We start from the raw sequence: 72,089 nt of genomic DNA on the forward strand, positions 1-72,089 counted from the left end.
TGAAGGTGAGGAGGGTCTTGGTATTTCATTTCATTTTATAAAAAGCAAGACCTCCCTCCTCTGTGTTATTAGTATTCTCTTATATAGATCTATATTTTCAGGGGAAAGACACACACTTTTGGACTCGTAGTCCAAGTCCAAATATTAAAATACATAGTCAGTCGAATGGGTCCATGCCTATGTTCCCACAGCCTTATGTTCCCACATTTCTAAGATTTTTCTCAAAATTAGGCCCTATGTTCTCACTGCACCCCCTCTACCTATCTGGACTCTCTCTATCTGGCCTGTCTAGCCTCTACCGGGTCTTTTTTTTACTAAACTTAACCAACTCTTTTCTTCATTGCCTAAACCCAACCAATGGTGGGACCAAAGGGCTGTGGGAACATAGGGCCTAATTTTCAGTGACAAAAAAAAGTTAGAAATGTGGGAACATAAGGCTGTGGGAACATAGGAATAACCCCCAGTCGAATATGTTTAAGATTAGGGCTCTTTTTTTATATTAAACCATTTGAAATGAGGTAGAAAAAAAATGTTTACTGCTTGTCACAAACTGAAAAAAATATGGTTTCTTTTGATTTCAGCCCTGAACTTATTCACTGATCTTAAATGTCCTCACATCTCAGAAGGTCTCTGAAGGGTGGAAAAGCAGTGACAGTGGATCAGATGAATCATTTGGAGAAAACTTTTGGAACGTGTGGAGGGCGGAAACCGCTAGAATAAATAAATGACTCAGTGAATAAATTAATGACACTAAATACACTGAAAATAGTAAACACAGGCATTGCTTAAACTGATATTTCTGTTTTAGTTTTGCTTGCGTGTTTGTTTTTCCTTCTATCAATTCCCCTGGTTTTTTTCACTTTACCCTTTCATTATCTCGATTATTTTTTTTTCACCCAGCAGCGTCTCCTGGAGCAGCTTCAGAGAGAGAGAGGCATATCAGACTTTATTACCACATGGCTTGGTTAGGTTATAGGTTTGGGATAAGTGATCATGATTTGGGTTAAAAATAATTACTAGGGTGCTGACAAGGGGATACTGTAATATACTGAGGTGTAGGATTAAATTATAGTCAAATGGCAGCGTCGGTTAGAGGCACAACCTCATGGAATAAACTATACACATTAGGGACTGTGATTATTTATACTTTAAAAACCTCAAAACCTCACACCTTGATTGAAAATAAACCAATCATGTTCTCATAATACTCCAATTGTAACATACTGTCTGTAAATTATCTGCATGATGCACCATGGAATGTCTAATGAAGTGTATAGCTGTTATTTGAGGTACTACTGATGTAATTTGTCAATTGAGCTAATTCCAGTATATTTACATGGATGATTACTGCTGATGTGTTGATTTATGTGCATTGTCCAAATTCAATAAACTCAATAAATAAATGGTAAAATGGTCTTGTATTTATATAGCGCTTTACTATACCTGAACGATACCCAAAGCGCTTTACAGTACATCACATTCACCCATTCACACACACATTCACACACTGACGGCGGAAGCTGCCATGCAAGGCGCTAACCACGACCCATCAGGAGCAAGGTGGGTAAGGTGTCTTGCCCAAGGACACTACGGCAGCAACCGGGACAGAGCTGGATTCGAACCACCAACCCTCTGATCATTGGACGAGCCGCTCTACCACCTGAGCCACTGCCACTTGAATAAACAAACACAAACGACCTGTAGGCTTGTTTCCTACAGGATGCTCTCATATATTTATGTTGAAATGTATGACATATACAGTTTGCTGATGATCCTGCTAATAATCCTTATATCGTGAGGACAATGTAGTGCCTTAGATGTGCAACATCTCAATATATTATCATGGGTAAGTGAAGGATCATGAGTGTTAATATTAATGGGATGGTTTACTAACTGTTTTAGCCATATTAGCACTTTGTGCCATTGTATAAACCATAATAGTGGATCATAACAGAGACAGCAAAAACTCCATGCAATCAATTCCTTGCTGTTTCTGTCACATTAGTTATTTTTAGTAACAAAGATTAAAACAAAAGCTAATTCCAAAAACAGGAATTACAAAATATGCATCGATACTTATTGAACGTAGACAAGATAGAGTATGACAAAAGGCTCTCGACAAGCCACACATTTTGTTGCATTGTGACAAAGTGCCTCTTTGTTTACAGCGGTTGATGAATATCTGCTTTATCTGTAGAAGGGGCGAAAAAAAAAGAAGAAAGAAAGAAAGATGGAGGGAGCATCTCCACAGCTCTGCCCGTGAAAAAGCATTCCTCCCCGTTGCTCCCTCTGGTCCTGTCTGGTCTGGATGATAAAGTATCCAGGCAGGAGGTCTGTCAGTGTGTAAAGGGCCCATGCCCAAGCACCTCTCCCGGGGCACAGTGAGGGAAGGCAGGGGGGCCTCGGCTGGAGGTCCGATGACAGACGAGAAGCAAAAGAAAGAAAAAAAAAGAGCCTCTCAATCTATACCGGTGTGTCACCCCCTCCCTACCACCACCACCCCCTCCTGCGTTCACCTTTTCTGCCGCCTCCATCACACGCTGAAGTCTCACTCTGCACTCGTTTTGTCACCGCATCCGCTACTTCTCCCACATCTGTCTTCCCGTTTTGTTTCTCTCCACATTTCCTCCGCTCCCTCATCGCTCTTTCTCTCCGTCTCTTCATGCGAGCGCCCGCATGGAGTCCTCTCCTCCTATAGTGTTATCACAAAACCCAGCAACACACACACACACATGCACACACAGACACAGACACACACACACACACTCTGAAAGGCTGAAAACACCACGGGTCATTACCTTGCTGAAAAAGTGCTGCACAGCCTGCCTGTCTGCCATCTATCTGTTCCCACTCTCTGAATGAACAAGACGAGGCTTTCTTCCTGCACCCCCCCCCCCACCCCAAATCCTCAACTTCCTATTGGCTGCCTGAGATGTCATAAGGGTCGCAGCCGGAGGTGTATTGACAGGGCACAAGATAGAAAGGTCTTCTCCTTTCCTTCAATTCCATCACCTCTGGGCCCTGAGAGCGCGCTGTACACATCTGGAAATAGCAGAGAGGGTGGGCGGATGCTGAAGGAAAGGAAGTGTTTCTTTTCAGATTTTGCGAGGAAATGAAGGGAAGTGCTTTCTGTTCACTGACAAGGAGAAAATATTTTGGATTTGGTGGTTTTGATGCCACTTTTTCTGTTACTTATGCAGCAAAATAAAATAAAAAAGCCTTGATGGTCTTCCCCGCTGCAACGAGTGGCCCCGGTTGCCTCGGGCTGAAGGCACCAGCCCAGATCCCCATGACACCGCTGCTTCTGTAGCTGCGCTGGTTCATTGGGAAAAAAAAGCCTTAGGGTGCCAATTTACAGGACCTATCTGTCTTTGAAGTGAGGTACTGAAGTCAAGAACTGGATGGCGCCCTCTTCTTTATCTTGAAAGCAAAAGCACTGCACTCCTATTAAGATCTGAGAGTTACAAATGCCATATATGGCTCCCTTAAATTCAAAGGGCATAGACCATCACAGTCCTCATTTGAAATGAGCAAGGCCTGCTGCATAAGGAATGAAGACACCAGGCGGGAGGGCTCTTGTGGTTGGAGGTGTTTATGTTTTTAGGCGCTTTTTTAAAAATGAAAATATCCCATAATACTGTCGGAAACAGACAGAAAGTACAATTGATTTGTTTACTTACCTTTGTGCAGGTGATGAAACAGTGACTTGGGAGTCATGGTAACTTAGCTTCAACAGGTGGGGTGGGTCATCTGCTTTAAAGAGCTGATGAAGGAAAAAAAAAAGTTGTTCATCAACTTTTAACTTTTAAAAACAGGATCTTAGAGAACAAAATTGTTCATGGTCTTGAAAACAAGTTAATAACTTGTTTTTTAATGTGAGATTCATGTCAAGGACTGTTTTCAGGTTGGATTATGTTGCATCATAGAGCAGAAAACGCCATATTTATACAGTAAGGAGAAGAGTCATGCAACAGTGCTTCTGTCCTTACTTCCTGGTTAGAAGCTCAGTCAGTGTGTTTAAGATAAGATGAGACAATAAATAGACATTTGCCATTCATACAATGAAAAAAAAAGAAACAACAAAAATAAAAAGCATCACATGCACAGCTAAGTCAAGCTGTCCATAGCTCCAGTTGCGCGTTACGTTGAAATACAGTCTACTGTATGTCCCAGTTTACATCCAATGAGGAAAATCAGATATTTGATGGTGTCCACATCCACATCATAGGTGTTGCGTTGTTTCAGTGAGTTGATATGGACACTTTCCACTCCACTTTTCTGTCACCTAGTAAATAACTGAATATAAATAACTTCATAACTACAGCTCCTGATTGGACTTACTGTCCATACCGGATCCAGCCTGAAAAACAAAAACAAAAAAACAACAACAAATGAGCGGGGTCGTGTTGGTAAATCACGTTGCGTGTGCTAAAAAAATCTATTTGCATCTACTCCTCCCAATATTTTGCACGTTCTGGCCGAAACGCCCATATTTGCATATTCATCGAGGCAAACACGCTAAATGCAACGTGTGTGCTTTTTTGCCCATTTGAGAGACACAATCCTCAGTGCACCCGGTTAGTAGATCAGCTTGCACCTTTTTTTGCGGGTGACATCAAGTTTGCACACATTTTTATACAAGCAAATCTTTAGTAGATCAGGCCCATAGAGTTTATATTGTCTATTAAACCAACGCAATGGAATATGCACAAACAACTGTAACCGAGAATGGCAACAAATCATGCAAAAACATGCCACAGTGTCACAAAGTCAAATGAAAAGAAAATTGTTTTTCAGGTTGTGCTGTATTTTTAGTTTCTTTTCTTTTGTATTATCAGCCTGTCATTTAATTTGTGCTTGTTAATACCTCTTCCTCTCAATTCATCTTATGTCATCTCAGTTTTACAGTATTTAGTCTTGTGTACAGTAAATAGTAAAATGTTCCCAGGTTCAGGGACAGAAGGTGCACAGCTCTCTGTTCAGGTGCTACTGTATTATCATTCAGTCTGTATCGGCTCCTAAGAGTCGGAATTAAAGTTTTTCTTTTCATCACTGATTCATGGAACCTCTGCCGACTGGTAAATAAGTGAAGAGACCTCTACAGTATCCCCTGCATTTATTCTGAGTGAACTCCACATGGTTCCATTCAATTTTGGTAAAGATCTTTAACCACGCTAAAATGTCTGATGATCAAATAAAAAAAGTGCGAAACCTCTTTATGTTGCTATTCAAAAGCGAGGTCTGTTCTAACCAGATATTGATTTATTTCTGTTTTTAGAGAGCCAAAAGCTTTAAACCAGGCAAAACTGAACTCATCCTAATCACCATTTAACATGCACAGCTCCTGAAGAAGTCCCGGGTAAAGGAAGGAGGGGGGGGGGGGGGGGGGGGGGGACTTTACAGGAACGTCATCCCACTCCACTCCACTGCAGAGCAGGACTCATATAAAACCCATCAGAGTCTTGAGGCGACATAATCATAATCAGGTGGAGGTTTAGCACAACAGCAGAAAAGTGACCGGACTTGCATAGTTTCCCTTTTAAAAAATGTTGGTGCTTTCTGTTGGTGTCACATCCAACTCTGAGTTTACCCAAGAGTAAACCTAAAGCCCCACATGGGAGTTCATCAGAGCCAATTGGAGTACCGACCCCAAGGCAGGGACTTTTTCAGCACCCCTGTAAAAGTTCCAGGAGATGGGCTTAATAGGAGCGGTTCCTGATTCATACCCACACCGCTGCACAATTAGATTTTTTTTGTGTCAATAAACGTAGCTCGAAAACAAAGAGATGCTACAAACTTTTGACCTCAACTTAACAGAATTATGTTAAAGCTAATGGGCCGGATTTACTAAGATCTCAGATAGCGGGCGCTATATTGTTTGCGCCCGCTATAATATTGCGAGTTTGGTTAGTGCACGCAAAACAGGTGATCTACTAAGAGTAACCCGCTAAATGAAAACACGTGCAAACCGCAATATGTAAATGAGGGTTTTGCGCGTGGTAATCGTTTCCGCCATGGAGAGAGTGGACAGAGAGCTGGACGGACGAAGGGACAGAATGACATTTGATCCGATGCATAGGCTACAATGACAGCATGTGTGTTCATCTCTCTCGCGCTCTGTTTAGATAAATAAACACAAATCGCTCCAGGGCCCAACTCGTCATATAGTGACGAACAGGCAGCAGCTGCAGCGACAATCACACACCTATAATATGTGTGTGCCGCCCATGATCCAGTGGATTAATAGAGAGCTCAGGTGGGACACACGGATCTAAACGCTCTGACCACTGACCAGAGGGATCAAAGACGGGTGAAGGCAGCGGTGACGTGTCTCAGTCCGGGACCGGGACCGAGAGACGGAGCTGAGCAGCCAGGTACTGGAGAGGAGAGGAGAGGAGAGCAGCACACTGCAGGACAGACGTGCCCCGTGCGTAACGGCGCGTAAATGACTTTTAACACGGCTGGAAAACTGTTACAGAATTACCCAGACGTGAGGAAATGCAGAGATGTAAGATCACGGGGCTCTGACAGGTATCAAACCAATAAACGCATAGGTTTTGACAAAGTTGGATCAGTTAGTACATGGTTTTCAGACGTGGTAAATAAAGACGCAAAAACAGCCACCGCAATCTCTTCCTGGTTTGGTAAATCACATTGCACACGCTAAATAAATCTATTTGCATCTACTCCTCCCAGTATTCTGCACGTTCTGGCAGAAACGCCCATATTTACATATTCATCCAGGCAAACACGCTAAATGGATCGCACGTGCTATTCTGCCCGTGTGAGGGACGCAATCCTCGGTGCGTCCGGTTAGTAGATCAGGTTCCACATGTGTTTGCGCGTGCAATCACGTTTGCACACGTTTTAATACACGCAAACCTTTAGTAAATCCGGCCCATAGTGCGTAACTTTTTTCGCCCCCTAGAGGATTTCTGCGTTATTACAACGATACGTCCTCAATATGGCGTATGGCCCGGTGTAACCTGGCCCTTCCCTCCCCACCGCTACCGTTTGTCACTCTCTTTCTTCACCAACAGACCTTCTGCCGAATGGGAAGGCTTTTTCTTCTCCTGAACCTCTTGGTCACTCATGGTTCTCCGCCATGTTGCTTCTAGCAGCGCTCCCTTCTCGTTGTCAGGTAAAACGGAGTAGAATGTGTTATGCTGCGTTCCAGGCAGGCTGTTGAACCCGTAAGTTTGACTTTGTAGCGTTCCAGGCAACCCGTAACTCGTGTTTTTTCAACCTGTTACCCATGAAAGTGCACTATAACGGCCGTCAAACTCGTACGAGTTCACGGTTTGGAAAAACACTAGTTACGGGTTGCCTGGAATGCACCATTATTTCCTGTGCGCCAGCGCGGGAATGTCGCCCAAGACACCAAATACAAAAAGAACAAATACTGAAAAATACCACGAGGTGTTAGAGGATCATCTCCTCTTGTAGTGGCTTGGGTGAAACGGATATTTACAGACACGTAGAAGTTACGCACTACAGCTTTAAATAATCATCATCTCTAGTTCTATCAAAAAGCAGAACATCTTCCATAAAGGATCATTCCTGTGTATTTCAAGCTGGGATATACATACATGTGAGTACGGGCTGTGATGTCTTCACCCCATAAATACTGTCCTATTTTACCCAAAACTCACCACTACAAAGGAGGTTGGTCAGGGGAGCCAATGGGAGCCACCTACACAGATAAAACAGTTTTTTTTTAAAGTGAATCATATTAAATCTCAAAGTTAAGACAGAAAGTAGGGGCCGTAGAGGACCATATGGTGAACTGCATGTATCTGAAGGACTGTCGAGTAGAGCAGCCCATACAAAAAAAAAAAAAACAATATCATGCTGGAGCAGAAGCGACATATTGCAGCTAAAGCCTCCCTCCCACACTCCCCGGGTTCATTTCAGTTTTGGCCTCTCGGTGACTCTGCAAACACAACAAAGCAGAAGGAAAAAAAAATAAAAATGAAATCCCAAATTCTCCCAGATTCCCCCCTGATGAATTTCACAATCCATTGTTCTGTTTCCCCCTGATGAGCACGGCGCCTGAATCTTTGTCTGCATCCGCTTATCCATCCATTCCCTCCACCAACCAGCTAGGCAGACATAGCAGCAGCAGCAGCAGAAGGAGAAGGAGAAGGAGAAGGAGACTCCACCTCACCTGTCACATTCATCATGATGGAGGTGCTGCCGAAATGCCAGCGAACCCAATCATGCAGGAAAACACCGAAACACAAAGTAATTATGTTACTGGTGCTTCCGCTGAAGGTAATTAAACAGTGGGTTCTCTCTGCAGTGGATACACAGCCTGTAGACTGAGCAGCTGTGAACACACACACACACACACACACACACACACACACACACACACACACACACACACACACACACACACACACACACACACACACACACACACACATATACACACACTTCTGTTCACCTACCATCACATGATACAAGCTTTTACAGAGCAAACACTTTTAAACATTTATAAATGTATTGACATTATATCGTAAATGAACATGTGCTGTTCTGAAGCCTCCCTGTTTGATGCCCATATGTGTAGGACTGAAGTGTGTATGCGCGCGTGTGTGTGTGTGTGTGTGTGTGTGTGTGTGCCAGCAGCACAGACGGACCCTCGCAGATGTAAAGTAAACTTCAAACAGCCACCTCCTATACAACTGTAAATCCTTAACATGTGCTCATCCTTCACAGTGTGAACTTCATAAACTCATGATGAGTAATGTCACGCTGCTCATGTTTGTGTTTTCCTATCTGAGGATTAACCCGCACGCACACAGAGGACAGAAACATTTGCAGGATGGCTGGCCAAATGTTGTTTTCTTTTTTCTTTTTTTTTTAAGCTAAAAATTCACTTTAGAGCAGACAAACCGTTTTATGCATAAAATTGGAACCAAATACAGGCAATGTGCGACACCACTGCTTTTCATTCTGATCCGATACCAAGTAAAACCAAAAGGAGGTATTGCTGATACCAAAACATTTTAGAAAAGCTTCATGTGTGAAAAGGGAGGAAGTAAAAATATATATACAGGTTTGAATTATAGTTACGCAATGACACTAAAACACAGACTATCTATTTTTGGTTTAATTTGAATTATCAACACTGAAAAATAGATATTAAATGCAAGAACGTAACCGTGTTGTATGCATGGGGGATCCAAATGAGAGACCTTCCCCAGATTTGCTCTTTTTTAAAGTGCATTTCCCACAATTTTAGGATTTTTATTTGCTAATTTAGACATTGACTGACATTGATTTGAATTCACATTCAAATGAATAGTCTGCAAGCAAATAAACCATAGATGATCTTTCTTATTCTTTAATTAGAAACATGTTTTCAATAACAACATCCAATCTTTAATGCTCCTTCTCTCATTACGTCTGTGAAATCAGCCACATGTCTATGGATGGGGCGCGTTGATTTACATAACTGCAGTTCTCCTCAGAGGTGATGTAGCCTAGTCCCTCCCAAACGATGGGAATGGATCCTGTAAAGAGTGAAATAACTGACTACTGTGATGAAGATAATCAGTGCAGACTGGTGATAGTATTGATGCTTTATTATGAGTATTGATCCTAAAATGGACACATTTGGTATCGTGAAGTATCTTGAATATCGATCAGCACATCACTACCAAATAACATTTTTACAACACATGCTCCACAGGTCATTTGTGCAGCAGCTTATCATGACTCATACGCTGTGCTGCTAAGTCCATGAAGCAGCAGCAGGCTGTGGTGGATGAATGACAGAATGACGCAGGGGAGTGGTGTTCAATGCCCGTGTGACGGAAGCAGTTTAGGTTCTATTAACCCATGATAATAAAGTTATTATTGTAACCATGTCGACAAAAAAGGCGGGAAACACTGAGTTTAAATACATGAGATACATGTGGTGCAATTTAACGCAGGTGAGACACATGATGTAATCACAGGGGGGAGGGCACAGGAAGACAAGACAGGAACTTCAAAATAAAACAGGAACTAGAGACAAACCATGACATGTGTTGGCAGTGCCTCCATCTAACTTCACCTATTCCCAGAATGGGCAAATTGGTCCTCAAGTGGAGTGAAATTAAAAGAGGAACTATGCAGGATTTCTAGCTTAAAGCAGAAGTAAGCGATCTGGTCGTTTTGGCTAATGCTGCGTTCCAGGCAGGCTTTTGAAATCGTAAATTACAGCTTCAAGTCACAACTTACGACTTTGTAGCGTTTCAGGCAACCCACTTGTGTTTTTCCGACCTGTTTTACCTGTGAAAGTCACTATAACGGCCACTCGTAACTTCCGACCCGTGAACTCGTACCAGATCGAACTGGTACGACTTCACAGGTCGGAAGAACACGAGTTACGAGTTTCCTTGAACGCACCATAACAGTCCTCGTCCCTACGTCACCACATTCACGGCGTCCCTTGGCTGCACACACAGCCCTGCATGCCGTTCTCTCTCCTCATTGGATAAAAACTGTAGGATACGATAAATGTTTTCTCCTCGGCTCAGAGCAGAGCAGAGGGACTGAGAGACCCGTGTTTCAGTCCAAACACTCTATGTAAGTGATTGCTGTCGGAAGATATAACTATTTAAGACTAATATTAACACAAATATATCACTTACTTCTGCTTTAACTATACCAACTGTTTACCTTAATTAAACAGTTTTGGAGTAATTGTGATGGTTTAATAAATGTAACTGGTTCAAGGGAGAATGGAGGCTCTCTGTCTTCCACCTAGCGTCTCTTGGCTGAAAACCAACCTTGTAAAATCAGAGCCTCCGACCCGGTGTCCCAGCTCTCGTCTCTGTGACACCGCCACACAAACGCGCCCCGTAACCTGAATCTCTTGTTTATGAAAGATTAAATTACACAAATATACACATTGTAACATTGTGTATGATATATAATGTTATCTACCGCTCTAATGATTGATTTCTGGCCGGCCTTGTTGTAAATGAATGCACATGGTTGGGAGGAGGGTTAGCAACACAGCAGGAAAAGCAACCAGACTTGCATAGTTCCTCTTTCATGCTTGATTGTTTCAGCACTGGATGTTGCATGTTGGTTGCGTCCGAAAAAGAAAATTAAGTTATGTTTTTTTCAGGTTGGAGAACTTGTTGAAAACAAGATGACTGACTCATTTTACACTGCCAGACAAGTTTCTTTTTTCTTTTTTTTCTTTCTTTCTGTTCAGACTCAAACACAGACAGGAAGCAGTAACATGCAGTTACAGAGCACAGTGCTCAGAGAGAGATTCAGAAAAGTGAGCTACAACTGCAGACCGGTGAAATGGATCTGTTGCATCATCCTCCTGCGACCGGTGCTCCAGGTGGGAGCTTACAAACACATGGGATAACTGTGAGAGTGGATGTCACTTTACACAGAAGAGACAAATGTTAAGTTGTTTAAGATGTTAGGTTTTTAAACAGCTACCTCCATGTGAACATCTTGGCCTGGACTTAAAGTTAAAGTTAGTTAAAGTACACTTTATTGTCCCATGAAGGGAAACTCGTTGTGGGCGCCAGACCACTACATTGCAAACGTCCATCACAGTAAGAAATACAATTAAAATCCATTGTAATGAGTAAGTAGAAGAACCCATGGCCAGGGAATCATGAAGTTCTGTTGCTTTTGTTTCCGTTCAATAACTCAATGGAGATGGGAATAAGTGAGTTTTTGTACCGATTTAATGTGCATCTAGGTGTTCTAGGCCATCGGCCTGAGGGCAGGCTCTCATCCACAATCTTCCGGGCTTCCCTGAGTACAGATATTTCTTACAGACACTGAAGATAGTTTCAACTACTGGCTCCTGTATTCTTTAATGCTGTTTTAATGACCTGCATCAACTTAGCCTTCAGCTGGGCTGACAAGTTTCCATAAGCCTGTGAATATTCTCATTTGTCCAGGTCATCTTTATCCCCAAAGAAATTTAAATCAAACACAACTGGACTTGGTTATTTGTCTAGGAAGACGTTTCACCTCTAATCCAAGAGGCTTCATCAGTTCATGTAGCAGACTGAGTTTCCATATCTTGAATGCCATATCTTACTACACTCTCTAAAATCATTAAAAAAAAAAAGTTGTTGTAGTTTGGCACATAGATTATGGGGGTGCCATGGGAGGGAGCGATGTATGTAAACACCCAGATACTTTTTTTTGTTTAACCTTTATTTATTCAGGAAGGATCCACTGAGATTTAACAATCTCTTTTTTAAGGATGTCAAGATCAAGATCAATAAATATAATATAATATAATATAATATAATATAATATAGATCAATATAACAAGAGACATCAAACGTCAAACGAGCAGCACAATTACAGAGTTAAGTTAATCGTCAAAGGTGCAGCTGGTGACTACACAATACAATAGTACAATTAGTTCTGAGATTGTGTGTTTGAAGCCAGAAAGAGGGATGAGAGAGAGCCCAATCTCATCCTGGTTTGTAGGTCATTCCACGACCATGGCCCAAAGTAAGAGATGGTCGTCATCCCTAACTCAGTCCTCATAAGGGGAACCTTAAATCACAGCCAACTGTTGGCTCTAAGATTGTACAGCAATAAACTTAGAACAGATGTAGTGCGGCAGCTTGCCTAAAATAGCCTTGTAGATTAAGGTGTACCAGTGCAATAACCTTCGAGTATTATGGGAAGAAAATCCTGTAAGTGTGTATAAAGTGCGATGGTGGGTTCTGAAGGCTGAGCCTGTTATATATCTCAGAGCAGCATGATAATACTTCTAGAAGGTGACCTGATTGTGATAGCAGCACCTTCAATAAAAACAGGACTGTGGTCACCGATGGCCCTTGGGTCAAAAATGATTTCCTCCGGACTTGATCTCGTTGAACCCTGTTGGCTTTTTAACCACCGACCAATCAAGTCCGTCCACGTGGGAATCGGCTCGTCAAACTTCAGAACTTTACCAGCAAATGTCAACATCAGTGAGTTTTGATGTGCAGCTGTCTGCTCCTCTTCCTTCTACACCGCCGCTAACAAAATAGTCTGTTCTTGGCTCAGAAGCTACAGTTCAAGTGTGTGTCTCCACGGCCCTGCCAGCTCAGCTGTCAGTCCAGCCTGTGCACGGCTCGCAGGCTAAGGAGCATAGTATATATATATATATATATATAGCTCTGGAAAAAAATACGAGACCACTTTCACAAATGTTTCTTAAAAGCATCTCTACATGTATGACAGTCATTCTTTTCTTTTCTTTTTTAAATACCAACACAAACACAACTCCTTCTACTTAATGAGACACTGATGAGGTCATCACCTGAAAAAAAACAAAGTAGACACGCACATCACTCCAACGAGGGCAGGTGCTGAGTACAAACAATAAGCAAATTAAAGAAAACAACTACTGAGGAAGAGCATACCCTTACTGCTCGAAACGTACGTCACAATACATTTATACGCTGAGTCCTGCAGAGTTGCGAGTACCTTTGTTTTCTTTAATTTGAGGTGATCACCTGAACCACATCTGGTTTTATAACACTGCTGGGATTAAACATTGACTTTATCCCACAAAATATGATTTATAAACTCTTCCTGAGTTAAACTATTCTTGCTGTGTTCTTTAGGAATAAATATGAACATGTTTTCTTTGCATTATTATTATTCAAGGTCTGAAAAGACTTGATTTTTTTTATTATTTAGACTAGTTTAGTCATTTTCAGCCAATAAAAGCTCTAAATGACAATATCTTTATTTCAATTTTGGGAGAAATGTTGTCGGTAATTGATAGAATAAAACATTTTTGTCTTTAATTAATTTCACATATATTTATTTCACATAATTTCACATAAATAAATATATATATATATATATTTTTTTTTTTTTTTTTTTTTTTTTTCTCTTGCTGAAGAAAACATAAAAAACAAATCATCTTTTCAGATAGACTTTAATGAAGTCAGATAAAGAAACTCCCATTGGTTGCAGCCATTAGGGCCATCTCTCAGCAGCCTCTGGCTAATGTTGCCGTTGCTGCGTTTTACCTGACGACGGCAATATTGCTGTAAATTGATAAACATGATACTGTTACAGATAAACTGATCAAATTTGAAAGAAATGATGGTGCATAATGCAGATGCATGCATGTACATGTAATTACACACACACACACACATGTCTACAACTGCACCCAAGCAGCAAAAAGAAAAACACACTACATCATTTGCCATCATTTCCATATTTGCTGTTGAGTGTATATTTACAGTACCCCCCCCACCACACACACACACCCCATGCCCAGAGAGACGGTGGCTGCAATTACAACGTTTCCTCACAGAACCAGTGCATTCACACACACACACACACTCCACGATCGCGGCGATACATCTGCGGTTCTGTTTCCGTCAGACGCTGTCAGAAGCGTGGCGTGAGCGTCTTCTCCTGCACGGCGCTCCCTTCACTTTATAATCAGCAGCTAGAAAGACAGATTTACTACACAATGGGAGACACTTTCATGTACACAGAAACACACACACAGACACACACACACACACAGAGAAACTCTCCTGTACTCCTCCTTGCCATCATTAAGACCATGATGTAAGCTTTGGCAAGGGCGGCTCGCAGGCCTGATAACACCAGACATAATCACTTCTGATCCCTGAGCTTCCCCTTCGTTCACTCTCTCACTTACCCCCTATACACCCCCCCCTCTGCTCACCTCCACCCCCACACACTCACACACTTCCTTTCCTTACACAACCACCTTCTCCCCCCCCTCCCCCCCAAAGAATCCCTGAAGATGTGCTTCAAAAAGCGAATGAGTCCTTTTTTTTTTTTTTTTGGCGTCCAAGCATCAGAGTTTGCAGAGTGTTGCATCATGGCGCGCGTAAACACCCCGTTGGGGGGTGGAGGTGGGGATGGGAGGGAGGGAGGGAGGGAGGAGTGCCCGGGGCGGTGCTGTTTGTCACAAACACAGTCACGTGGCTCAGGGATCCCATCATCCCTCGGGGCAAGAGGGGAGGGTGGGGGGGGGGGTGTCTGGTTCACCTGTAACCCAATGCTACACCTGGTGCTCCGGTAGCTGCAGGCGCTCGCCCGCTGCCTCACCTTTCCCCCCGTGTTAACAGGAGGTCAGACTCAGGCTCACTGATGCAACCGGGTGAAGCACTCCATTCGGTAAGTGCTGCTACATAATGTTTTGAATGTGTAAATTGGGCATTATTTAACTACTTACCTCCATTCAACTTGTCTGCAGTATGAGCATCTCTGTTTGTGGTGTGAAATTGTGGAATAAACAATATGAGGACATAAACATGTGCATTAACTTAAAACAATTGCAAAGTAACTACAAACAAACACTCTTGGTCAGTTATAAAGAACTGGACAGCTAATTTTATACTTTTTTAAGAAAGGATGGGGACACTTTGTAACAAGTATACACTATAAGCATTAGTTAAGCATGAATAAATACTAAATTCTTAATTTATAATGTGTCAATACTCACTATGTAGTTTATAAATGCAGTTAGTGCTCATCAATGATGAGTAAAACATTTTTAACAGTGTATAAATTCAGTATTTAATGCTGAACTGATGCTTAATAGTGTACTGTGTACTCATTATAAAGTGTTACCGAAATGATTTTAGTTATAATCAGGGCTCTATTTCATATCAAAGTTATTGTAATCTTACAGATTTATGGATTATGTATGTTCTTATGGATCTTGAAATTATGACAATGTAAGGGAAACTGAAACTTGCACTTTATCACAGTCTGTTTTTTTTTCTCTCTGTTACATAAACTGTTTGTTTTTATGCTTGTGCTTGTTTGAGACAAATACAAATCAAATAAAAAATGCATTAGTCATGTACAGGTGCGAAGGTAGAATGATGACAGACGTGTGGATCAACAAGCAGGTACATGCAACAGGTGGCTACACACAGGTAACAGGCCCATAGGGAATCACACAGAGACATTAGCTGACAATGTAATAAATGAGTGGGGGGAAAAAGGCTGACAGGAATATCAGGGAGAGGAGTGAGAGAGAAGAGGAGCGCAGGTGAGAGACAGTAGGAGAGGGGTGAGCAGGTGGATGTGGCAATCGGGTGGATAAGGAGTGTGAGCACACACTCAAAGAATCAACAGTGGCTGAGTCAGGGATGCTGACAGGGAGGAAAGTGACTGTGCTTCCACATCAACTGAAACACCTGTATCATCAGATCAGTCTTCAACTTGGCTCTGAGATCTACAGTGTATAATTGTGAAACACAAAAAAATAACTAGAGTTTCTTTCTTTTTCTGTTTTTTTTTAAGATAATTTATCTTTTAAAAATGTCATTACAGCTTCATAATCATTAGTACTGGCTGCTGTGTGTTTGTGAAATATTGTAACAATGAAAAACAGTTCAACAAATGGTGTTTAAAAGATAATCTAAAAAGTTACCCACTATTTCTCACTCAGTTTTATTTATTTATTTTTTTTTTTTTGAGAGGGGTGAAGGAAGTTTCAGTACATCTTTATTGTATTCCTGTTTTCCCATTCTTCTTTCTCCTTTTCAGTTATTTATTCCTCGTCTCCAGTAGACATCCTTTCACAACCTGTACTGGGCATTAGCTGACTAATAAATATATATACTGTATCAGAATAGATAACCACGATGAGAAAAGGCTTCAATATGTCCACCAACATTCAGGTCAAGCTGAATGTTCCAGAGGTCCCAATTAAAACGGATGTGCTTATCATGAGGAGTCCTGCACTAGTAGCCTATCCACCAGGTCTACCTGCTAGGCAGTGCTTGAGTCAAGTCTTGGACAGTCGACTATAGGTAGCCTGCATGTTAGCCAATGGGATCATAGCTCTGTTCCATATCCATACAGACAGGGGCGGAGTGGGGCACCAAAATCTACCCCCCTGCCCCACAATTTTTGCAATTTCCTTCAAAAGTTGGCACCAGTTAGATCATTGATTTATACAGAATGGGGTGAAAGAGCTGCAATTAGTGCCTCCCAAGCAGGTTTACTTACTAACACTGCTGACCATAACATTATATCCAGTCATGTTTACTCCTTTATTTCCCCCTTCTCAACTACTCTGCTCTGCGAATGGATTTTACTGACAGCGCGCTGCAAACGCCACGGTTTCAGGTCTTGTCCTAACTCACCAACATGCGTCGGTGCCCATGGAGAAGACAGAGTAGAGTAGGCTACTGTGACAAAAGTGGTGGTGTTTTGCCGGAATGAAGACTGAATTTCCCACTGTCGTGAAGACATTTGTCCGGCTGCCGTGTGTAGATTTGTTTTGGAAACATCGGCTAAGCGTAATGCATCTATTCGTATGGTTTCGTCAGTGGTCCGACCCGACCATGCCTTCCAGAGGTATAAAATTAGACTACTTAGAAATAGCGTATCTTCACACTGATGGGCTCATTTGCTGTTGTAGGTAACAGAGACACATCAGCAGAAACCAGAGACTTTTGCGTATCTAGTTAAAAGCTCTGTACAGGGGCTTTAAATTAATATAACTTATAAATAACGTAACACACGAGCAGGACTGAGAAGCTTTGCTGGTTGGCTTCCGTGAGTCGTTCTATTTTTAGCCGTAGCCACTAGTTTAATGATAACTTTCACAGCGTCTCCCAGACCGTCATCGTAAATTCTCACGCCGGTCTGCTGTATGGCCGGGTCTGGCTACGGGTTTAAGCACATAAAAGCCAGTCTCAATTTGAAGCTGGGTCTGCCCACGATCGCCTGTTTGAGCAGTTTTTAAGATGTTTCATTCCTGCTACAGTTCTCAGAGACCCGACCCGGTCTGATCAGCAGGTGTTGAAGCCTGGACCCGAAGCGGCCGGGCTCACGAGCATTGATTCTCGGCTGTAACACAGCAAACATTTTTTTAAAAGGAAAAAAAAAGTGGTACGATTAAGTCACGAGTGACGAGTCATTAATAGCATTCATAGGACGCGTGCTTGCAGCGGAAACCCAGACTTTACCTGGCAACAAGAAATAAAATTTTCCAATCTCACAGCAACAGCTAACAGCAGAGCGTGCCCTTGATTTTGCAGCAATGTGACATTGTGTCCTTTAAGTTAGTCACAAAAGTAGCTCTGTATCAATTCCTGTCATTCACTTCATTCAGAAACCCCTCACAAATATTTGCTTATCAAGAGCTTCATGAAGCCGGAAGACTGTCAGTCTCTACTTCAGCATTAATTTCAGCATAATACATGAATGAATCCCTCTGGGGTCCCACAGAATGACTTTTCACATGAAGAAGCATCCTTGAAACTAACTCATAATCCTCTGTGGAGCTACACATCTCCAAACAATAAAAGCTGCTGCAGACTGAATTCCCAAAAGCAGCTTCCTTGATCGTCTACTCGCCCCAAAGAAAGCCTGTGAAGTTAATATTTACAGCCTCTCAGAAGCAACAGCTAATGCACAGCTTTGTGAAATCTGATTACACCCTGCACCTTGAACAGAAAAACTCAGGGGAATCAGTTTGATCAGTTTTGTTCCCAAGATCTGTGAGTTTATTAAATGTTGTTGTTGAATAAAAAAAATCCTGCAGACTCGGGGGTAAGATCTTATATATACAACTGCCCCGGGTCACAGACGCATGGGGGCGCAGGTCAGGGGAGGATGGAGCAGAAAATATTATTGAAAAGAGATTCAGTCCAGCAGAGGAAGGATTCCTCTTTCTTTACATTTGACCTCCAAACATGATGTTTTCCAAAAGAAGTGACAAAGAATGTGTTTATGGAGGAAATAAATAAAATAATTCAGGTGTGAGTTCTGGGTGGTGGTTATAGGTTATTCAAAGTTTTGAATTTGAGGATAGTTTGAGTTGTTGTGTTGTTGTGCAAGACAGCTGAACATGTAGTCAGTGTGGTAGGCTACCTGTGGCTGATTCTGAATAGCAGCCAAATATTGCAGAGACATAGACAGTACAGGCACAAAAGCGATGTACAGCTGTGGTCAGGGGCAGCAGGAGAAAAACAAGAGTTGAAGGATGTGTTTTATTTTGTATATTTTCACAGGTTTATCTTGCATTCAAACAGTCCTTCCCTTTGGAAAGTGCATTTTCTCAACCACTGAACAAACCTAGCACTGTGTCAAATAACCTGCCTCCTCACTTTTAAGTCTACATAAAGACTGGGACTCTTCTGTGTGTGTGTGTTTTTTTTTCTTTATGAACACTGCTGCCACGCTCACCTCTGCAAAAAGGTGACCACACACAGACACACATTATCATGGTTATTAGTTTTGTGTCATAGTCACAGATACAGAAATGCAATATATAACATACAATATGTCCATATCACAGAGTGATATTGTTGCCATGTCACCGATGAAGGGATATATTTACATATATACAAACATCTGGATACATGGAGATATAAGTTTATATAATAATATGTAAAAAAATGTATTTATGTACATACATGTACATAAATACATCTATATGATGATGTTATTTTTATGTTGTAACCTGTTCTCTTAAAATAAAAAAATATTAAAGAAAAAAAATGCATTTTTTTATTTATTATCATTTTATTTGGTTGGTTTTGTTCACAGACTAGTCTCATGTGTTTTGGACCCTTCTTTGTTTAACCAGTCTTTGTTGTGAGCATAAGTATGTAATATTTATATTACACTCCTGATAGTTTAACATGACAACAAATCCTGTTCTTAGTGCTTGACTTGTGTGTATTGATAATTACAGAAAGTAAATAGTCAACCTGTCTTGAACATTTATTTATGTATGTATTTATTTTATATCCAGTGTGTGTTGTTTGATGTGTGCAATCCCTTCTTCACACACTGAGTTTATTGTAATTATCTAATTTATGTTGTAGTGTGTTGGCAGTATGGTGATGGCGGGTGAGGGGAGAAAATAAGATGATGAAAAATGTTGGTTAAATATCTGAGATTAATGCTCATTTCTCTTTTATTTCTGGCTATAATAATGTTTAGAAAAAAAGAAAAGAGACCTTGAATCGGTTTCACACGGATCAAACACTTTGCCAACTAGTATTAAACAGCTGATATACACTGTTTCCCTGTGTGTAAGTTTTTGCTTTAACCACCATATTATTTTTCTCATGAAACCTTTGCACAGACAGTGATTTGAATGTTTCTTTTAAACTGTCATTGGTGACAAAGTGTCAGCTTGGCCCTCACCTAGGCATTGCTCTATGGCAAGCCATTTTAACATTTAAAAGCCAGACTGGATATGTGTTGCAGATATCTGTAATTCAGTTTTGCCTCATCAAAAAGAACATGTCAGATATCCGCAACAACATTCTTCCTATCCACAACTGTCATTTCAGATACGCACAGTTCAAGATATCTTTAATTCACCTCAATTAAATACATCTACATGTCCCTTTTCAGATATCTTAAGTTTTGACTAGGCAAAATTGTAGGCGACATTGTACATATCTATAACTGGAATTAGGAATAGTCATCATTTAATTGTAGTTATCTTGAACTGAATTTTTATCAGATACATCTGTAACTTTCATTCTGCCTAGTCATAATGTAATTACATATATCTTGAATTAGAGTTGTTACTAGGTGAAATGACGGTGCAGATTAAGGACAAAGACTTGTCATAATGACGTTTGAGATATCTTTAACTTTAATTCTGCCTAGTCAAAACCCAATTACAGATATCTGCAATTGTCACTTAAGATGTGTGACGAGTTGAATGATGTTTTCAGTGACGTCATTGCAGATTTCTGTATTTCAGTTGTGCCTTGCCAAAACTGAATTACAGGTATCTCTATATGTCGTTTTGACGTTACAGATATCTTGAATGACAAATCCAACTATTAAAAATGTAATTATGACTGGAAAGATGTTGTTGATAGTCAAACTCAGCTTGTAAATGTTCAATCCGGTTGCCATCTTGCTCCAAACAAACAGTGAGCTCCCCAGTCAGATATAACCAACCCTGTTCCTTCTTGTTTCTCTCATTTGTTTTCTTCGCTCAATCTGCGGAAACGTTCCTCTGTGACATCATCAGCTGTTACGGCGAGCACGTTCCACAAAACATGGCGACAATGAAGGATCCTCCAGGACCTGGGCTTTGTTTCTGCTATGAAAGCAGATCCAGTGGCGCCTCGACTCGCGGCTGTATCGGCTTGTACGGCACGGCCCGTGATGTTATGGGAGCAGATTGCACATCATCTGTCACCACAAATCAGCAATCAGCAGCAAGTAATTGCATTTAATTACTGGAGCGCCTCAAGAAAACTACTCCACATACATTATGGATACATGGAAACAAACATATAACTGTATCCCGCATTCCTCTGGCAACCTGAGTCAAAACAATTACCCCCGCGCCAGTGAAGACAGTCGGCGCAGCGAGAGCGCTGCTGGCAAACGCATAAGTCAACAACACGGAACGCATTAAAGCGACGCATTAAACAAAGTCGCAGCAAGGTCGCTTAGCTTGCACACACGCCCGCACGGAACACACACTCGGGCTGGAGTTGGAGAAACACATGCATCACCCACCCACACGTGCACACACTCACAGCAGGTGTGTGTCTAAATGCTGGAAGGTGATGTAAATGTGTGCGCGTACTCTGAGGGATACGCCGCTAAACCCGATTGATTATGTGCTGCTCGATGGGAGCTTTGCTCAACATATGACACACCTGGCAGTTAGCGGGACATCTGTTGCACTCAATTACATCACCGAGTGTGTGTGTGTGTTGCTGAGAGAGTGAGAGCGTACCAGAGAGAGGAGGCGAGTGTGAGAGAGAGAGAGAGAGAGAGAGAGAGAGCCAAGTGCCTAGACACGCTGTTCCTGCACTTCTGACGTCCTGAGAACCTGTTAGGATTTTACACCTTTAGACTGAGGGCACTTTGACTAAGTGAAGCCACTTTATGCATTAACACTTCCATGGGACTTAAGGTGAAGTATAGTTCCTTCTTAGCAGTGTGTGTACAAGTATTAAAGCTATTGTGGTATATTGATGTGTTGATGAAGATCTCCGGATGCAGCAAATATTTGGACACAACCTCTAGTGGGTTAATCAGGCTCATCACTACTTCACATAAACATCAGCACTGATTATAGAAACATTTCAATCAGGACAGACTATTAACCCTCTATGATATGCTCTGGGGAAAAAAATGTTTGGAGTGATTTTATTTCTTTAAATAGATTAAATAAACATAATCTGAAGACTTTTTTTATTTTTTATTTTTTTTAAGTTTTTGTTTTCCTCTAAGCAACATTGTACCATAAATTCAATCTTATGGGGTGGTGTTTGGCTCAGTTGGTAGAGCACCCGCCCCATGTGTTGAGGCTAGTCCTCACTGCAGGCGACCCCAGTTCGAATCCCGCGCCGAGCGGTCCTCTCATTCCCCAACTCTCTGCCTCCCATTTCCTGTCTCTCTCGACTCTCTTATCCAATAAAGGCAAAAAAGGCCCCAAAGATATACTTAAAAAAAAAAATTCAATCTTATACTGTACTAGAAATACCAGTCTCTACAGACTTTCACCTTCATTGGCTTTTTCTCACTCTCATCTTCCTCATGATCATCATAATAGCCTGAAATTTACTTTACAGCAACCAAAATCAAATGTATTGTGAGGATCAAAACAAAATTATGATGAATGATATGTTTTTGAACATTAGATTTACACCTAAACACTACCATAATCTCATGTTGATTCCATAATGGTTCACTGTTGCCTCAAGGCAACCTTGCCATTTTCTATAACGGTACATTGTTGCCTTCGGGCAACAGGTGCATTTTAACAAGTTTCCATTATCTAATAAGCAAATAATTTGCATGGAACTATTAAAAATTAAACTTTACTAATCTATCGGTGTAAATATTTTTTTTCCCAGACGAAAAAGGGCCAGAATGTTATGTTTTCAGACCGTTTTAGCAAAATGGCAAACCTGTTTCCTTTGAAAAACTCTACAAAAAAGGGTTTCAGAATGGCTTTACTTTACTGTCACTATTACATAACACTCAAAATTCTTGTTTCATTGGTGTTGTAGGGTATGGCCTATACATTGACAGGACATTGTATAAATGTGACCCGCTCTGGCAAAATGAGTCGGAAGTCGCAACGTTCTATTTTTAGATAATCAGCTGATAACGTGGAAAATCAATAAAAATTCAAAAAAAATTTTTTTTGCTAATTTCAAAGAAATTACATTCAAAAACAATCTCCCAAAGTTTCATAGTCCAGATAATTGAGGAAAGGCACGTGAATGACGATTAAAGTTGACTTAGGACAACTTTTAACCCTCTAGAGAGGAGCACAACTTAGGCTAAATAACTTCTGAACCTGATAGGGACGAGCTGTAAACTGCATCTGAATCGTCAGATTCTCCGCTTTCCGAGGGTCCTTGAACGGTGCATTTATGACAACAAGGGTAGCCATGTGTAATCACGTAGTACGGGACCAGATGCTAAGCTGAGCGGTAGCAGCGATGCTAAACCAAGCGTAGCATCGATGCTAAACCGAACGTAGTAGCATGCTAACGCTTGCAGATGTTTTACAAAACATGAAATATCTTCTGAACCGTTTATGATAGAGACGAGCTGTGAACAGCATCTGAATAGCTACATTCTGCCTTCTGAGGGTCAGTGAACGGTGCCTCTACAAGGTACTGTAGCCTACGTGTAATCACATGGTACTGAACAGACGCCAGATTCACGGAAGGCTTTAAACCAGAGACGTTCTAAATAGTTTGAATGCAATTTTCTCAGGTTTTCAATCGAAAGCAGTGAGTGGAAGACCATAATTAAAATCGCCATATCTTAAAAACTATCCAATGTATGACTTTGACTAGGGTATCATTTTAAAGCTTATTTTCTCCTCTTTCTGTTGATACCAAAATCTCAATTTTGAAATTTGGGTCACTGCGACTCATTTTGCTGGATCAGGTCACAAATTATCATTTCAGTTTTATCAGTATTCAAATTTGCACACACACATGCTTGTAATTTTTTTTTACATCCAAAGTATTTTTTGTTACTTGTTAATTATCATAAGTCTGTGCAGACCCTGATCCGCCATTCACCTACCTACCTCATGACAAATAAACCATTTTAGTGGTGTTCAAATACACAATAATATAAATCCAGACTATCAAAATACAATCTGACCTTCTGTATTATAGCTAGCAGTAGAAGAGCAATGTCTGATACAGAGCAGCCAGACACAAACAGCAGGGAGCACTTGAACACATCACCCCAGTTTAGTGAAGAAAACAGTCACATTAACAAGCAGACAGTGGGAGTAACAGACCAGTGGTTACACAGCATCTGCAGATAGCTTAGGTGCTTTTAAGTGAAACACATGTATATACAGAATACATCTGCAACTGAGGTAATTACTCTGTAAGAAGACAAAGTGCCTCACATTGTTTTTAATAAAGAAGATAAATGCTACACCTTCCTCTCTACAGAGTTACAGAGGCGTCTGTCATCAGGCTTCTGAAAGCCTTGTGGATGTGTACACAGCTTGAATCCTGCGTGTGAAATGTTGACTCTAACAAATCAGTACATAGAGTAGCAATTTAATATGCAAATAGACCAAATACCAGCAAACTGTTCGCTGTGAATAGGAAAGCATACTGTAAATCTGAAGGATTACAGCTCCAGTCAGTGAAATGAGCAGCACAGATAAAAGTATTTTGCTACTTCATAGTGTTAGATGATTAATCTGTTGTAATTCCACCTTCAGTGTTTGAACCTATTTACTTTTTTTCTTTGGCTTCTTAGCCTCTAAATGCCTCGCTATATTCACCAGCATGTGTCTGTCTGTGTCTGTCAGCTGACATGCTGTGTGGGCATATCAGAGCTTTTAGACTGAAAACAAATGAACAAATGTGTCCTGCTGCTGCTTTAAAACAGGTTGATGAGAGTTGGATTTGCAGGTGTAGAACCAAAAAAGATGAGCCCAGCTCTCAATCGATGACGGATCCATGAAGCTACCACTGTGTGGTGCTTTTTACCTCACACATGGCCATTGATCCTAGAATGAAATTGATTTTTTTAACCTTGTTATTACCAATAACTTTTTTTGTTTTTGTTTTTTATCAATTCACCTATCCTTTTATTTCATTTTATTACTATTTTTATTTTACTTACCTGTGTGTTTTATTCTGGGTTGGACTGGGTTAATATGTTTCTCTCATGCCGTGCAGTCTGCTAACAGTGCCGTCCTGTTACCGAGAGCTCCATGCTAGCAGCTGATATCCTGCAGCTGGACCAGGTGATATCAATCTCTCTAACGACCAGACTCCACCCATCAGGCTCCTGCACAGAGAGACCTGATTGGACGACGGGTTGGAGGAGGTTGGACAGAGTGTAACTGAAGCCATATTGAACCCTGACACCTAATTACAGGCTAATTGGCAACCATCCGTTTCCACAGTACAACACAATCCAAAACCACACCAGGTCAAATGACCATAAAGGCTGAGTGACATTTTATGAAGCTACTTTATCCTGGATGAGGCCACATTTGTCACAATCCAGCTCAAGGCTGGACACATTATCCCAAGGTAGCTAGCTAAAATGGCTGCTCCGTACGTCAACAGGGAGTAAAAGCTGCACAATACACTGTTCATTAGCCACTTAGCTATGATATTGTGTCATTATTATCATATAGTAGATTGCGCAGATTTGACCTCTCCACATGTTGCTCCGTCACTTTTACATGTAAACTATTATCAGTATTGAGCACGTTACTTTTATAGTTACTTGTTACTTTCCCCAAAAAGGGTTAGTTAGTGACTGAATTACTACATTATAAAAGTAACAAATTACCAGGAAAGTAACTATTGCTTTGCTTTTTTTTTAATACATATTTTTGGGGGGCTTTTTTGCCATGTGGGATTCAAACCGGGGCAGCGAGGATTATAGCCTAAACACATGGGGTGGGTGCTCTACCAACTGCGCTTAACACCACCCCTTGCTTTGCTTTTTTTTTTAATAAACTGCTCAAAAATGATGGGCTCATCCCCCTAATCCCCTAACCAACACCCCTTTAATCTGGATCTAACCAACTCACTCAGTAACCTTCCGCACAGGCAGGCTCTGCAACATGCTGTATCACTCCGCCTCTTCCACACACCGCTGATCCAAACAGCTGATAGGCAAATGGAGTAGCTTACATACAGTATCTATGGAATAACAAATTCTTTTTTTTTTTCAAAATAAAAGTCTCCTAATCGCACCTTCAGCATAATGTTGCAATGGTTCATGACAGCTTTAATATTGGGTGTAACACTATATCGACTAGACTTTTATTTTGTAATTATTATATTATTATATATTTATTTTGCTGTTATTCCATAGCAATGTTACCCACTGCCTTATGAAGCTGTCGTGAATGCGTTAAGAACACATTATGAAAGGTTTTATGCACCCACCCGTCAAGTAAAGTGTAAACCAAAATTCTCTTTCGGTCATTGCATAAATATACAAAAATATAAAATTAAAAAAATTAAAAGCAATAGAATAGAGGTAGTAGAAAGATGAAATAAAATACAATAAACTAAGTGCAAATCACTAAAGGAATATGGTCTAAATGATAGGTACATGTGTCCACACATAGAAAGTCCTAAAACTTTGATCCCCCCCAAAAAGTTTTTGATTAGCTCAGAATGCTGTCACTGTTGTTGTGTGTACGTGTGTGTGTCTGTGTGTCACACCCAGTGCAAGGTGTGGGTACAGTTTGCCCAGGACATGACACATCACACCCAATCTGTGCTGCGATGTCCGTGTTCCAGAGAGAGCTCAACTTACTCACTGCTGCCGTCTTCACCAGCACCGGCTCCAGCTCTGCCTGCCACAGCAACACTCTTTATTGATTTCATGTTTCACAATATTAATTAAAATCACTTCAGCAAAAAAGAAAAAGAAAAAAAAAACACTGTAATACCAGTCTAATTGATACAAGGAAAATTAGCCCAGTTGTTAAAAAGCAGCGCGCGACTTTATTGCTTACAAATCATTACCATCTAGCTGACAAGCGATTCCATTATGATGATGAATCACATTAATGGATGTTTAAAATGCTTATGAGCGAAGGCTTGGCCTGGTATTAGGGCTGTAATGAACCTCTGCAGTCACCCAGGACCTGGGGGTCGGGCTGGGGAGGGATGAAAGCGGGACCTTGGAGCCCAGAGCCGGAGCTGGAGTCGGAGCTGGGAAAAGCTCGGAGATTGCAGCGGGAGAATGGAGAAGATGTAAGGGTCAGGGAGGTCGGAGGAGGTTAGGGGAGTAGTGGAGTCCTTAGACGGCAGCCATACGCCAGCAGGGAGGGAGGGCGGGTGGAGGAGGAAGGTTCTATCAGTAGCTCAAGGCCACATAAAAATAAAAAAAACAGCTATGGGGAGCTGCAACAGAGGAAGGATTTCCTCAAGTCTGAATAGAATAAGCCCCAACGCAGACCTTGAGCCAAGGACACAGGCACCCCGGACCTGCAGACACACTCCTCACACACTCCTCAGGGGTTAGAGTGGGAGGGCGACCGAGAGACAGAGTGACACAGACAGTGAGAAAGGGGAGGGAGGGGAGAGGAGGGGAGGGGGGAGTTACTGTAGGGCCAGAGGGAGGAGGAGGAGGGGGGATGCAGCTTTGTTTCCTGCACGAATGCACAGCACAGCATTGAAACCCGCCGCCTTCAACCCCCCTTAACTTATGCACCAAGAGGCAAAGTGAAAGAAAAGGACTCCTGAACAAAGTCAAAGCAGTTTTAAAGTCAAGTGGCACACGGGGAGCTGCACACACTGAAACCACGCAGGGTTTATAAACACATGAAGGAGACAAGGAAAAGAAAAAAAGAGCAGCAGCGGTGATGTGGAGGAAACTACCTGATGTCACACAGGTAAAGAGTCAGGAGAACAAACTTCAGTTAGAGCTGTTTTACAATTTTGGACAAATTTAGGCAATTCTGAGCAACAAGAGACAAAACAGGAAGACAACAAGAACATCAGCATTACAGCGTCCGTTTTGCATTAGCTGAGGCTTGAACTTACGACCTCTGAGCCATCTCTTAACTAATGGTGCTAATTGGCTAGATGTGAGACCTGGTGTGTGGCTTCACAAATGGACTGACAAAAAAATGTCAAAAACTCTGCTATTGAGATCAAAATCGGAAAATACATTGCATCTTGCCAGCATGGAGATGTTGGTCACTTGTTTTTAAGAAGAAGTGTTTTGCTCCATAAGTGAAAAACGTATGCCATTCTTACAATGACTACAATTGTTCCCATGAGGCAGAATTCAAATTTTTTTTTTTTAATCTCTAAAAAAAAAAGAAAGAAAGAAAAAAATGTTTTCAAGGAGATTGAAAATGTATTCAGCAAGAATTGGCTGGTATAGTCAAACATTTTCATGCACTGGAGGCTCAGTTTTTCTAATATCAAAGAGCCGGGTGGAAGTTTTGTGGAGGACAGTCTGAAGATTCAGTGATGCAAATTTGGTGTCAATTGAAAAAAAAAAATCGTAGGAGGAAAAAGGTTTAATAAGTTTTACAGGTTTTGAAAGAGTGATGGACTTTATAATAAAACGTTTATAAATTATTGGGGCAACATTTTAGTGAAAGTTGAGAAACTGTAGCACGTAAGGTTGATTTGTTAGGAATTTACAAAGTTTGCTGCCCCCCACCTCTCCATGAGGAATATTCTTTTGTAAAGTTTACAAAAAAGCAGTTTTGTAAAGCTGCAGAGCTTTCATTGACACAATGATAGAATTGAACGACTATGATGCAGACTTCCATCAGGCTTCAAAAATCATAACATGCTGTATAATGGCTTTTTTGTCAGTGGAACCATGGAGACGCTCCCTCTGAGTTAAGTCCATCTAAAACTGTGGTTTCTCTAAATAAGGTTATTGACTGTCAGTGAAGCAAAAAAATTGCATTGTTTGATACCCCCCTTCAGTTCCCTGACATAGCCTAAACCACTCACACCAATATTTATTGTAATTTAAAATTTAAAGTACAATTTCCATTTCAAAATATTCCAAATCCTCCCACTCCACTGACAGCCAGCTGAGTTATTTTGCAGGAAATGACATGCAAACCACAACATATTGAGGCAATATCTTCAGTCATTATCACAACAGCACATGTAGTACTTAAATCAAGCCCCATCTCTACCAGAGACATCAAATGTTGCTTGCATGTTGGAATATGTTTTTGCTTTTTTTTTTTTTTTCCTCCAAGAATTTATCACATGATTTAATTTCCCAGACGTTGCATGGTTTGTGCAGTCGGTCTGAAGTTACCACAGTTTATTAACCGGGAGCCGTTGACTTCCTGCCTCCTAACATAACTTTCTGCAAAGCAGCTTTTGTTGGAGCAGTTTACTTCTCCAGCAGCTCAGGGTGACACGGAAACCAATACTGCAACACGGCTGATAAGCTGCAGTTACTTTCCTCTTTGGGACCGTCTCTCTCTTCTGTTGCTCTGTGCTTTTTTTCTGTCGGTCAATACCGAGATATCACGTGTTGCCAAAGCTGCCCTTATAGTTCAAGGCTAGTTTAGATGTAGTTCTCCCTCCCCCTCCAGGGCGAAGTTGCTAATTCTCAGCTGTGACAATCTTTCTTTTTTTATGAACTCAGAGTGAGTCTAATTTGGGTTGTGATATCATCATGAATTCATTAATTATCTGTAGAACTAATGTTTAAATGCATATTTTGTGTTTTAAAAAAAATTGTATAGATAATTTCCCTTACCTCTTAGGGAAAGGGAACCCCTTATATATTATACAGGAAAATGTGTATATTTTTGACAAAACAAGTTATTTTTGCCGTCTTATATATTTTTTCCATACCAACCTTACTCTCATCAAATATGACGACCTGTGTCCATGCTAACACTTGCAATGCCAATGAATATCCATAGACTTTATTGTTTTAATATGGATTACTATGGATGACCTCTTGATCTTTAATTGTCACCCACCTGTGTTCTTTCCTATCCACTCCCATAGGTGGATCTTGGAAAACCATAAGAAAACATTGAAAGCAACAGCTAATTGACTGACCTGATGAAGAACCAAACGCTCAAAATGTTGTCCTTGTCCTTTTATCATGATTAAGTAAGTAAATTCTTTATTGTCCCAAAATTGGCAAATATTGTAATATCATCATAATAATATCAAATGTCATGTAATCCTCTAATAGATGATTTAACATTTTGGGAGAATATTGAGGCCAGTTCCTTCCTTTTAGTCTCTGAACTCAGAGTGAAGCATGAAGTTGTGACCGGCTGTGGGGGAAACAAAACACACATCCCATGCATTATCCGTCCTGGTTAAGCTTCCTGTTGTTTACCAGTGGTCTAGCCAGCCACTCTATCACGCATTAATCCTGGGGCCTTGGCTAACGAGCTTTGGCCCGCACGCCGCTCTCCAGCCTCATTAAGGAAACACTAACAGCAGCGGGACGGCACCTGAGACTGATAATAAACTCTTCCTACCTATTGCCATGCAACACAAAACACACACATACACCTCCGCTGCTCATTCAATTAAGACAGTGCATGAAGGTTAAGACAAGTGTCTGGGGAGGAGGTCAGGAGGAGATGAATAAGACAATTTCCAGTCCTGGATTCAATACCCATAAGGGGGAGTTGTACGCGCCGGAGCTTTACAAGTGCCCGATGGCGCTCGGTCCGCGCTGACCCCTCGCCTGCGTTGTTAAAGCATGTTCTCAGCGTTATGATGTGGAGTTTCGATGAGCCACGCACAGCGCTACGCTAATTGAGCCCCTAGCATCTGATATCTAATGATCCCCCCCTTCCCTTCTCTTCTCGAGCTACTTTGATTTACCGCGTCTGCCCTCTCCTCTGCTCCTATCCATGCTCTTTATTTACACAACAATCACCATCTATTACGCCTTCTCCGGCTGCCCCGGCCGTGAAAAAGGAGCTCAGCGCTTCCAATAGCTCCGAGGGGCTCCTAGCAAACAACACTCCTGAGATAAGCTAAGCTATATCGACTGCAGGAAGGACTGACTATTCACTGAGTGCACTATGTTAATCTTTTGGACTTTTTCAGTGGAGGAGATCAAGCTAAGCGGCCTTGGAGATGTTAAAAATGAGCCTGACACTCCAAATGGCATATACTTCAGAGGTAATGTGTTTGGTAGTTAAGGCGGCGACAGTGACTTATTCCCCCTCTGTCTTCGGCATAGCCAAGGCGTCTCCCCGCCCTGCAAATGGACCATCTGGACTGCCTGTTATAGCTCTCAAGCAATATGACTTGACCATCATTTTTTAAAAGAGCCTTTGTATTTCTATATGCATGGGGAAAAAAAGGCAATTTGCTCATTAAGGTTGGAAGAGGAGGAGGAGGAGGAGGAGAAAAAGTGCAAAGTTATAAACAGACCTAACGGGCAGGAATTAATGAACTTTTGGAACCTGGAAAAAAAAAAAAAGAAAAAAAAAAAATCTAAAAAATCCTCAAAGCCAGGGCCAGGCAGCTTGCAGACGAGCGGGGAGGAAGCGGTCCTGACAGCTGTATCTTCCTGTGCAGAAAAATTGCAGTGATTTTAGAAGTCATTTAAAATTCTGACAGCCCAGTTGTGAAATATAGATCTGTGCAGCTTTTTTGGAGCTCACTTTTTTTTTTTCCTTCCTCCCGAAAGTCTTTTAGCATCTGCGAGAAAAGAAAAAAAGAGAAAAGGTATTTGGTTTCACTCTGGCTGGCTCAAATTGTGTGCCATCTAATATTAGTATTTGTATTAATTATCTTAAATTAACTGTCAAAGTGCTTAATTAGCATTATTAATGTTGTGTGGTATAATCGCTGAGTGGTGCTTGAAAAATGGGACAAAATACCTCAGAGCCAGCTTCAGTCGTCAGAAAGAGTTAATTACGATAATTAATAAAACTTTGAGGGAGAGACTAAATTAACAAAAGAGAGAGGCACGAGGCTGAAGTATCCTCGTGGCTGGAGCTGAGAGGACGACTCGCCGGCATTTTCTTCCTTTGCCGATTTCTCCATCGTCTGAGTGTCGGACTCTTTCGGCAGTGGGGCTGTGGACCTGCCACGCCTCAGAAGTGAAGTAAGTCTGATGAGATTTTCTAATAAGACTAATGAAAGCACATGGAGGTGTTCCTGTCATTTCAGTTACGACCTAGACAGCCTCGAGCATTCAGAGAGGAACTGAGCAGCATGAATCAGACAGTGTTGGGTGTTTAGTAACGCTGATATTTGATTATTTTCTTAGTAATATAGTACTGTAATGTGTGATGATTTATAATAGATTATAGTTGCAAGACCAGGATATGTTAGCATGCCAGTCTCTCCACTCCTCTGAAACACCCATCCTGGCATACAGAGTGTCGGCCCGTCCTTTTTTTTTTTTTTTTTTTTTTAATTGAGGGAATGGAGTAACTAGTAATGTAACTAGTATTACTTTTGATCAGCCCTCTCTTCCTCCTTCTTTTCCCCCTATAGCTACCCCCACTGGACTGTGGGACATAACTCCTCCACAGGGCTCAGGACGTTTTTTTATTATTATTATTTCTTTTATCTCTCTCATGTCTATCCATTCTTCTTCGTGTGTATATGTATATGTTTGCTGCCTTTTTGGCCAGGCCTTGCTTGAAGAAGATACTTTTTTGATCTCATGCAATCTGCCAGGTAAAATAAAGGTAAAATAAATTACCGGTAATTCTAAATTGTAAATATTTCTAATGAATTGATTACTTTTAAAAGCAGTAATCACATATTTTCTACTTTTTGTACTTAATTAAATTTTAGTGTACAGAGACTTTGTTCTACTGCTCCTCTTTCCTGCTGTTACCCCCTCTTGTGAGGGCCTTGGGGGTTGTTTTGGGTATTGGGGGGGGGGGGTGTAACTTCATCTCTTTGTACTTACTGTTGCGTCTCTTTAAAAAAAGATTAATTAAAAAAAGCTGTAATCAGTACAGTAATTTAATTACTTTTCCAGAGTAATTTGCCCAGGAGATATGTGGGAGGTAACCACGTTTCCTCACAGGTAAAAGGTGGTAACAGTATATCTGACAACTGTTGTATCTATCAACTTCAGTCTGATGTTGTTTTCTTCTTTTTCTATCAACATCTGTCTGAGTCTGAACATTTCTGAAACTGAAACTAGATTTCTTGTTGATTTTCCACTGCAGGGTTCAGATCACTTTCAGACCACAGACCATACTACACTCCCCATGGACTTGGATCAAGTCCCTATTCTCAAACAGTGCCTAGTCTGGTTGATTAGTCTGCTGCAGGGTCGAACTGACAGCTTTCTAACCAGCTCTAATGAACTGCACTAACCAGCAGTGATGTGTGGAACAGCTCTGAATCTGCATGTTTGCACAAATCAGCCACTCACTGTGGTGGATGTCCACTGGGGCTGAAGGCAGAGAAGCTGCCAGGGGGGCCCTCCAATCAGTGTTCATCAGCATTGAGTAATACATAATAAAACTGCAATTCACTTTTTTTTTTAATTCCCAATGTTCGTGTTAGTTGGATTTTCAAAATACCAATATAGAAAAAACACAAAAAAAACTTCCAATATACGTAGACTATAGAGAATATAAGAATTCATCACACCACTAAACTTATTATAAAATTATTGAATAACTTCAGTGCAACTTCAGGTCAAATTGCAAATAATCCATATTATAATGCTACTGCTCATCAGTGCATGAAAAGAGTTCCTCAGCAGATTTGATTTAAACCTCTCTTTTTTTTTTTTTTTTTTTTTTTTTACAGTGCAGCTTTCTCTACAGACCTACTCTGATGTGGCCTGACAGTACTCAGTGGGCGGGGCAGAGGAGCAGCAAGTTCAGTCAGCCAATCACCAGCCAGAGAAAGACACATGGCAGGGATGAGCACTTATTCTATATAGACATCAAACAAAGGTTACATTTGTTGAGTTGACAGTAGTTACATAATGCAAGATGTGTGTGCTGAGTTGAAAAAAAAGAAACAGTAATTGTGTAGGTTGTTAAAGTCATCTTAGTTTATTTGAATTATGTTTAGATTATGAAACAATGTGTAGGCTTTAATCACACTCACACATTACCTGTATTTCTTGGTGGGGTGTCACATGTGACTTATATTACACTCAAATGGGCAAATTGTACATGATTAAAAATGTGTTTAATTAAAGTAAAAAGGCAGCGTTTCTACAACAGCCTGACATTTTTAATCCATTCCGCTCTGAATGTCACTGCTACTTCCTGAACACCAACCATTTAAAAACTCATAATGTTTGGCCGCCGCCCAAAATAATAAATAATAAATCACGTAACGAGTTTTAGCGGTCCAAACACAGAGTCGTATTTGTGCCTTGTGAAAAATGAAGCTGAAAATATATTCACATTTTGGAGAATGTAATTAATATTTCCCCTCATACATTATATATGATGATTTCACCCCAGTGTTAATGTTTATGACTCGGCCCTCCTGATCCGTGGATTAACCGCAGCGCCCACGGACATAACCGCGGCTCCGCAGATTACTATTGAACACAGTTGGGTTGAAATGAACAGAACAGGTCAGGAGTGAACCCCCCCACCCCCCCACGGATAGGTTGGATTGTTTTGTTTAAAGTGCAGTACTTGTTTCTCTGCACTGACTTCGTTATAGAAATAAAACCTTGCTGAGACCATGAAAAATATTTTGTCGACAGAACTGTTTGTAGGCCACAGTGTCTTTTAGGATGGTGGGCACCTCACCTCATACTGTATTTGCATTTGCACTTTTATTTGATTTTGAACTAATCTTATGCCCAGCAAAGATGGACAATAGAATGAAAGAGCTGGATCCAGAGAAGCATTCATTTAGAAGTTTAAAAGGCACTGATTAACAACTGGTAAATAATTGCTATGTTCAGGCCATAGACTGTGCAGTATATAGGCTCCGGCTCTTTCCTTGGGTCAGTCAGTTTTCACAGGTTCGGGTTGAAAACATAAATAACCTGGGCCGGGTCAGACCACAGGCTTCCTTTTTTTTTTGGTTGCGTTCAGAGAATTAAAGGGGACATATTATGGAAATATCACTTTTTGACATTTAACTTACAGTATATTTGGGTGTTTGTCTTGCCTTCCGGCCCCCAAAATGTGAGAATTGACAAAAAGATCTGTAATGTTCAGGCTCCCTAGATTGACATCTATGTGGGAGCTGCTCCCTCTGTTGTCTTCCAGTGATGCAACTAGGATTCAAATTTGCACAATATCACCCCTACCTGGGACCGGTAGAAGGGGCGGGGCAAGCAGTGGTTCATTTGCATTTAAAGGGACAGACACTGAAACCAGCCGTTCTGAACAGGGCTGTTTTGAGAGGATGAAAAGAGCTGTGATGTTTGATCCTTGGGGGATTTTGACCAAAGCATGTGACAGACATGTCTTTAAGACACCTGGGAACTATTTTAATTTGTGGAAAGGGGGCAGAATATGTCTCCTTTAATGTATTGTAGAAGTTCATTATGTCCAAATGTAGTATTTAGTTTTCCTTTCTTTTTCAAGACAAGAAGTTGTTTCTAATACCTTGTTTGTTAACAGTTTTGGCATGTTCTTCCGCCTTCTTCAGAACTGTCACCGTCTCCTTTAATGTACGTGAGTCTGGCCGCATCGGGTCTGAACATCAACACCCGCCGGTCGGACCAGGTCGCGTTTTAATTTTCAGGCCCGATGAGAACTCTAGCACGGATTAAGCAGCTAAGAAACTGCTCAAACGGGCGATCATGGGTTTTGTACATTCACAAGAAGTTAAAGGAAATAGAAATAGTGCACGCTTCTGACTGAGACCGGCTTTTATTTGCTCAAACCAGTAGCCAGACCCGGCCCAGTATAGGAATCCGGCGTCTGACTCTGCTTTTATTTGAGAATTTACGGTACATATAAATATACAATGTGGGAGGGAGGTGAAAAGCAACAGCAGGCAGGGCAAGAGGAGGTGGCAACAGGGAACATGTTTGAAAGAAGCCGTCGGAGTGACGGGCAGATGAACGGTTCAACAAAATCATATGGAGGATGCAGAGCGCAGGGAAGAAGAGGAGCGACAACACACAAGGTAAAAGTTAAAAGATACTTGAATGCTGAAAATCAGCTTCTTGTAATTGCAGATTGGTTCCAGCGGCCGTACAGATGCTGCCGGCTCGGCCTCAGGATGGATGACAGCCCGTCAACATGAGTATTGGAACGGGAATGCGGCTAAATGAGGGGGAGGAGGTCATGTGGCTGACAATACGCTTCTTCCGTCAAGGAGAAAAGATGCATATTATTCACTTTAACAACCTCTCCGCATCACCATGTTGATTCCATGAATTATTTAGCTCGCTGTCGGTCCCGGAGTGACCACAGAGGCTCTGCATGCAGCGGTGCAGCGGTGGGGGCGGACGGGGGGCCCTCCTCCCTCCGAATCAGTGCTGACATGGCTGTGGTTTCCCATGTCAAGCTTGGGTTCCTTACTTTTTTGTCCTCTCGAGTCCAAACATCCTGAATCCAGTGTGTTTGCGGAGAGCCGGGGATTAAATATTTATGTCGACTTGCACAACAGCCGGATTTCAGCGGTGGCACAGCAGGACCGTTTATACGGCACAGGCTGATCGCCGGCATGCCGAAACAAGCCGGAATGACATCCTCCCCCCGAGTGGGGACCCCCGCAGGGTCTGATGAGCTGTAGGGGTGACATGCAGTGCTGTGACAAGTACCACAAAAAAAAGAGGGCTCTATTAGAATCATATGGAAAATAGGGCAAAATTTGGAGTCATTAAAGAAAAGACACAAGAACCAGCTTCCTGTGTTTTTAGTCAGGAGAACATGATCAGTCTGATACTAGATTCCTCACTAACAGGCCTCATCTTAATCATGAACTTTTCTACATTAAAATCCCATTAAAAACAAAATAAAATCATGAAGAATATGACAAGACCTATCCTCAAGAGTTGGGTTCTTACATTATCTCAAATGATTCCATTAATCATCAAAAGCATTAAAATTGTGCATTATAATGTATTTATTTTTATTATTGGGAGAAATTTCACAAGTAACAACACAACAATGTGCAATGTGACAGAGAGAACATCCATTCTTTCATTTTTTCCCCATCCTTTTTATCCCTCCCACAATCCCACCCCAACCAAAGGAGAGTGATTCTCATTGTACATCCAATAGTAACATGTAAACAATACAGAATGCATACAACAAATATATAAATAAGAAAATAAGTAAATGAATAATTAATTAAAATATTTTTTATTTTACGCTTTTCAGGTCTAATGGACAGTAAAACCTCTTTCACCCACCTGCTACTGTATGAGATGGAGGTTGAAGGTGGTTCCAACTGAGGAGTAAGTCGCCAAGAGAGGTTCAGGGGATATAGTATAGTAGTGTTCTATGCTGTGCTAAGAGTTTTGAAGATTTCGGATGTGAGTCTGTTCAGTGTTTCTATTGGTTTTAATCCCATGGTTCATTGGTGATGGTGAGGAGGACGCCTCTGTTGATGACTCTGCTGGTGAGCGTCCTCAACTACCGACACTGAAGTGCAGTAATGATGGTATAAACACAACAAATCCCATGATCCCATGCTATTTCACAACACCAAATGGCATCCTTTGTTTTTCTTTTCACTGACAGATATGCAGCTAAGAACATCTGACAACACTGATGCAAAACCGTGGGATAAGATTTTTAGAGGTATTCACACTTGGCACTGCAGGACTGATGCTGAACACAGGCCACTAGTATTTGTCCTCATAACCAAAGAAGCTGCTGTTCAAAGTGTGAATACGGTCTCTGTGCGTTAACAGAAATTGATCCACAATATCTTTTACATCTAGGAGAGCCATATCACAATACATGTGGTCAGAGACCAACAGGAAGTGACCTGCTCTTAAACATCTTATAAGGCTCAAACACATAGCAGCCTGAAGACTCACAGCAGAGTGTTCAGTCTGCATACAGCTGTGGTGGATCCCAGCTGTTGCTGTCTCAGCATATTTGTAGTTTTTTTTAAATTCTCAGTTGGATAGTAGACTTGAAATTGATCCATAAATCTGTAAACTTACCCTTTTGTTTCCAGAGAAGGAAACATTACTGGTGATCACACCGCATTCCTGAATACTTCTACAAAAGGTCAAAACAGCTAAACCAAACGTTCCTGAAGAGCAGGAACAGTATGTGCCATCATCAGATACTTAGTACCTCAGAAGTCTGTTTGTTTCTCACATATTTATCCAAAAACGTTTCATAATATCACATTTCAGAGGTCATGTTGTCTTTTTTTTTTCTAAGAGGGTGGTTGGAAGCAACATAATGTTCCTTTATTTATAGTTTTCCAGTGTTTTATTTGAATTGCTGATCCATAAGAAATGATATCTGTGCTTTAAGAGAACCAAAGAACATCTCAGTGTAGTTTCCCATCTCCCTCTCTCTTGAACACCAGTGAGAACAGGGCTATGAGCCAATCAGAAGAGAGGCTATGAACCTTTCTTCTAATTATCTGCCCATATTCTGAGTGATCCCATAAAAAAATATACTAGACTTCAGGGAAACACTCTGAGAAACCAAATCCTGCAAGATGGTCAGGACTAGGATCATAGCTGAGGGCAGAGTCCGTTTCATTGTGATGTCACAAAGTTACAGATGCCTATTTACGTTTCTGTGACAGAAACTGCATGGGAGCACATTATTAAATCCCTGAATAGCCCTTTAACACTGAACAGAACATTATGATTGAGGCAGTAATTGATTATACTCCCACCCTCCCATGCAGACAATCTTTTGAGCTTTTTCCTCCCATTATATTCGGCAATTATAACTTCAAAGGATTCAGTTTCTCTTGATTTCCAGCCCTTTGTGGACTCAGTCGCGCCTATTGAATTCAAAGAATCTGGTGTTTGGTGTTGATCAGCTGTTTGGATGTCAGCGTGTCCATCAGTGTGACTGAGTGAACAACAACAACAGAGCTTCTCCTATTGGGCATTTTTCTGGTTTTGCTCATTCCAATTTCGATTTCATTTTAATAAAAAAAAGAATAAGAAGAGGTAGAAGAAGAGCAATGCAGAGCTGCCATTGTTCCAGCATGACAACCAATCACAGCAAACCAATATCTTTCACAGGCGACTTGACTTAGGCCACAGGTGCTGGCTCTATGTGAAAACACTCAGCAATGCAAAGCAAAGCGCCGTAATAACCACACACACATAGTATGACATATTAATTTGTGTGTGCCTGTATTTATGCGCGTCGCTGCAGGGACATGTAGGCAAAGTGTTAGAATGGGGGACTGAATGCAATCAATTTAACCATTGTACACACAATGTGGTGTTTTTGAATCAGATGGGAATAATAGGCTTACAAGCTATAAACCCATCCCACGTCCAAATAGATTTAGGTCTACACCCCTGGGGGCACGGAGATCATTTAACAAACAGCCCTCCCTCACTAATTCCAGACTACTTAAGCTCTTTATGGCACAAATATCCAAATGAATGAAAAATAATTCAAAAAAAGTGTCAGCGAACAATTCAGCAATGAGCTGATAACTCCACAGAGGAAGCTGAACAATAACAGACAAAGTATGAATAATATAAAGAGCCTGGCTCGGTGTGATTTGTCTGTTTTGGCTGGAATCTGACTCTGCAGCCCTCCCACAAGGCCGTGCCTCTGGAGACTGAGCCGGTTCAAGGACTTGGAATATGTAATTAATATCCAGACAACATCCTCCGCAACCCAAAACATCTAACCGGTGGTTCCTATTGTGAGAGCGTCTTGCTTTTTTTTTTCTTCTTCTTTTTTTTTCTCACTGGCAAAAACACGGAACAGAGAAAAGCTTGTTTTCAACCTCAAAGCCTGGGATGCCAGTTCAATCAAATCCCTCTCAGAGCTCCTATTACACTCTAATGTTATTCACTGTGACTAAACTCCAAAACCACTGACTATTTAGACAACAGTGTGCCGGCGCCGAGCTGTTCGCAGAAAGTGTTACAGGTAAGGAGTAACCTCGAGCACGCACTGTAAAAAAAAATACTGTGAAATTTGCAGTAATTAAGTGATCCGTGAAAAAAAAGCAAGAAAATGATCTTTTTTGGTTACAGTAGTAGTGTAGTAAGATAAGACAGTATTTACTATGCTGAATTGTAATACGTTGATAGAGAAATGACCGTAAAATAAACAGTAACTATTATTTTGTTACAGTGAAATAGTGAAAATACACTGACTAGGGTTGTAATGGTATATGAAAATTTCAGTTCGGGACGTATTTTGGTTTAGAAGCCAGTTTGTTCTTTTTATTTTTTCCAGTTCAGTTTGTGAGGAAATGTATTCATTTGACAGGTACAGGTACAGGTACAGGTACAGGAGACTTTATTGATCCCCGCAGGGCAATTCAGTTTCTACAATCCACCATACACATACAGTCAGTCACACACAGCCTAACACACATATCAGAGGTAGCATGATGGAAGGTAGGAATGTACATTATATTGAACATTTGTCAGTTTTCAAATTAGACATTATAAAACAGAAAAAAAAAATCAAATACGGCTGCTGATATTGATAAATAGAATAAATTTGACTTCAGAAAACACAACACAAGTTTGTGTGTATGCGTCTTTGTGTGAAAACAATGAAAAAGAGTTGCAGACCATGGTGGATGAATGAGCTGCCCATGTCGCTATAGTTAACTCTTCACATAACATGCATGGTGTGAGTAGTTCGGTCAATGTGCAATACATGTGTGCACTACTCTGATCCATAACCCTGTCCATGTGGAATTTGCAATTCAGATTTAAAGTTACGCTTCATTAAACGTTGTTTTTTTCAGTACTGATCGTACGGCCGTGTACCGAACCAAACAGTTTGTACCAAAATGGTTCAGTTCTTGTACCGTTTCTGTCCCAGCAGATGCTTTTTAAAGCTACTCACTCTTATCTATTGAACACCAATGAACACAGTATGTTTCTCTTGTGTGTAACAGATAAGCCTAATAGCATAAATAGTAAGACACTGTGAATTGTGGCTGCCATTGCATATCCCATGTACATTATGTCATCTTCCAAGTCTTCTTCACTATAGATAACTGACAAGCTGCCATCTCTGCAGTCTGTGTAAGAGAATATAAGGAAACATAAAACAGTGGATATTCCTCAGTTGAACAAGAGGAAAAAGATCTACAGCTCATGGTCTCGTGGGATCTCACTGCTTCTCTTCTCTTCTCCATCAGCTCTAAGGTTCTGTTTCACAGAAAAGTGAGTAGTGGATCACTGTGTCACTGCAACAACAGGTCATGTTTTAGTATTTTTAATTCCCCGTTTTATTTTTGGTCCCTCACCTCAGATCCACTTCCTGTCAAGTTTCCCTCCTTGTGTGATTGCTTTTCCCGCCCCGATGCGTGGCATCTGTGTCTCATTGTCTTCTCTCTCCCAGTGGATTTAATCAGTCTTCCCCTCCATCTGTGTCAGATCTTGTCTTGGTGTGTGAGAGTTCCAGCGTTATAGTATTGAGTTTCCAATGTGTGTCGACCTTTGCTTCTGTTGATTACGTATCTTTTTGTCTGCTGATTTGGGAACCTTTGTCTGTTGGACTGACTATCTGTGTAACGTTCTCTGACCTGAGGTCTGCTTTGTGGGTCCAATACTAGTTTGTGCCTGATACCCTAAAAAATCACAGCAAGTGGGAAGTGAATGAACAGAGATTTGAGGTGTATCTTTAATCATTCACGATATAATAAACCATAAATTTGTAGTATAATTTATAATATATATATTTTTTTAAGTATAAAGTTTTTTGCTTGTGTTGGTCAAAATGGTGCCATATCTATGTAACTACGTAGTAGCTCAGTAGTATCATGTTTACTGTAAATTTAAACAGCGTTGGAATTACAACTGTGACTTTATTGGTCACTGTTATTGTCTATAATGGTTGATTTTCTACAGTAAATTGATGTTTACTGTGAATTTATACAGCAGCGTGAATGTAATATGTGGTCTACAGTGTTTATAGCTTTTGCACAGTACTATAACATAAATAATATACTGAGTAATTAACTGTGCAGAAATGCAGTAAATTACTGTTGATTTTACAGCCTTTTTCTTTTTTTTTTGCAGTGCAAGATTCTGTTTAATCACCATCACAGTCTTGTAAAATGCAGTTACAGATGTGATTTATTTGGAACTACTTTCCATGGTGGAGTGAGGAGGATGAAGATGGTCATCTCACAACCCCCGGCAAACCAAAACGGCTCTGAAGTCTGCATGTGCAGTGAATACATATGTGTGACTTGCCAGGCGGCAGCAGGGTGAACAGGCTGTGGCTGTGGTGGGTGTTGTCTCTCAGTGTCCTTTGGGCTCTTACAGTGAGTTGGACCGGAGCGCTGAGTGACGCAGAGCACAGGCTGTACACAGAGAAGTCACACTCTGATTCAGACATCCAACAAACATGTGTACTATGTATTTAACCTTTAACCTGTCAGCTTTCTGCTGCCATCTCTTGTGTTAGGGTCGGTTTTGACCCGTGTCTTAAATCAGCTGTAAAACACACTAAAAACTTTTCATCCAGTTTGTTTTTCTTCTCTTGGTTACATTGTTAGGCTTCCTTATCCATGAAAATATTGGTTTTTATATTTTTTGGTGTGGGCCCCTGGGCCTTTTTTTGTCAGTATGACCCTTGTCTTCAATTTTACCTTCCTATTGTCAGCTTTCTGCTACCATTTATGGTGTTAGGGTCAGTTTTGACCTGAGTCTTAAATCAGCTGTAAAACACACTAAAAACAATTATTTTTTTCAGCCCATTTGTTTCTCATCTCTTTGTTGCCTGTAGCCTGTCACGTTGTTAGGCTTCCTTGTCCATGAAAATGGCTTTGCACTTATGATTTCAGTTTTAACTCTCATTATTGTTCTTATCGTTATAACTGGGTCGTAACCGACCCTAACACCACAAATGTCATAATTTAACCAGAGCATTTTAGAATTTTGTGAATTTCTTTTTTTTTTGTTTTGTTTAATTATAGGTTTCTGACAAAGTAAAAAAAAAAAAAAGCTTAATGCAATAAACAAATGTATGTGGTAAAACGGGTCAGTGGCGACCCTAACACAAGAGGAAGGTCCAATCCAGAAGAATATCTTACTTCTTGATTTAAAGGAGAAGTGCACATTTTTCAAGAAATGAATAGAAATAAAATTTTAGAAAAAACGAGAATCTACATTGATCTACATTATTAACAAAATACATTTACTTTGTCATTTTAAATTCATGCGGTGTCAAGAACAAATATCACAGACAGTGTTAGCTGGTTGAGCACACAGCCACAGCTGCAGCACACATCACCAGGCGCTCTACTGAGGAACTAAAGTTGGTTCTGGGATGTCAGCGGTGCACTGCATCTGCCAAGATCACAAATAAACTGGGACTGACTCACCTATTCAGTCTGATGGTACGGTGGCAGATACAGCTACAGGCATTTAACTATATGAGTGAAAGTTGAAATGTCTTTATTTTTTGAAGAACAAATCTGAAAGCCAATTAACTGTGTGACTCATACATCCAGCACATGCTTAACATCTCTATTTTGAGAATCCCCAATGTCAAGACATGCTTGTTTCCTCTGGATGTTGAATATTGGTGGGTCTTTGAATAATTGTTCAGACTGAAAGAGATCAAATCAACTTAATAACTGATGGACTGAGGTTATTTTTTACTTTGTGTCAACACTTAAAGCTTTGTCCAAAACCAAAGTTTCCACTCTGAAAAGTGCAGTTTGTTTCAGTGCAGACGGATGATTCATGCTCTCTGTCATCAGCTCTTTACTGCAGAGGAGTGGGGAAGGAAGCAGGAAACAATCCCTCAGACATGATTATGTTAAATATCATGAGTCTCACAAACTCACTGCATCACAGTAGTTCATTGGATAATGTGATGCTTTATGTAATTTACCTATCTTCCATTAACTATGATTTATATTTATCACAAACAGTAAGTATGCAGTTGACCTTCTGGTAGCTAATGCATCCAAATAAAATAAAGGAACCTATTTTTTGGCAAAAGAAGATGTTGATGTAAGCGAAATGTATCCTTGACAGGTTTAATTTTTCGACAAATGCTACTATTTGTTTGTTTAGAATAAGGATGTCAGTATAATTTCAAGTAATTACTGTTGAACATTTATGCACATTCATTTATGTGCATTCTGAGCTATTTGAGTTGTTTTTGTCGACCTGTACGGCTTCACTAGATCTGTGACAAAGACACAGGAGGTGGAATTTAATTGTGGAAATTTCTGTTATATGAATAAACGAGTGGATGGCGGAACAACACAGGCATTTTACTGTTGGCGTTCCCACCGAGCTCACTCAACACCTAAATCAGTCTCATGTCATCCCCAGAGTGTGTTTATTAAAAAGAAAGTTACAAAAGAAAAAAAGAAAGTAAAAACCACACAGACTAAAACTTTTGGCATTTATTTTCTTTCTTCTTTTTGTTGGGATGTAATTCTACAAGTTGAATAACTTCCCAAACTGGGTAGGTGTGCAAACAATCATGTGTACCTTTGGCTATCAAGGACAGAAACACGAAGAAATGAATAGCACATCGACAAAGACTGTTTACCCAAAGTATAAATAGAAATGTTCTACGCTTTTCTTTTGTCAGAAAAGAAAAAAAGTCCATTGTACATAGCAGCAGAAATGTGTTAGTCCCTCTCTCTTCGTTTTGGTATTACCCTCTTTCTCTGTGCCTACATCCCACTGATAAAGACTGATAAAAACTTCTAGTTCAATTCCAAAATGCCTGTAGACATGGGAAAGTCAAAAGTAAATAGTGATGGAACATGTGTATTCCCCCCCCCCCCCCCCCCCCAACAATGATCAATAATGGTCATAACGATAACTTGCACAACAATCAGTAAAATTTCATTGAGTAAATTATGGGTGAAGACATTAAAAAAAGGTGTCTCTCTAACAACCTGTTGTGGTGCTTGAAATGGGTATACAATAGTCTTGACTTCACAAAAGCAGTGGAATATATTTTATGAATAAAGAATAGATAAGTGTGGAAAACAAGTTAAAATGAAATTTTGTGAAATCCCTTTTTGAGCATATCTGTCATTCTATTTTCACCAAATGTCTCAAATGTGAGATAAAAGAAGCTGAATATTGACTTCACATTACATTTCAAACTTCATGAGATGTGTGTAGCCCTAAATGAGAAATTAGCTCTTTTTTTCTCTCTCCAAACAAAATATCAATACCCTACATATGTTGTCACTGTGGAACTGTTTGAGAGGTAAAAAAATAAAAATAAGAGTTCAGCAGGTCTGTACCTATACAGAGCTGGAGCTGAGTTGGAGCTGTGGCCCTGCTGTCTGAGCAGGCTGAAGTCTCAACTCTCTCTTCATTTTTTCCATCATCTTCCTCATCTAATGAGTCAGAACTTTCAGCCTCTGAAGCACCGTCATCCTCCTCACTGCTTCTCTCTCTCTCTCCTTACGATTCTGCGGATTCGAAGCACTTCACTTCTCCCGATCACAGTAGTGAACCGCTTTTCTATGGCATAAAATGACCGAAATATGAAAAAAAAAAAAAACATATCGAGACGGTCGCGCAAACATGTTTGTCATTGTTTATTCATTTTCTACACAGAAAACACTATGGGGGCGCCACCGGACATAAATTATTATTATTTTCCCTCGAGGGCCAAGGGTGACTGGCGGCGCCCCTCCAGCAGTTGGCGCCCTAGGCGACCGCCTATGTCGCCTATGCCAAGAGCCGGCCCTGGTTACTGCACAATAGAGCTCTATAGCAGAGGTAGGATAAAAGTCAAACTCATACAGTTTTGAGTCTACCCAGTGAAAATATCCTGCACCATCTAAAGCCATGTACAGTATAGTATACTGTATATCTCAAACTGCAGCAAACTAGATTGACACAGTCAAGGTTTCATACATCACAGACCTAAGGAACCACTGTTATCAACTTGGGCGTGGGACTAAATGAACCCTAGACCTTGTCAGTACAGAGAGAGTGAGGATTAAGACAACCGCTACAAGAGTTACAAGCGAACAAACACCACAGATAAACAAAAGCTGCTGAGAGCGGTCAGTGTGGAACGGAGCAGCTTCTCCGGGCCGCTCTCTGCACCTGAGGACACACCCCACCTCTCCTTTGCTGCTCCGTTTCTTTCTGGTCATTAGGGGGGCCGGTTGCCTCAGCACGAAGAAACACACATCTTTGTTTCTGCCTTCGACAGACTCTAAAACAGAGAGGCAGCTCCCTGCTGTGTGTCGACATATCCTGCTAGAGAGTTGCTGCTCATGTTTGGTTCGTACTTTGCAATCCCGACTTCAAGATGGAGGAGAAGGAATTGTGTAAAACATGGGATTTTAAATGTTATGTTATATTTCAGCGATTCTGTATGTGTGTTTCAGCCGTGTTGCTGCTTCCATTACCCATCCAGAAGCCAGAGAAAATCATCTTGACAAGTCGGAATAAATGTTGCAGTTAGAGTCAGAAAATGAAACATTAGTTATAGATAACAGTCCAGACTGAGCTGCAGAGGCTCTGATCCCCTACGAGGCTCCTTTTTAACAATGGGTTCTTTACACACTACGTTATCTTTTCAATTAACCTCCCTCTGGTGTTCGGGTCACCACTGACCCGTTTTTAGGTTTTTAATGCATAAAAGTACCACATGAATTTGTTTATTGCATCAAGGCGTTTTGACTTTGTCAGGAACCTCTATTTAAACAAAATAAAACAAAGAAAACATGATTTTAACAAAATTCTAAAATGCTCTGGTCAAAATTCTGACATTTGTGTTGTTAGGGTCAGTTTCGATCCTGAGAGTTAAAACTGAAATCATAAGTGAAAAACCAATCTTTTAATGGATAAGGAAGTCTAACAACATAACGAAGAGAAGAAAAATGAAAAAGAACAAAAAAAACATGTTTTAATGTGTTTTACAGCTGATTTAAGACACAAGAGATGGTAGCAGAAAGCTAATAAGAGGAAGGTTAAATTGAAGTCAAGGGGTATACTGACAAAAAAAAGGCCCAGGGGCCAACATCAAAATATTAAAACCAACATTTCCATGGATAAGGAAGACAAACAATGCAACCAAGAGAAGAAAAATGAAAAAAAAAAGTTTTTAGTGTGTTTTACAGTTGATTTAAGACTCGAGATGGTAGCAAAAAGCTAAAGCCTTGTTCATGCACCTCCAAAAAATCCTGCGGTGACGCGAACTGCAAGGGCTGTGATTGGTTTGCTCAGAACGTCATTTCCGGCAGCTGCTTTCTCCGGGCTTTCTTCCTGCCACACCGCCATTTGACATTAAATTTTGCCAAGTTTTTGTGGAGCGGAAAACAATGGACCAAGCAGAAGAAAGAATATTCGAGGAGGTCAGGAAATACGACCACCTTTAGTCGGTTGCCATTGTTTACTGTGACCGGAAGAAAAACAAGTATTCGGATATGACCCCTCTGAAACCAAACAGACACACAGCCACACCCCCTAGTGGCATGGCGGTGAATTGCAGAGCAACGTATTCCCTCGACGCAGAACTTTGAATGTTCAACAACATTCAAAGACCCATAAACTAGGCTTAACACAAGACAAAGGTTAAAGAATGTAGGCCTATTAGTTTGGTAACCTCCTGTTACAGTGCATGTGTTGTATCAGATATTGGTCATCTACCCATGATAACAGTTTGAAAACCTGCAAAAGGTTCTAACATCTCAACTCTTGTTAACTGATTTGCCATTTACTGTACAGGTGACAACAAAATATTTGTGTGGATGCAGCTTGTTTTTAGTTGATTCCAAAGTTCAGGGTTAAATTTAAAGGGATAGTTCAACATTTAGGCAAAGTGGACCATTGCCATAATCCCTATCCCTATAGAGAGCATTTTGGAGTTGTTGGATTGTGTATTTGATGAGGGAAACCAAGAAATTCCATCAGTCTCAGTAGTGTAGCTCTGAGCAGCTTGCGGCTCTGCTCCGCCGATCTAAAAATAGCTTGCATCGACAATAAAAGTGAACAAACCTACTCCTAAAACTATAGGGATTATGGCAATGGGCCAATTTCCCAAAATGTTGAACTATCCCTTTAAAGATGGCTGTGCTTCTGCCATCAGTGTCTTTCAACCTTGGAACAACTTGCCTCAAGAGAGGAGGCCAGCAGAATCTGTAACTTCTTTTCAATCACTTCTTGAGATCTACATACACTTTTTTTTTCTTTCTTTCTTTGATTTTATTAGATGTCATGTTCTATTGTCTTTTCATCATCCTTTGATGGTGTGCTTCTTTATTATTATTTTCTTATTTTTTTTTACTGGTTCTTGCATTACTTGTATTTTCCTCTCTAACTTTTCTGCCCTTGCTTTTGTTCAGTCCGGATTTCTTTTGTTTTGCTGTTGTTGATGCTGCCTTCACCTTACTGCCAAAGCACTTTGTTTTTTAAAGAAGCTATGCACATATACAGTAGTTATTATCATTACCATAAAAAGCACCTGGGATGTGAGGAAGTCAGTCTGGCTTTAAAGCAACACAGGCCTTTGAGGGTAACCTGCCAGTCCTGCTGCATGATTCTTATTACATTTCAAAGGACTATCCCACTTCTTAGACATTTTTCTGTTGTTTATTGGGAATACATTTGCTTTACAATACTGTCAACCTGATTTACATACAATATTTCAGATACTCATCTTTCACAAAAGCATTTTTGGGTGATCATCTTCCAGTCCCCACTGTTCCAAACCAGCAAGACAGCTAGAATGCATTAGGAGAGTTAGCAGATACCATGATGCAGCTTTGCACATCATGTTCTATTTGATGGGAGCTGGACAGAGCAGTCAGATCTCAGTCTGGTCCCAGATATGAATATTAATATCATGCATTAATGTTAATGTGGAAATGTACAATCTGGATATACATTTTAAAATCTGGATATACATTTTAATATCAGGTACAGATGGAATAGCACCAGCAACTGAAATCAGTGAGGGTCCACTACACTATACTGTGAACATCATGTCTGCTTACGTGATATGTGTTAGGTTAAAATACACTTCTGTGGCCATGTGGTTCATAATATCTGAATCAGACATCACATTATCACAGACCTTGTTATCTCAGGAAGTTAAGTGCTGTTCCTGAGGCCTCTCACCCATACTTGGAAGGAGCGTCTTTTAATTTTTGGCCTGAAAAAGCCTCTTTGAAGCCAGAGCTCCAGTTATTGGTGACCTCAGCTGGAAGATGTCAACATCACCCCCTCACTAACAATACTCTTAGGCTGACGGAACATCACACCTTGCCCAATCGCAATCGATATCTGAGGAAAACAGGGGTGGCAGATGAACTGTGCAGATTGTTTGTCTCGTGAGTGAATCAGTGGATTATTATTGGTCATCTGTGAGCTAGAACATGACAGGGCTGGAACGCCCAACACATGGGACATTTGGCACTTTGTGCTCGGCAGTGGATGGAGACAGATACTGGGCCCAGACAGCAGACTGGCAACATACTGCCAACACTTCTTCAACAGTTTCACAATGTACAAATGACGAGACGACATTTATTACGAATACGGTCCACACAGTCACAGCACAAAGGCACAGGCTTGTATTTATCAACTGTCCAAGTATCACTCCAAGGAATCCTGATTTTTTTTCTATGTTATCTTTGTATTTATTTCATCTTTTATCGTAAAACACTTTGTGAAGTCTGATGTAGAGAGGTACTTTACAAATAAGCTTATTCTGTATGTTTAATTAGTGCAAAAAGCTTATTTATATAGGGAATATAACAATGTAAGAATATTACTGAAATATTGCATTCCCAATTTTCATTCGTAAATAAAGGAATACATTTTAGTCACCCAACTTATTGCCCATACATTTAAAACAGCATGCAAGACAACATAATTATATTGATATTTTCCATACATACACGCTAGTGTTGGGCTGTAACACATTATTTTACTGTAACGCGTTACTATAATTTGATTACTTTTTTACATAACAGACCTTGTTCTCTCAGACACTTTATGATTTCTAAAATAGTAATTAAATTATAGTCACAGGGGGCTGCGTTTAGCTCTCTTGGTAGAGCTACCACTCGATATCGCTGCAGGCAGCCCCAGTTTGAATCCCGGATCGGACAGCCCTTTCTGGCATGTCATTCTCCTCTCTGCCTCCCCATTTCCTGTCTCTCTCTTGACTGTGCTATTGAATAAAGGAAATAAAAAAACCCAAAAATATTCTTTAAAAAAAAAATATATATATATATATAGTCACAAGCCCAGGTAATTAAACATTAACATTGTCAGTGTCTCCATGGGCTACACCCATGTGTTTTTGAGGGACAGGACTAACTAGCAATGTAACTAATTGCTTTAAATAAAGTAATCAGAACAGTATATTGATTACTTTTAAAAGGAATAATAATCACTAATTTAATTACTTTTCCAGAGTGATTTGCCCAACACTGCTACATACACACATTTAACCATGTGTGATAATCATATATCTCCTTAGGTGACATTGCAACATCACTCTTGATGTGGGGAACACACAGTAGGTTTCATTTGGCTGTTGCAGGAGATTGTGCTGCGGGGACATTTCCTCAACACAATCTCCTGCAGCTCTTGACAGTTCAGGACTCGTCTGGAGCTCTGCTAAATATTGGTGCAGATAGGAGTTACATCCTGGGCTGATCAAATGCCTTTACTCCATGGCTTAAATGTTGGAGCAAATATGCATCACTTTGACAGTTTTGCTCGGTTTTAAAACTCACTTCCTCCTCTGTGGAGTTTGAAAAATAAAAAATTCTGCTTTAATGTCGTGCATGACGCAGACTGGATATGAAATCCTGCAAAAGGAAACAAAAAATGAAAATGAACATTCAACAGTTGTGCAGAAAGTGAAACAGAGGGAGCACTGTCCTCAGACCAGTCACTCAGCTGCATACTTGATGCGGACTGTTGATAGTGTCAATAAATGAGTCAATGGAAGCTAAGTGATTCAGCCCTTCTGGTAATTAAACCCCACGCATGAGTCACACAGCAGAGGTGGGCTGTTACAAGGCAGAGGGGAACAACATGCTGAAGTTACCATTAGAGATAAACAGGAAATAGCTGCGTTGGTGCTCATGTGAAAGTTTGATCTCTTGGATTTGGAGTTGGAAACTCCCACTGAAGTCTGTGTAGCTCATCCTTATGATAATAATTAAAAACAGGCAGCTCCCAGGAGTAAATGTCAGGACAGGAATCTAAAACCTTAACTGTGGCTTCAGTAGGTGAACAACCAGTACTTTTCCTTAGGACCAGCTGTTTGGCTTAAAACCAGGCAGGCAGGACTTTAAAGTTCTGGAAACCTTTGATAGAATGGCAGATCAACTTTATATACTGTAACCCCATCTGCCCCTTTGTTCCAGAAGCTCCGGATACTTAAAATTTACAATATTAATATTTATCAAATATGTCTTTTTACATATAAAGCATTAAATGAAGACAACCCAAATTGGCCCATTGCCATAATCCCTATAGTTTTAGGAGTAGGTTCCTTTAATTGTCGGTGCAAGCTATTTTTAGAACGGTGGAGCAGAGCCGCAAGCTGCTCAGAGCTATGCTACAGAGGCTAATGGAATTTATTGGTTTCCCTCATCAAACTCATCAAATACACAATCCAACAACTCCAAAATGCTCTGGTGGACAAGTTGTGACTATGAGATAATAACAGAACGTTACAAGATGAAGTTGTTTTCGAATAGCTTGCACCGACAATTAAAGGTAACAAACCTACTGCTATTACTATAGGGATTACGACAATGGGCCAATTTGCCAAAAATGTTGAACTATCCCTTTAATGATTAGTTTTAGAACAAACTCAGAGGTTCACTCAAAGCAACAGGATGTCATTTCTTGGCCTAAAAACCATGTTTCTAAACGGGAATAGGATGAATCGTGGAGCCGCTGTAACCTAAGCAGGGTCGCACAGAATTGTCGATGGAGCCTGTGCTGCTGCTGTTGTTGCTGTTGCTGGTGCCGTTGCCAAACAAAGAGGGTTTTGTGTGTCACCAGAGCTCTGGAGGTGGAGGTTCAAAAGGTGCTTAAAGAAACATTGCTCATCTGTAAATCCAATTATTTTTGAATTTATCTGAATCTGTAATGTTATTTTTAATTGCCATGTATGATCTTAATTACTACTGTAACATTTTTTCAGTGTTTGTATGAATACATTTTTCTTTGTCATTTGTGCACTTATTTGAATTTTGTGATATTCTAAAATATGCTATGGTTGGAGGCTTTACATAAGCTCTCTAAGTTTCTTTTTTCCTCTTCCAGCTCTGTATGTTATCTATCTTTGTGATGTGCGTATGTTACGGGTTTCAAAAAGATAATGTAACCGAGGTAACAAAAAGATTTGACTGGGGTTCACTGCCCTTCCCTCTGGACCTGGATCCTGCAAAACAGAATTACGTAGGTGAGTAGATGAAGGAGCGAACCACCATTTCTTTCCCAGATTTCTGTCTGATTTATTACACAAAGCACAATATAAAACAATAAACTTTCCCCTGAGTAATTAGTTATGTTTCAGTTTTAAACACGTTAATTATGTTGTATCTGCCCTTTACATTTCCGCAAACATCTCATTCACACACATTCACAAAAATAATCTGTCTTTACAAAAATAAATCACTTCCTTATAAGTGCAATTGTGTCAGAAATGTAAATCATGTTTTAATCTATATGAGCGTATCTTTGTTTTTAACTCAATAAATGCATCCTCATATTAATGTAATAATGTAAACCTTAAACCTTTGTGGCTTTTAAATTAATATTCAAGTGACTTTACAGTCAAAACATGAAACAACACACATACACAGGGAAAATAATTCAACCTATGGTCCCATTAAACACAGACCGGACACTATAATAACTTCAAAACCGTACATTTGCTTTCATTTAACCGTAAATATATTTTACTAACATGTCAGGATGCCCCAGGAGCCGAAATAAAAGGTATCAGGGGGCGGCAGCACCAGCACACAGAATCCCACATACACAATCACTGTGCTAACATGCTAAATGGCCGCTAGCGCCATTGTTTACAACACTCGTATTTTCGCGATCACCAACGCGGCTCGTTACCACGGATACACACATCAAAACTCATCAACGGACTTCTTTTACGTATAATACACCACCGTGCACCCAAGGGGTAATCTGCTTGTGCAACTTTTACCGTGTACCAACCTGCAAAACAGAATTACGTAGGTGAGTAGATGAAGGAGCGAACCACCATTTCTTTCCCAGATTTCTGTCTGAGGGAAGAGGGAGGGGTCCCGCACCTCTAGACACCGCGGTGCAACGGTGGCTGCACTTTAGTTCCGCCTCTCCTTTTTACTCGTACAAGACATTTTAATACACAATAAAATATGAAAATATTATTCAACAGCTGGCTGGCTATTACTGACCTTAATAAAGTAATGTTACACTTTTTTTTTTGAATATGAAAGTAGATTTTCAAGGTGTATCACACACTCCCCAACAAATAAAAGTGGCTCCTGACACCAAATACTTTAAACGATCGTTCTCTGAACATATATATATACACATTTCTTATCATAACAAAACACATTCAAACTCTCAGTGAGTGTATCCTTTAAGTCCCATAAAGTGTGAAGTGTATGATTCAGGTAAGTATGAAATGTATGGTGTGTGTAGTGTTCAAAGTTTCTTCAGGTGGGCATGGAATGTCTTTCATGGCCTTTCATCCACAGTGGGCTGGGTACATGACAGGTAGGTATGGGTATGGGGCGATGGATGGGGGTTGGAAGGGATGGAAGTATGGGGGACAGAGACACTGGTGAGAGCGCTGTACTGGCTGGATCCCTAGTGCACTCACAGTGGGACGTGGCTGATAGGCTGGTCGGCCCAAGGATGGGTAAGTGAAGACATAGCCTGGCCGTCTTTCTCTTGTGGACTGTCTCAGAGGGATCTGATGTTCAGGTTGTGGCATGGGAACATTGTCCTCCTGATGGACTGTGTGCAGCTCCTCTTGAACAGTTGTAGGTGGTGGCGGCTCCATGTCGTGTTCATCCTCACTGGAGGCCCCCTGCTCCTCACCTCTGACACTCTCTGTTTCCTGTTCAGGTTCTGCGTGAGCTGTTTCCGCCAGGTAGGTCTCATCCTGTTCAGATCTGTTGTGAAGGTTAGAAGCAACATGTGGATCAGGTAAGTGACTCTCTGCTCTAGGTTTCTCCACAGGTATTCGCAACCAGTAACGAGGCACGCCTTCCTCTTCCTCAGAGTCACTTATATCTGGGGTCTGTGTCACATGTGTGGGTTTTGGGGTGTGTGGGGTTCTCTTAGTTCTCTTTTGTGACCCAGTTGTGGTGGTGGTGGTGGTCGGGCTCTGGAGTGGCTCTACAGGTAGGTCGTTGACTTGTAACAGGAGGTTCCTGTGCAGAGTACGAACTGGTCGGCCTCCTGCCTCTGGACTCACTTTGTAGACCGGGTTATCTCCAACCTGTTCTCTCACGATGTAGATAAGATGCTCCCAGTACGATCTAAGCTTTCCAGGGCCCCCTCGTTCACTGAGATTGCGTACGAGAACCCTGTCCCCAGGCTGGAGAACCACACCTCTGCTCTTTTTATCGTAGTGTGTCTTTCCTTTTGAGCTGGACTGTCGGCTGTTTGCATTTGCTATTCGATATGCCTCGATCATTTTTCCAGCCCATTTCTCAGCATATCCTCTTGCTCCATTGGTTTCAGTTCTCTCCTCCGTGGTGAGGCCGAAGAGGATGTCAACGGGGAGGCGAGGATGTCGGCCATACAACAAATAGTACGGGGAGAAACCTGTGCCCTCGTGCTTCGTACAATTGTATGCATGGAGGACATGGGGCAGGTGATCCTTCCAATTCTCCTTCTCTTTCTCTCCCAGCGTCCGGAGCATCTGCAGTAGGGTACGATTGAGTCTTTCTGCAGGATTACCCTGGGGGTGGTAGGGCGAGGTTCTCGAGTGGGCAACACCAGCCAACTGTCTGAGAGCTCTGAAGAGTTCATTCTCAAACTCTCGACCCTGGTCATGGTGGAGTTTGGCCGGGTATCCAAATCTGGGGATGAAATCGTTGAAAAGCCGATCAGCAGCCGTCTTACCAGCCTTGTTCCTGGTGGGGTAGGCTTGCGCGAATCTGGTGAAGTGGTCAACCACTACCAGGATATACTCGTACCCACCTCTACAGGTCTCCAGGTGAAGGAAATCGATGCACACCAGCTCGAGGGGCGAATTTGATGTAATACTTCCCATTGGTGCTCTTTCATGTGTGGCTGGCTTCTTCTGTTTAATGCAGGAGCACTTTCTGGTCACGTATTCTTCTATCTCACTTTTCATGAAAGGCCAGTAGAATCGCTCCCTTGCTAGGCTCAGAACTTTCTCAACACCGACGTGACTCATGTTGTTATGTAGCTGGGTGAGTACTGTTTGTTTGTAGGCGGCGGGCAGGACCAGCTGCTGTCGACCTGCACTCTTCCTGAAGAGAAGGTCATCCTCTATGTGTAACCGGCTCCACTCTCTTAACAGTCTCCTTGTGTGTGTGTCAACTCTCCCTCGATCATCCTCTGTTAGTGGTGTGTCATTTTCCTTCAGCTCCATAACTTTCCCAATAGCAGGGTCTTTCCTTTGTTCCCTCACCAGCTCATCATGACTGATTTCCTGCAGAGGCTCGACGTGAGGTTGACTTTGGGATGTTAAGTTGAGGGCTGCCACCCAGGCCACATCCCCTTGTTGTGCTCTCCGGCTCCCTTCCCATACAGCACACACTGCCTCCTCCGACAACTCCTCAGAACACTCAGCCATTAAGGTGTTAATGTCCAGGGGCAAGCGCGATAAGGTGTCGGCATCGATGTTGGCTTTGCCTGGCCGATACTTGATGTCAAAGTGGAAATCGGCCAGCTGCCCCACCCACCGGTGACCCACAGCGTTGAGCTTGGCAGTACTCAGGATATATGTGAGGGGATTATTGTCCGTAAAGACTGTGAAGTGTGGCGCGTAGAAGAGGTAGTCCCGGAACTTATCACATACCGCCCACTTCAATGCGAGGAATTCCAGCTTTCCGCTGTGTAGGTGATAATTCTGTTCCGCTGGTGTTAGTGTGCGGGATCCGTATCCAATCACCCTCATCTTCCCATCCTGGTTCTGATAAAGAACTGCACCGAGACCTTTTTGAGAGGCATCTGTGTGGAGTGTGAAGGGGATGTTGAAATCGGGATATGCCAGCACTGGGGGCTTGGTCAGCCGGTCCACAAGCTGTTCAAGGATCTGTTGGTGTTGTACAGTCCACTCTACCGGGGTTCGGGAGGACGGCTGGTGGCCTTTCATTTTTCCCCGTGGCGGCTTGGGCTGAGAGGCGTCAGGCTTCGACTGGAGCAGGTCGTACAGGGGCTTGGCTATTCGTGAGAAGTCCTGCACGTATGTTCTGTAATAGCTCAGAAACCCAAGCAACTGCCTGACGTCCCCAACTGTCTGTGGTGTCTTGTGTTTCAGCGCCCGCACTGCTTCAAGATCTTTGGGATCCATTTTTACCCCTTCTGCTGATACCAACCGGCCGACATATCGAACCTCTTTGCGGAAGAGCTCGCATTTCTCCGGCTTCAGCTTTACCCCGTGGCGTTGCAAGGCTTGGAGGACTCGGCGTAGCACCTGCACATGCTCATCAAAAGACCTGGAGAAGCACAGCACGTCGTCGAGGTAGGGGATGCAGCACTCATCTCTCAGCGTATCGAGCATCCCTTCCATGCTCCTTTGAAAAGCAGCTGGCGCGTTTGACAACCCAAAGGGTATTCGTACCCACTCGTAGAGCCCCCATGGCGTTATGAATGCAGTCAGGTGCCTTGATCCTTCGGCGATAAAGCCTTGGTGGTAAGCCTTTCCCTGATCGAGGATCGAAAACCAGGTATATCCTCCCAGGGAGTCGGTGAGATCCTGGATCCTAGGGAGAGGGTGGCGGTCCGGCACAGTTTTGTTGTTGAGGAGCCGGTAGTCAACACACAGACGTAAGGATCCATCTTTCTTTCTCACACAGATGACAGGAGCTGAATACGGTGACTGGGACTTCACGATCCAACCTTTAACCAACAGCTCCTGGATGTACTCCTTAACTTCCCTGTAGAGTGGTTTTGGGATGGACGCGTAGGCCCTCTGAACTGGGATATCATCCTTAGTCCTGATCTCCATCTGTAGGGAGGGGATGCATCCTATGTCATCGCCATTGCGGGAGAATGCTCCACATTCCTCATAGAGCACTTCCTTCACCGCCTGCTGCTCTTCAGGGCTCAGGTGACTGACATCAACAGGAGGAAGCCAGGACTCAGGTGGAGAAGTGCTGGGAGAAGTGATGCCATTAACCTCAACTGTTGTCACCTTTCTTGATGTAGAATTAGCCTGATGTGACTCTGGTGCATCGGTCTCGAGGACCTTGACGACATGTTGGATGGTTCCCAGGGCGGTTCTCTTTGGCAGGGTTACCTCATGTTTTGAGTGATTGGAGATGGGCACCTTAACATAAGGCCGTCGGGTGTTATTGACTTCCAAGAGGCCTCCTCCTACACTCAACTGTCCTAAGGCTGCGCTTTCCTCAGCTGGTTCGTATAAAACAAGGGGGTCAGATACATCAAAGTTTGGGGGTAGCCTGCACCACACATGAACTGTTCGACCAGGAGGAATGAGGGCGTGGTCTTTGCCCACTCTTATAGTGACTGGATCACAGTATGTCCTAGGGGGCACCTGGATGAAGTTCACTATGGCCTCCACCTGTTCTTCCTCTATTCCAAATGCACTGCGGAGAAGGCTGATAACTGTTGCAACTGCATCACCAGAAGACTCCTTCCTCCTGATGATCTCCTCCAGTACATTGGCTCCTACGAGTGGCTGGGGCAGTGGCAGCTGGCTGACTAGGAACGGGGCCTGTATGGTGAGATTAGGGTCATCATTCCCTGCAAGATTGACAGTGAGCTCAACCCATCCACTGTACGGGACGACGTGGCCAGTGACTGCATAGACGCCCAGTTCTTCCTCTAAGAGCTCAGAGAGAGGTCTCACTGTGTAATTAGGGATGTGAGTATCAGTCCAGTGTTGGTCGATTATGCTCACTTGTGAACCTGAATCAAACAGGACTGTTGCTGGGTAACCGCCAATCAAACATTTCAGCAGACTTTTCTTTCCAACTAGGGGCGCTTTGTAGGTGAGGTTACTCTGGCAGGTAAGTGTGTGTGGTTTTTGTTGTTTGTTTTGCTTGAGGTGTCTCGTTGTTTGATTGGGGGAGGGGCTTACTGTTTGGGACTGAAGCTGTTCACTGGTCTCTGAGTGTCCCTCCACAGAGACCGAGGTCCGTTTCCCTGCACCTTGACGCGGTTCAAACATCCCACTGCTCTGTGTCCTGCTTCTCCACACACGAAGCAGTGGTTACACTCCTGTAGGTTCTGCTCAATACATTTTGGACAACGAGCTGTTCTCCCTCTCACCTGGGCTGCAGGTTGTCTCAGCTGTTGTTGGGCAGGTCTGCTGGGGGGTGGCTGAGAAGGAGGGTGTGACTGGATGTGAGCTGGCCTGGACAGAGGATAAGACACTTGAGCATTTGTTGTACAATGATCCATCAAAGAAGCCACCATGTGTGTTAGGGTTTCCACCTGAGCACTGAGCTGCTGTATTGTCTGGATATTTTTATTGTCTGTTGCTTTATCCCATGACTTGTCGTTTTTGTTACAGTCTCCTGTCTCAACCTTAGCACTGTGCGCTTGTGTTGTCTTTTGTCTGGAGGATTGGCCAAGTCTGCGCTGATGCTCATTCTCATCGCTTATTATTTTCATGACCTGGCTGAGTATTTCCTCATCTGTGACTAGGCTGTTTGAAACTAAAGGTCTCAGTCTCTGCCGGAGGTCAGCATGTTTTGTTCCCAATCCCTGATAGACAGTGTGGAGGAAGACTTCTTGGATGGTCTTAGGATCATAAGAAATGTCTGTACTAGTCTGTCGGGACTGAAAAAGGAGTTTTTGCTTGAGCCCAATCATGCGGTACAGAAACTGCTGAGGTGATTCTTGGTCTGACTGTCTGGCGCACATTAATTCCTGGAACATCTCAGTCGTTGCTTTCTCACCGAGGTGGGATCTGAGGAAACCTTTAAGCTCAGTAACTGTAATTGAGTCTTTATTTACCAGCATATCCTTAAAGGCCCCTGGTTTGATGATCCTCAACACCCCTCTGACCACCTCTGCCTCTGCGAAGCCCTCTTTCATTCCCTCGTCGATTTGTTTACTGATGTTGTTGTAATTTAAGTCAGAGCTCTGATCTCCAACCTGACCACCATGTACTTTGAAGTCTCTGCGCTGCAGGTAGGAGAGGTCCTTCAACACTACTGGTCTCTCTGAGATCATCTGTGACATACGGTGTGACTCTGACTCACCTTGGAGGGGGTAAGTTGTGGTTGGTGGGGTCGCTGTAGGTTCACATCGTCGCAGTTTCTCACCCAGCTCTTCATACACTTGTCTCAGTTCTTCTACTGACTGTATTGTTGTATGAGTGTGAGGATGAGGTTGTGGTTGTATGACTGTGCTGTTAGTGTGAGAATGAGGTTGTGATGCAGAGTTTGGGATCGTAGTGGATGGACTGTGGCTAGGTGTAACCTGTGTGTCACCATCACTCAATGCACCAACTGGAAAGTTAATAGAAACATCAACATTCATCACTTTACATATCAGATCATTTAAAACCAACAACTGACTCAAACCTTCATCCTCGAGTCCTAGTAGGGTGTCAGAGTGCATGTAGGAGACGATGTACTCCGTGCAGCCTTCTTCATTCTCTGGACTCAGCTCTTTTTCGTGTTCACTATCGGTTGCAATGTCTTTTGCAACCTGATAGATTTCGTTGCTTGAGAGTCTGAATAGTTTTTTTTTGATGTTCCATACTAATTCTTTGCGAACCGTTGACATGGTGTGGTTTATTAGTTCAGTAAATCAGTAGGGTGGTGACTTGGTGAATGGTGTATGCGTGTGTGCGTGTTGACCTCCCGATCACAGGTGAGATCCCCTGGCTCTGGTGTGCGATGATCACAGGATCAGCGTCGTAGCCCTCTGGTAAGTAGCGTGCGCTGGTCTCAGGGTCAGACGTGGCTCACCGGTGACTAGCGTGCGTTGGCCTCAGGATCAGCAGTGCGGCTCCTAAGCGAGGTGAGGATCCCTTGTCTCCTTGGTCTCCCTCCCTGGACACCCACGGGTTGACTCCTGGCCGGCAGCAGCGTCTTGTCGTCTTGGTTCTAGTATCTCTGGACCTGCTCCTCCGATGGTTGTGATGAGGAGAGATCCCGGACGAGCCCCCACAGTTTGTTACGGGTTTCAAAAAGATAATGTAACCGAGGTAACAAAAAGATTTGACTGGGGTTCACTGCCCTTCCCTCTGGACCTGGATCCTGCAAAACAGAATTACGTAGGTGAGTAGATGAAGGAGCGAACCACCATTTCTTTCCCAGATTTCTGTCTGATTTATTACACAAAGCACAATATAAAACAATAAACTTTCCCCTGAGTAATTAGTTATGTTTCAGTTTTAAACACGTTAATTATGTTGTATCTGCCCTTTACATTTCCGCAAACATCTCATTCACACACATTCACAAAAATAATCTGTCTTTACAAAAATAAATCACTTCCTTATAAGTGCAATTGTGTCAGAAATGTAAATCATGTTTTAATCTATATGAGCGTATCTTTGTTTTTAACTCAATAAATGCATCCTCATATTAATGTAATAATGTAAACCTTAAACCTTTGTGGCTTTTAAATTAATATTCAAGTGACTTTACAGTCAAAACATGAAACAACACACATACACAGGGAAAATAATTCAACCTATGGTCCCATTAAACACAGACCGGACACTATAATAACTTCAAAACCGTACATTTGCTTTCATTTAACCGTAAATATATTTTACTAACATGTCAGGATGCCCCAGGAGCCGAAATAAAAGGTATCAGGGGGCGGCAGCACCAGCACACAGAATCCCACATACACAATCACTGTGCTAACATGCTAAATGGCCGCTAGCGCCATTGTTTACAACACTCGTATTTTCGCGATCACCAACGCGGCTCGTTACCACGGATACACACATCAAAACTCATCAACGGACTTCTTTTACGTATAATACACCACCGTGCACCCAAGGGGTAATCTGCTTGTGCAACTTTTACCGTGTACCAACCTGCAAAACAGAATTACGTAGGTGAGTAGATGAAGGAGCGAACCACCATTTCTTTCCCAGATTTCTGTCTGAGGGAAGAGGGAGGGGTCCCGCACCTCTAGACACCGCGGTGCAACGGTGGCTGCACTTTAGTTCCGCCTTTCCTTTTTACTCGTACAAGACATTTTAATACACAATAAAATATGAAAATATTATTCAACAGCTGGCTGGCTATTACTGACCTTAATAAAGTAATGTTACACTTTTTTTTTTGAATATGAAAGTAGATTTTCAAGGTGTATCACACGTACCTTATTTTATTCTTCTTGTGCAAAATAAACCATTGAAACCACTGAAATAAATTAACATAGCTTCAAGAGTCCTCTGCAGAGATGAGAGAACCTCCTGGGATGACGAACATCTGAGGAGCGCTACCATCAACCAGACCTCGAGATGGAAGCCGCTGAAAAGGCGTATGACATTCTGCTGGAGTTTGCTGAATGGTATTTGTAGGATATCAGGCACTTTGATCACCTGGATAATACAGTGGAGCCGGATGGTGGTAGCAAGCATCAGACACTGGAGGATAGTGGGAGGGGGGGAGGGATTGCACAGAGAGACGGACTGGTCAGGACTGAGGGGAGGATGAACGTTGCCAGATATAGAGAGGAAGATCTGCTCAGCATGGCCACAGCCGCTTCCAGCCAGGGAAACACCAAGCATCCGGCCAGAACCCAGACTTACAGTAACCCTCACCCCCCTCTCTCCTACTCAGAACATCTGTGGAGAGACCTGTACTGAAGATGGCCGCTCACAGATGCTTTTCATCCAAATCTGACAGAGCTTGAGGGGATCTGTGAGTGGAGAAGAGGATAAACTGCTCAAATCCAGGTGAGCAAAAGCTCCCGGAGACTGAGCCAAGGAGAGTCAAAGCTGTAGCTGCTGTGTGAGGGAGACAAAGTGCTTAACTGAGACTGTCAATATATGCACAGAGAAGAGATTTCTATTTGTTTAAATGAAACCTACGACACAATGAGCACTTTATGAAGTGATGTATTTTTACTCTTTGGTTCGTCTGTGCTTAGATGAAAAGGAAAAAAAAAAAGATTCATGTCTTTATATTGTATGAGTTAATACATAAAAAAAAAGATATGAAGCTATTTGATCTTCTTCCATTAGAAGGTTTGTATGAATGTGTCACAGTGAGAAGAACTTGATCCAGAGCAGGAAGTCAGGAGATCTCCATGTCCTTTTTTTGATTCCCCAACTTTATCAAAGTGCAAACCTTTAACAAACCCGTCATATTCACATTCTTTTATATTGGAAACATTTCTTTTAGCTCAAGATACACATTTGATTACAGTTCATATCTAATTACGGCACATTAACTGCTGAATACCAGCCTCTCCTCGCTCTTTTAGTGTATTTCTTGCGAAGAAAGGAGCAACTGCTTTCCAATCACAGAAGCTGCCTTTAAAGCATCCAGCAGCCTTTGAGAGATAAAGCCACTGTTTGACTGAAATAAAAAAAAACCTTTGAGTTGCTTTCCAACTCCTCAGATGTGATGAGTATGATATCCTCACAATCACAACATCTCAGAGCCCATCAACCTTCAGGCGCTTTTTAGACAATTCAAGTATTTCTAGGCCTCATGATTTAAAAGACCATCGGCTGCTCCAGCTGAAATCAAAGCCTCCTATTATGACCCAGTCCATAAGATTCTCAGCTGACAAAGACTTAGGCAGTTGCTTTGAAAACAAGCCGAGTGCCCAAGTCTTCAATTCTCTTTTCAATGCTGCTTATGAAATACGTGTCTCACATTTTCTTGTTAGCTTGGTATGTCCTCCTGATACAGAGCAATACATTTTTGTAGTGTACATTAGGGGTGGATTCGGACTTTAAAAAAAAACAACCTACTGGACTTCCGCCAAGCTAGCCGGTTAACTTCTGCTTTAGCTTTTAATAATTTATTATAAGCTAATTTATAATAGCTTCTAATAATTTAATCGTGCTGCTCTTTCCAAACGTAATCGGACTGAATGGATCAAGTTCCAGTAGTGAAACGAGTCGTATCGCTGGGTTGTGACACATTATATTGCCGCTAATTTTCCTGTTGAGGCGCATTTCTGCCACCTACTCCTTGTGTGTCTCTTTTAAAAATGGCTGACATCTCAACAAGCCCATTTTGTGGGAGCATGAGTATGATATTGACAATTTTAAGCATTTTCAAATCTACATTTTGATAGTTTATTATAAGTAAACAGAGCTGAATTGATAACTTTCCAAATGAAAACAAGCTAATTGTACTAATGTACTAATTGTACTAATGCACTCTGTGGTGGATATTGGGACTTTGTTGTGTTTGCTTGACATTATTTTTAGGAACAGCTCTTTGACAGAGGCTGAGTGAATAGATTGATCAGAGGATGAGAGTCCAGTGAAAGTTGATAACCCAGCAGGAGAGTGTAAAAGTTCAGATGAGGGAGATCAAGACACAGATGATGAGGTGCGCCATTGGCCTCTTTGGGACAAAACCAAAACACTGAGTTTTGAGGTTTTTAATCAGTGAGAAATGATTGCCTATAGAAATATGTTCCAGGAAATAGACGTCATGTTTTTAATCTTGACTCCAAATAATGATTAATGAATGAAAAATGTTCATGGATGAAAAGCAAACCTTTTAAGGTATCAAGCATAGGAGCATAAGATGCAACCTGTTTCCTCTGTATCTCAAAAAGTCTGAATGCTCTATGAAATGCCATCTCAGGACAAATGTCTAAGTTTGAAATCACAAAAGTATATAGTGTAGTGGATTTTAAAAAAAAAGAATAAAACCCCATAATTGACATAGGTAATTGTTTTTGTATGTGTTACTGTACTTCACTGGTTAATTCTAGTCTTTCTGTGTGCATAAAAAACGTCAAAATATGTAGGCTATATTTGAGAACAATATAGTCCTGTTGTCAGTGGATAATTTGAATGAAGTCAAGTTGTCATATTTTTTTAATCTATGTAAAAAAATAAAAAAAATAATAAATGAATAAATAAATAAAACCACAAAACTTTTTTTTCCCCTTCTCCACATCAGAGCCATGTGGCGCTGCCATGTTTCAACATTAGCCCATGGACAAATCAAACCCTCCGGGCCGGTTCTCCTACATGCTTCAGCATCTTCTGGGGTTATGGCGAATCCATGTTTTACCGTCGTCTCATTTCATGAGAAATGGGAGTCCTGAGGGTGTTTTTTAGTTTTACATATTTTTACAGCTGAATCGTCACAGCTTTACCTTTCCTGTCCTCGACGTTCCCCGTAGTACTTTGATTTCTTTCTTTGCCTTTGGGTTTTCAAACCTCCCACATATGTGCATATGGATGGAGGATGGACATGGATGGATAGAGGACACGGTTGGTGTTCCACCGATATAAGAACCGTGATGATGGGACATTCAGAGCTTGGTAATTTTGAAAAAAAAAAGAAAAAAGGATAGATTGAAAAAAAAAATCCATAATGTTCAGGCTGAACAGTCGTTTCTGCAGAGACCAGCTAGGATCTTAAGGTAGTGAATGATTTGTATTAAGTGTAACCACAGGGTCATTTAACTGAGGACTTACACCAGCCTAGTCATTTACAGCCAATACTGCTCACAATCTGGTGAATCAGCAGTCTTCTTACATTAGGAACCAGCAGTTACTATTTGCAATGTGACCATATGTCACCGGTAACATGAATTATAGGCAAGATGTTAAAGGCTTCACACATACAGTTTTTTTTATTATTATTATTTTTACTTAAAGAGCTGTATATGGGTGGTTTAAGAACCACAGTGGATCTGAATAAACTCCTGCACACTGTCTTCACTTGTGATCCGGATTCATCAGAAACAACGCTTCAGTCCTCAGACCTTCATAATTCGTTATCTTACAGTGTAAAGGGAGAAACCATCTTAAAGTGATTGGTAGGTCAACCAATCAGGTCGCACATCTGTTTAGGGACTTATTTTCAGAGGTATTTCTCCCGCTCCGACCAAGAATCTGAAAATATAGGCAATTATGGCAGCTTAGCTTTATTGTAAGTCACATTTATAGGCTCTATGTACTTCATTGTCTTTTTCTGTGGTTGACAGACACACTGGCCATGTTATGGCTTTAAATACTGGTCTTAATGAATGCTGTCATCTTATGTGATCTAATGTGTGGGTGTTCTGTATTGAGCCAATAGGGGGAATGTAGTTTTTAAAAAAAAAATCAAGGATAAGCATTTAGTCAATACACTAATCAAAATACATGTATAGTGTTGCAAATGATAATTCTTGTTGGTAATGTTTTTTGTAGCTAATTAGCTGTATTTTCCATATCTGACAAACCTCCAGTTGCTTTTCCTCTGTGTTGCTAACCCTCCTCCCGGCCATGTGCATTTTGTTTTTACAAAGCATGTGAGAAGGCAATCCATGGAGCGGTGGATAACATTATTAATCATATAGGCATTACAATGTGTAGTTTTATCTGTCATAAGAAAGGGATTACAGGTTATGGGGTGTGTTTAAGAGAGCTGGGACACTGAGTCGGAGGCTCTGATCTTACAAGGTTGGTTTTCAGCCAAGAGACGCTAGGTGGAAGGCAGAGAGCCTCCATTCTCCCTGGAACTAGTTACAAGTCATTATTAAATCATCACACTTACTCTGAACCTGTTTAATTAAGGTAAAAATGTTGCATAGTTCCTCTTTAAAACTCCTTAAATGTACTTGCATGCTAGCGTCTCTAAAAATATCCCCACTATTCACTGCACACACACACATGATGACCTGTCTGTCGATGGCCTAAAAACAACCACTCACACCTGTGTATTTGCATATAAAGTGAATAAATGAGATCCCATCATTAGTACGCCTGTAGGAGAATTACAGGAGGAGGGAACCAGGCCGAGCGTCCAGTATCATCAGCATATACAACATCTCTTCTTGTCCTCATTTAGACTCAGTACAAACGTATTGTCAGGGTGATCGATAACAGTTGGCACGGGCCCCTTTTGTTTCCACATGGAAAACTGCCCTAACTACCAACTTTAATATGTAAACGTCAGCAAGGATGGATTTTTAATCCAGAGCTGGCAGGGCTGTGGATCAGAGCGGAGGGAGGTCCCGGCATCAATCATGTCACAGAGTTGGAGGAGAGCGGGCGTGACAAATGACCAGGTCCACCATCAGCTTTCAGGCTCTGAATCTCCCATTACAGAATGAGAGGAGCCAGTCATTTATATACTGGAGCCCAGCAAGGAAGGGACAGGCCCTTGCACATCCATTCCTCTTATTACGAATGCTGTCGCAGTCGGGGATTCTTCTATCAGAGTTACTGAATTATTTTTGCTGAGCCGCATGGAGTGCTGCGGGACTGTGACACACACAGAGCTCCGTCTGTAACTTATATTGGTGTGCCGCGCTCGCTTGTTTGCTGAGGCCTCCAATAAATGCAGCCAGTGTTCCTGCTGCTATTGCAAGATAATGTCTCTGTTTGAGAGGGAGCGAAGTGCACAGATCTGAACGGGATGCTCTTTCAGACGGGTAACGCTCAGCTGGGAGTCATCTCTTTTCTTTCTTTTCTTTTTCAGACTCACATCAGTGTCTTCAAATGCAGATGCATGAACTCTGACTGACTGGAAACGGGATAGTATGTTGTAAATGAGGACAAGAGGAAATGTCGTTGGATGGAGGTGGATGAGTATTTTCATATTCATGAGCAGTTGTAAAAAAAAAAAAAAAAAGTAAAAGTCCCAATTTATGTCTCAAAGTAAAGTCAGATTTTCATTTGAGTTACGTTAATCGGTCATGGGTGTGGAGCAGAGCTAATCTGACTTTCAAAAAATATTTAGAACTCCCATTCACTTTAACAAAAGAATGAAGAAAAAACAGGGGAAAAAATCCATACAGAAAAACCACACGAACTTCACATGTGATTTTTCACGTGTGAAAAATTTTGCATATGGGAAAGATGGTTACATATGTGTTACCATGTAGAGCACATGTGTAAAACATGTTAGCACATGTGACAAATGGGTTCACATGGGAATTAACATGTGATTTACATTAAATTGGGCCAAAACCACATGTTTCCCATCTGCAAATAACATGATACATATTTGTCACAAATAACATGATTCCCATTTGCAAAGTTTTTCACATGTGAAGTTTGTGTGGTTTTTCTGTTTTTATTTTTTATATTAAAAAATAAATGGAAATTCAATGGGAAATGATTACCACTCCTATAAATTCTGTAATATTCGCCTATCCAAGGCGTACCCAAAGTAAATTGAATGCTGTTCTTGAACTGTTTGGAGAATATGGATGGGCTTGGTCTCTTTTGAAAGGTATCACTCTGAAGTTTTTCCCCAAACTGAAATAATCACTATAAGTGCTACTATCATAGAGATATCTAAGTGGGAGCACACTGAATTAGAATGTTTTTATTCTCGCCTGAATTTTTTTGTTGCAATCAGATGCCTGAAGATGAGTGTGGCTGAGAATTTTAGCTGGAAAACACAATGGGACTACAGCATGAAGCCTTACCTGGCCCCAGTTCAAATTTGATAACAATCCTGCTAAAAATGAGTATTTTACACATGTTTTTCTAAGTGTATATCTAGGCGTTTTCCTAAAGTTGCCATTGAGAAACAATTCATGCGCCAAAGTGCAGCTTTTGCAAAGTTACGCATGAAAATGGCAGTGCTGCCTTTTCCCAGGGACCGTGAATGCAGCACATCGTTCGTTTCGTAATCTCATTGGCTATTCAATGCTACAGTTTCCATCGGGATCGGTTCCTATTGGCTGAAGCCATTCAGCGCTGTCGGAGGGGATGTTCCTCATGAGACACAGCCACTCCATTCGCTATTGCAGGCGGCAGCCGGGGACAGGGAGCTTGTGATTGGTCGAGTGAGCTGTCAATCGAAAGGTCAGAGGGCAGCGCCATTTTGTAAAGTGAAATAAACATTGTTTTCATGTAAACGCCGGACTTATGAGGAGAAATAAACGGATTTACTGGATATACAATGCGTAATTTCATAAGATGCAGCAGCGGGATGAGGTTATCTACCGGTACAACCGTGTGTTTTGGACTAAATACTTTACTGGATTGGATTTACTGGACTTTTCTGAATGTAACGACACCAAGTTTGTGGGGAAACCCTGTGATCCTGAGCCTGCCCTGACACAAATCGTGAGTTATATCGGCTTTTTACGAACTTTGTTAGCATGTTTATAGTCTGATTCGAGTGTTGCTGTGATGATTATATTTAGGAATGGTCGGCATATCTTTAATCACAAGAGTTTTAGCTTTCCAACGATATGTGGCATGACTATTTCAAGTGACTGGTGACATCCTCTATGACACCTCCCTGATTAAAACCCCCCCGGGGGCCCGCCGGCGGGCCGTCGGTGTGACAAGGGGTTAAAAAAACAAAAAACAAACTGAGGACAAAAAGAGAGAATTCTTCCTCCATAGCAGAGGGGAAGGGGAGATACACATGGGTAAACAAGTGCAGTCTGGACCGTATGTAGTTCACAAACAACCAATTGACCTTTTATGGAGTCTTACAAGATTCTGGGGAAAATGGGTATCCATCCTATAAATCCTGTCTATTATTTCATTCTATAAGGACTAGAACATTTTTAGTTTATTATTCAAAAGAAACATATGACACACAACGACAAGTGGAGAGAGACCGGGGGAATGACAGGCCATACGGAACGGCACAGTCGGGAATCAGTCCGGCAATCACCGCATTGGGCATTGCCACTCGACCACCTGACACCCAGAAAATGTATTCCATGATTATTTGCTATAATTAACAATGTCAAAATTGACTATGTGTCAAAGGCACTGTTTCCAATAGGCTATATGAAGTGTTATATCAACATAGACCACACATGCACTCACACACACGCACACACACACACACACACACACACATTGTGAACAGCACAGCAGAGGCTGCACTCGACACAGAACCAAGTGAAGAGAAGTCACCTCCAATTACATTACTTAAAGTAGTAAAAAAAAAAGGTTTTATATATATATATATATATATTTTTTTTTTAAATGACTCTCTTACAAGCAGCACAGGTGTCTCATTCACATCGAGCAAAAATGCAACATGGCTGTCCTCTCCTTTCATGCTTAGTCTATCTGTTTACCACTGACTGAGGTGACTAATATATCTATTAATTTAGAACAGTGACATTTATCGTCTGTTTATGAAAATCCCCGCTTGTTGATGATCAGGATGGATTATTTGCTAATTGCAGGGAGAGAAAGACAAGCGCCACTACCGGGCGAGCTAGACCGACTCTAAACAAGAGAGAGAGAGTGCATCACACGCTGTGCTGTCAGTTCAGCTTGTCTCAACAAAAACATCTTAACCAGACTGTTTGTTCTAGCTTTAATATCTGCAATTATGAAACTAGACGCTGACTGGATGTGTTGTCTAAACCACAGGATTGTGCCTTCGACACATACCTATGTGTTACTATGGCGACACTATTGGTAAAGCTGGGTGACAGCCTGGATAAAATGCTTAAAGGTGGAATATTTATTGATGATTATTATACACACACCTACAGTAAGTCCACACTGTGACTGTATTTGCCATTGTTAAGGCGCTATCATCAATAACATTCCAGAAGAACACAAAAACAACAAAGAAACAGACTGCAAGGAACCCAGGAGAGAAATATAATATCCCTACTATATCATATTCAAAGTCCCCTCTGTCTGGGTTGGCTTTGAAATAGCTGAATAATTTAACCATATTTTTCAACAACAATTTCAGTTTCTGTGAGATCTCTCAAAGTTTTTAATTGTGGACCAGGTGTACAAGGGGGCTGGTCCAGGTCTGTTAGGCCTGACCACAACGCCATGACTGATTTCAGCAGTCATGCAAGGTTTCCCCATGATGTTGTGCCCTTTCTTATCGGTCTATTATTATTAATTCGGTGCATTATGTAACAACTTATTATAAAATGTGGCAGATTATTACTTCATGACATGAAAATGTATTACATTATTACATAATGCGGCATAAGATGTGCCGAAATGACCTTTGAAAGTTTTAGTCAAAAGTGTCGGTGGCCAAACCATTTTTGTGTTGGGGGTGGGGACGTTCTTGATTAGTATTTCAAAGACATTTATTTAACTCAAATATTGCTTTTCACCCCACAAATAGACCTATTTTGAAAAAAAAAAAGAAAAGAAAAGATTCCTGCCATGAGCCCGGGACAACTGACCTGTTTGTCCCCGTCCTGTCGATGCAGGTGTCCTCTCGTGTCAAACAGTGAGGAGATGTTAAGGGTACAGCACTAAGCTACTTTTAGCCTGATCTCAAACACAGGACATTTTCAGTGGCTGAAGGTTTGTTCTCTTCTCCTCTGCCTGTCACCTCCAGGTCGTTCCAGGGGACAGTTCTATCTGAAGTAGGCTACGTCATGGAAATCCCAACTTTCCCTGTCGCTTCTTTGCTGATGACTCACAGCTGTATATCACATAAAAATGTGTAAAAAAAGATTTAAGGACATTGGAAATCACAATCATCAGATAGCCAGTATACAGACGAGTAAAAACCACAGTGATCAGCTCCTAACAAATATTTTATTCTCTCATAATCGTTATTAAAGAGATCAAAAGATGAGGACACTTCTTTGTAGTTTTCCTTTGATAGTGGTAAAAGGTGGTAAAAAAAAAGGAAGCTCAATAAATAATTGTAAAAGAGACCAAAAAATAAAGTGAAATAAAATAAAAATAAGACAATAACAGTAACACAAATTCTCATCTTTGTCTCATTCTCGCCTTTTATGTCGTCAATAAACAGCAGCTCGAGTGGTAAAAACAAGAGCAATAAATGTTTAGTGAGTCTTTGAACTGCTAAATAAGTCATATTATGATATTACTGTTCTAGACTGATTCTTCCAGTCAGAATCTCACACTTCTTTTTTCTGTCCACAGTGAACAGCAGCAGGAGGCCGTGTAGACATAAATAAATAATTGTTAATAAGACAAGAATAATTGTCTTATAGGAATAATATATAATGTCATACATGGATAAACTAATGACTATATAACTTCCCTGTGGACCAGGTCTGTGTTTCTCAAACTCACCTGCTCATCTGTCAGTAAACACCAGCTCAGGTTTCAGAGTTAGAAACAGATAATGATAAATAACGGTTAATGAGACAGACCTGTTGAACTGCTAATTAACAGATATAGAATTGACAGTCATTTAATACATAGTTTCTACATTACATTATAGTGAAGGTCATCTGCTATATCAGTAGCATATCTCTTTTTTTTCTTCCACAGTTCACAGCAGCAGCTCAGGGAAGAGCGAAGGAGTGAAGGAGGAGAGACAGACCACAAGGTTGCTAGTCTATCACAGACAAATACAGACAAACAAGCATTCACACCTACAGGTAATTTATAGTCACCAGTCAATCTAAACCTGCATTCTTCTGCTAATGGCTGGACCATGGGAGGAGGCTGGAGCATGTTTCTAACCACATGGAGTCATCTGTAAAACTGCAGCAACACATTCATTTAGCCTCCTCATCAATGTCAGGGAGACTCCTACCCAGCCTGCATTTTGGGGAGCCCTCAATAGGTTCCCTTAAAGGAGAGTTCCAGCCATTTTTGACCCCTAAATAGTTGTTCTTATGGTCACCCAGTGTTGGGGGGAGCAAAAAACGCGACTAAAATTGATGCAGGCAAACTGGAGTTACACCACGGCGAGACAACGCTAAGGATAGCGACAACGCTAACCTATGGGGGCAATTCTTTCAACCACAACAAACACAGACTAGGGCTGTCCCGATTAATCGACCTAATCGATTACGTCGATGACGCAAATACGTCGTCACGTGCAACATACCGT

Source organism: Trachurus trachurus (assembly GCF_905171665.1).
Source record: "Trachurus trachurus genome assembly, chromosome: 10".
Classification (NCBI taxonomy): domain Eukaryota; kingdom Metazoa; phylum Chordata; class Actinopteri; order Carangiformes; family Carangidae; genus Trachurus; species Trachurus trachurus.